Genomic DNA, 64,978 nt, shown 5'->3' with positions numbered 1-64,978 from the left:
CGCATCGATGCGCTGAGGACTCTTCGGGAGATGAAGCTTTTGGGGAAAATCAAGCACGAAAACGTCATTGAGATGAAGGATATCATGCTGCCTTCCACCAAGAGATCATTCGTCGACGTTTATCTTGTCTTTGAGCTCATGGATACTGATCTGGGGCAAATCATCAGATCACCTCAGCCACTTTCCGACGAGCAGTGTCAATGCTTCATTTTTCAGGTATGAATTATATAACAACGAAATTAAAGTAGAAGAATCACATTCAATATTAATTACATGCATGTTGCCTAAGGTACAATGAATTTAATTATTATTTGTGAATGCAGTTGCTTCGAGGACTGAAATATCTCCACTCGGCGAACGTAATTCACAGGGACTTGAAGCCAGGGAACCTTCTGGTCAACAGTGATTGTGAACTTAAGATTGGCGATTTCGGACTGGCTCGCACTAAAAGTCCGAGGGGTGAAGGAATGAACGGCTACGTCGTCACGCGTTGGTATCGTGCGCCGGAGTTGCTCGTTTGCTCTGATAGCTACGACGCTGCTATTGATATGTGGTCAGTTGGATGCATCTTCGCTGCGATACTCGGGCGCAAACCTCTCTTTCCGGGCACTGACAGTGCCCACCAGCTCGAGCTCATTCTCAACACTCTCGGCGTTAACCATGATGCTGCTGATTTCGACTTCGTCACTTACCAGCCAATTCGAGACTACATCGACTCGCTCCCGGATAGTCCAGGCGTTCCCTTCGCCAGTATGTTCCCCGATGCCAATCCACTGGCCGTCGACTTGCTGAAGAAGTTGCTCGTTTTTAATCCGGCAAAGAGAATCAATGCTACGGAGGCATTAGAACACCCTTATATGGCTCAGTTGTATGACCCTCTGCTCGACCCCGCTGCCAAGGGCCCCATTGATCTTGGCTTCGATGATGAACTCGGGGAAGACATGATCAGAGAGATGATATGGGAGGAGACGCTCTGCTATCGCCCAGGAAAAGCTGCTCTCTGACTCTGACCGTTTGCATATCTTGACAGAAGGGAAGACTTGAGGCTAGCTGTTTTATGTATGTATTTAGCACACAGCTGTGCCACAACGTAGTTTTTGTGGCTACCTTTTTTCTTTCCTTTTCTTTTGACATGAATTTGTCGAACAATTGTAAAAAGAGACAGTCGAATACAAGAACATTTTATTTACTGACATGAAGGGAAAGGAAATTGGGAATAATTGTAATCAAGCTATCAATACATTCTCTGAAAAAAAAAAATGAACAGAGAGCATTTTGAACAAGCTTTTAATCCTTACAAAAAAGCTTGAAATCTTGAATGCAAGTGCCGAACGGCAAGCAGTTGGGGGTTCTTAATTAGATGAGCCTCAGTTCATATTCTCCCGCCATTGTGATGTATCTCACCCAAGGTAGAGCTTGGTATCCACTCTTCTCGATAATTTTAAGGTAATTAACGAACCTAAACAATCGATGACAATGATGCATTAACCGTAGGTTAACATAATCCAATAAAGTTAATGTGAAGGAGAAAAGTACCTGTATACCAGACACGGTGAAATATGGGATCTCAAACTTCACACGTATAGGAGCTTTTTTCTCTGGAGTCGCCTCTTCCGCGGTGATACTGGGAAGACTAAGTACAGAGGAGAATGCCAGTGTGGTCATGAAAACATGCATGTACCCGAACTTCACAGTAATTAGAGGCATCATTAACTTTATCCAGAAAAAAAAAAGAAATTGCGTCAAACCTTGCCACCAGGAAAAGATTTTACTTTCCAGACCAATGCATCATTTTCTGGAGCATATGAAGCAGAACCCATGGATGTCCGAATGTTGGGATTGGTGGCATCTGAAGGCACAGGCAACTCAATTTCCACATTTGTGGCAGTGCTGTATGGCAAGGAAATAGTGATCGAAAATTCTCAAAAATGAACACGATGAACTCTCATATGTAAAATGCAGAATAGAAGGTGTGATCATCTATATGATAATTCACAAAGGTCAGTGAGCCAGCACCTTCTTCCTTGAACTGACTTCTTGCCAACTCACGATGTTATAGCTAGAAACATTGAGAGTTTGTTAGATAAAAAATGAAAATATGAAGCGGAATGTGTCTTGATAAACATATCAATAATCTGTAGTTTTGAAGGAACAAAAGACAATGTAATGGTGTCAATCTGAAGATGGTGACGAGTAATGTGACAATCAATTTCAATATGTTTCGTCCGTTCATGAAAAACTGAATTGTGTATAATTTGAATAACACTCTGATTATCACAATATAACAGAGTAGGTTGATGAGGAGAGACACCCATATCCGCAAGCAACAAATGCAACCAAACTATCTCACAAGTAAATGAGGTCATAGCATGATACTCAACTTCTGTAGAAGATCTAGAAATAACATCTTGCTTTTTACTCTTCCAAGAAATGAGGGAATCATCAAGAAAAATACAGAAGTCAGTGGTAGATTTGCGATCTTTAGGATCATCAGCCTAATCCGCATCAGAGTATACACGCATCTCAAGAGATGAAGTAGAAGAAAATAAAATGCTTTGAAATTGAGTGCCCCAAAGATACCCGAGAATACGAAGAACAATAGCCCAATGAACTATAGTTGGTGCAGCGACAAATTGACTACCACATGAACAACATACGTAATATTTGGACGAGTCATAGTAAGATAAACCAAGCTTCCAACAATAGTTCTATACAAACTAGGATCCGACAAAGGTGAGCCATTAGATAGAGAATATCGAACATTAGTCTCAATAGGAGTATTAACAACTCTATTATCAGTAAGACAAGTACGCTCAAACAGATCAGATATATACTTTGATTGAAATAAAAGATAAATTTTCGGGGAATAAGCAACCTCAATGTCCAGAAAGTAGCATAGTATACCCAAGTCTTTCATAGCAAAACAATGAGCCAACTCAGACTTCAAGGAAACAATTCCATCAGAATCGTCACCAGTAATAATCATGTCATCAGCATATAATGATAAAAGAATATGACCTGCACTCATACATCTGACAAACAATGCTGAATCGTGATTACTACGATGAAAATCAAACAAAGTAATAACTGTAGAGAACTTCTCAAACCAAGCACGAGGTGTTTGTTTGAGACCATAAAGCGCTTTACGAAGCCTACAAACTTCACCAGGTTGGTGTGAAATATCAGGAGGAGGTGTCATATAAACTTCTTCATGAAGATCACCATTAGAAATGCATTCTTGACATCCATCTGAGATATTCTCCATCGACAAACAGAAGCAACAGCAATCAGAGTACGAACAGTCGTTATTTTTGCAACATGAGTAAATGTTTCCTCATAATTCATGTCATACTCTTGAGAATAACAAGACGAGCTTTGTATCATTCGATAGATCCATCAGATTTAGTTTTGATCTTATATATCCAACAAGAACTAATAGTATATTTTCCTGGTGGCAATGGAACCAAATCTCATGTATAACTCTGATGCAAAGCAGTTAGTTTTTCAGCCATAGCACTCTATCAAAGTGGATTACAAACAACTCCTCTATAGGATACAGGCTCAAAAAGACAATGAATAGATGCAACAAATGAAGCAAAAGAATGAGAATAACAACAATAAGCAAAATCTGGTAGTTTAGTAGACTTACGAATACGAGTGGATTGACAACGATGGAGAGAAGGATCATCCGCAACCTCAGGAGATGATTGGGTAGTGGCAGAAGGAGGAGTATGTGGAGCAGATATCTCGGGAACCAAAGTACCTGATTCAGTTGAGCTACCAGTAGGAGTTGTGGGTGAAGCTTCCTCAGTGTCGGTATTAAAAGGATCAATGCAAAGTAGATTTGACTTTGTCATATTATGCGAACTAGCAGAAATAGAAAAGAATGGAATATGTTTAAGAAATACAACATGACGAGAGACATACAATTTTTTTACTAACAGGATCAAAGCAACGATATCCTTTTTGGCTAACACCATAACCCAGAAAGACACAAAGAGTAGACCGAGAGGCTAATTTATTATGCTCGACATGTGGATGAAGGACGAGGCAAGTACAACCAAAAATACGCAAAGAGAAGTAGAGAGGAGCATGCCCATACAATTTTTTAAAAGGTGACAAGCCTGCATTGTGTGAGCTTGGAATTTTATTAATCACATGAGCAACGGTAAGGATTGCTTCCCCCCAAAAGGTACTAGGAACATTGGCAGACAATAAAATAAACGAGTTATTTTAACAAGATGTCTATGTTTTCGTTCAGCCACACCATTCTGCTCAGGAGTATCTATACACGAGGTTTGATGAATAATACCATCAGAAGCAAGTAACTTTGGAAAATGATTCGAAGTGTATTCGCCCCCCCCTCCCCCGCCCCCAAATCACAACGAAAACACTATATGACACTAGAATATTGAGTTTACAAGAGCTCTCAAGTTGTTGAAAATGGTAAGATAATCAGACCTATATTTCATAAGATAAACCCAAGAGTAACGAGTGTAATTATCAATAAATGAAATATAATACCTTGAACCCCCTTTCGTAGGAATAGGAGAGGGTCCCCACACATCAGAATGGATAAGATCAAATGGAGCAGAAGAAAAAGAGAGACTTTTAGAAAATGGTAAGGTAGGAAATTTGGTCAGTTTACAACCACTACAATCAGAAATATCAAAACTTTTTAAATGTCCTAATACTCTTGTAGGAGCTAAAAACTGCAAACGAGACGCCAAAAATTACTTAAATGAGAGTGTCATAAATAAAAATCAAAAGATGAACAACTCAAATGAAAAGATGATAAACCCATACTTGAAGCTACAACTTCTGATACTTTAAGTTGATCTAAAACATAGAGTCCTTGCCTATGACCGATCCCAATCAACCTCTGAGATTACGGATCCTAAACATAATAATTGGATGGAGAAAAAAAGACTAGGTATCTAGACTCACATAATTGACTAACAAAAACAAGATTTAAAGTAAGACTCGGAATATAATAAGCATTAGTAAGAGATAATAAACATTGATATACCTAAGAATCAGTAAGTTTATACACCTAAGGAACAGGAGCATGAAACAGATTGGATCACACAAGATTATCTTCATTAAAGGGCAAAAGTATGGAGCTGGAATCTGGCATCCAGAAATCAGAATTGGAACTAAATTTCTCAAATTGTTTTACTGGATTCTGTTGTTGAATTTGTTTCTTAAGTTCAGATATGCAGGAATTTTTCAGGCTTGAGTCTAAATCTACATTTTGAACTGGATTCTCAAATCTGGAAATTCTGAATGGGGTCTTGAATTAACAATTTTGAAATTGAAGATCAGAAATCAAGCTTGAGTTCCAGAAATAAAACTACACTCTGAATCCTACATTTTGATTTCTGATCTTAACTAAAGTTCTATCTTAAACTCGACACTACATTATCCAAACTTAAATTCCTTCAAGTGTCATTTTCTGAAACTCGAAGCTAATTCTGTAATGAAAAGGAGGAAGAGAATATTTCTGATTGAGAAAAAAATCTAAGTAGTAGTCAAATCCTCATTGTCATTTTCTGAAACTGTAAAAGCTGAACTAAGGAATTCAAATTCTGCATTTTTCTGTTGCTGAATCTACTGATTCCATGAGACGATGTGAAAGAAATCAGAATTCAGAATTTAGAATTGAATTTCATATAATGTTTGGAATTCATTAATTGCATAGTTTAGTTCTTGCACACATTCCTCCAAATTGGCACAAAGGTAACTCAACAGCAGCAACATTTTGTAAACATGCTTCTCAATTCCTTAATTGCAATTTTTCAAAAACCACATTCAGAAATCAGAATTCAGGGTCCAATTCCTGCATTCATCTTCCTAAAATGTCACTATTCAAATAAAACCCAGTAGAATACTTTCACTTCTGTTTCAGAATTTTGATTTCCAGGTGATTATAGCTTAGTTCATGGAGAGAGGAGCTCAGTAAATAATCCCAGAAGGATTTTAAATATAAAATTTTAAATATATAAACAGAAGGATTTCAAAAGAAAAAAAATTATATATATGCTAATGATCTTATGAGAAATCTGTGATACTATTCAACTTAGAGAATAAAAATATGTAAATGAAGCTTAGCATCATAGACATGTTGTAAGCAAACTACAATAATAAACTTGAAAAATAATATGGTTAACTTGTAGAAAAAGACCAAATAAATTAAGGGATTCATTGAAAAATTTTACAAATTTACCGGCTAACACAAATTAAACCCTAATCGATTATAATTTTTATCACCATTAACATATAAAAATATTATCACCATACGAAAACTAAACCAAGAAATTACCTCGAGAAACAAAATCAAAGACGATTTATGATGTGGATGTCGAAGAATGATGCTAGGGTACAATTAATCTAATAGATAGCTAGAATAAAGAGGATTGCAGGAACATAGATGGTTGATAGAAAAGAGGTCGCTGGAACAAAGTGTTGGTGCAATATTCCCTAGGTCAAGGTTGACATGTTTGACTGAGCTTGAATTGAGTCAAGCTCGAGTCTTGATGTTTGAGTTTCGATGTTTGACAATACATGTAGACAATACATGGAGATTGCAGGTGTGATTGGTCAAGTGGGGAGATTGTGAAGGAGAGTCAAGTAGGTCAAGGTTGACTGGATACTTGACTGGAAGTCCTGGTAAGTGAAGCCAGACAGTTGGAAGTCCTGGTGAGTGAAGCTAGGCAGTTAAAAGTTCTGGTGAGTGAAGCCAGGCAGATGGAAGTCCTGGTGAGTGAAGCCAGGCAGTTGGGAAATCCTAGTGAGTGAAACTAGGTGAAAGTCCTGGTGTGTGAAGCCAGGCAGTTGGGAAATCCTAGTGAGTGAAACTAGGTGAAAGTCCTGGTGAGTGAAGCCATGCAGATGGAAAGTCCTGGTGAGTAAAGCCAGGCAGATGGGAAGTTATAGTGAGTGAAGCTAGGCAATGGAAAGACCTGGTGAGTGAAGCCAGACACGAGGAAACCCAGATGGGTCAAGGTTGACCAGACATCTGGTGTAAAGTCCAAGTAGGTCACAGGGATTGACCGGATACTTGGCGTGAGGAGAAAAGTCCAAGTAGATCAAAAGGATTGACCGAACACTTGGTGAGGGAGTTCTAGCTGGTCAAGGGTGACCGGATGCTAGGCATGATGGACCAACAGGTCATGACTGACCAGATGTTGGTTTATGAGGCTTTAGACTTGATTTTGGACGAAATCATGAGCTGGATCTATCAGCCGATCGATTGGCTCATGCCCAATCGATCAGCTGATCGATTGGGCGAGTCTTCGCGACAAGCCTCCTCCTAATCGATCAGTGGATCGATTGGGAGAAGTGCGCGATCGCACAGAACAGCTCTGGATCGATCCAGCGATCGATCCAGAGCCCCCCAATCAATCGGGTGATCGATTGGGAGCTGCGATTTTACGTGAAAAGCACTGGATCGATCAGCCAATCGATCCAAGCAATTCCCGAGAGCACAGAGGCGCTCTGGATCGATCGGTTGATCGATCCAAAACCTCCCCAATCGATTAGGAACAATTCAATCGATTGGGATCCGACCGTTGGCATCGTATTTAGCTGGTGGTGTGCGATTTCTTCCGAAGAACTCGACCAACGCTTTTACTGTTCAGCTCCGATCTTCACAGTGATTCTAGAGCTTCTCGACAGAGTTCTCACCGCCAGATCTTGAGGGTTCTTGGAGGCATTTCCAAGTCAAGAGGCGGATCTACGGCAGAAGAAGAAATCTAGGGTTAGAGTTTTTCTTGTGCAAAATTGTAAGCTTTTGCTTGTATTTTGTTCCCTTTCCCTTTCTCCTTGTAGTGTGAACTTGTAGGGCTTCTCCACCTTCGGTAGTTACCGTAAAGGAGTGTCTCTATAGTGGAGGGTGCGTGAGTGTGTGGATCCTTGGACTAGTCACCTCTTGTGAGGTGGATACCAAGTAAATCCTCTTGTTAGCGTTGTGTATTTTGTTTCTTTGTATTTTCCGTTGTATATCTTTGAAGAAATAAGTAACGTCAAGCATGAGATCGCGCCGAGCTATTCACCCCCCCCCCCGTCCCTCTAGCTACATAATTGGTCCCAACAAGTGGTATCAGAGCAAGGTTGCTCTTCACCGGAATCATCGCCAGAAGGGGCAAAAAGCTAGAGGGTGAAGAAGTTGGAGCAATTCTACAAGTCGAAGACTTCATCAAAAGGCTCAACTTCAAAATGGAATTCCAAGATGGGCTCGGATTCGACACAAGGGTGCATCCACCATATGTATCTACGAGTTTCAATTCTTGGAAATCAAGAATTGAAAATTTTCTTATGATGGAGATAGAGCAATGATTTGCTCTAATGGAAGGCTTCAAAGCTCCAACAAGTTCAAAGGGCAAGATCCTCAAGAAGAGCAAATGGAGTCAAGAGCAAATTCAAAGGAGCGAGACAAATGATAAAGTGACCAAGTTTTTGGTCAATTTGTTGCCAAGCAATATATTGGCTCAAATTGAAGAATTTGAGGATTCCAAAGAGCTATGGAGCAAGTTGGCCAAACTTCATGAAGATCCCTTCACTATACCAAATCAAGATAAATCCAAAGAGGGCAACTCATTGGAGCAAAACCAAGAGCAAGAGAACTCCGAAGTTGAGAGATGCTCAACTTTCGAAGAAGAAGAAGTCCAAGAAGCCTCATCGTCAAAGGAGTACAATGAAAAGGGCAAAAAGGGAGCATACTCTTTGTTCCATGTACAAGATGAAGATGATGAAGCCTCCACCTCTAGGATTGAGGGGGAGCGATCTTCTTTGACACCGGATCAAGAAGAAGGAGAAGCTTCCACATCCGGGGTCAAGAGAAGAAGAGGATGAAGAAGCTTCCACCTCCACAAGTCAAGTCAAATCTATTGGAGGAGCACCATTATCAGAACAAGAGGAAGCTTCTACCTCCGGATCAAAAGGAGAAGATGTCATCCCTACACAGGAAGGTATAAATGTTTCGATTAAAAATAAAAAAACATATTATATGTTTTGACTGTAGGGAACATGGGCACTACAAGAGCAAATGTCCTAAATTGGCCAAGAAAAAGGGCCAAGTGACACTAAAGGGCAAGGAGAAGCCAAAGGAGACCGCTCCCAGAATAAAGAAGAGCAAGGAGCACATTGTGTGCTTCTCTTGCAATCAAAAGGGACATTATCGGAGTCAATGTCCCAAGGGGAAGAAAGAGGTCAAGACTCAAGGAGGAAGCATGAGTAAAGGGGGAGCCTCCAAGGTAAAACGAAAGGTATCGTTTATTGAGCCTACCCCTTTAAAAAATGATAAAAAACAGGCTAGTTCTAATTTATATCATTTTAATACTATTTACCATGAAAATAGGAAACATGATAGCATTAAGGAAAAACATGTAGCTCTTCATGCTAAAAATACCACACCTAGGTCTAGGAACGTAGATAAAAATTTAGGCAAGAATTCTAAGGATTTTAGTTATAAGCCTAAAAATAAAAAGGCTCAAGGATTTAATGAAAAATCAAAATCTAGGGATTTATGGGAAGAAAATCAAGTCTTGAGGTCAAGGCTTGATAAAATGAAAAAGACCCTAAAAATGATGAAAAATATCCTAAAAGGACAAAAAGAGCATAGCCTAGGTCTAGGAGTACAAAAGTCATCTAATGGCCATAGAGATTTGGGATACAAACCTAAGGCTAAGAAGGATGTAATTTCTTATCATAGGGTTCCATATAGCTATAGAACCGAGTCTAGGTCTAAGGGTCAAGTCAAAAATATTAGGGAGGTTATCCCTAAGAGTATTTTTGCAACAAATGTGACTAAGACTTCTAAGAAGTCCAAGAAAGTCACAAAGAAGGTCACAAGGGAGGTTATTCCTAGGGTTGACCTAGAGAAAGTGACAAAGGCTCCTAAAAAGCCTAACAAGGTCACTAGGAGGATATCTAGGGAAGTTATCCCTAGTAAATACCTAGAGCATCCAAGGAGCACCAATAGATGTTGGGTTCCTAGGAGTATTTTCTCTATCCCTTAGATGGGTTAGAGAGTGTCAACTCAAATTGAAAGGGTAGTTAACCCAATCATGATGAAGTTGACACTCTAAGAGCATTTTTAAGGTTATTATTAACTCTTGAAAATGATAAGGATTAAAGGTCTACTCTTGGAAAGAGTAAGATGTGCCATAATGTGAGAAATTTAATTTTACAATCAATTTGGCACATTTGGTAAAATCATAAGAACTACCAAGTTGGGATTTTGGTATGTTCTTAAGAAATTAAAAGCAAATTCGGGCCTAAAATTGTAAATGGTTACTCTTGGAAGAGTAAATGATGTCAAAATTTGAGGAATATGTTTAATTTAAATTGGCACAAAATTAAGAAAAACAAAAGAAATGTCAAAATTAAGTTTTGACATTTTTTTGAAAAATAGTGGGCAATCTAGGATTTAAATTTTTAAGTTAGCTAAGGATAAGGATACTTGGAGAGGTAATCTCGGTATTTTATGTATGCTAATTTGTCATGTCTTGTTTGCCCATCATATGTCATGACATCATATTTATTTATTTGTTTCTGCATTCATGTGTTATTATGAAAAATACAAAAATATCATGTCATGTCATACATACATCATATAGTTATAGAAAATTTTCTTTCGAAAATTACTTCTTTTTGATGTATGTCATAACATCATCATGCATTATTTTTATTTCCCTGTAAATTAAGGACTAATGACATTTATCAACAAGTAACATCCTTGGTGGATGGTCACAACTTAAAATGCCTAGACAAATATGCATGATCCCTAGTTTAGGGCAAAACCAAACTCTACATCTCACAAAAGAACTATAAGGTGACTTGTCTGTGTCTTAGTGCACATTAGATACAAGTGAGATATTAAGATGATGAACAAAACTCAATATGTTGATTTAGTACATTCTTTTGAGTTTTAGGTTCATTAAAACATATAGTTATGTGTTTTCCAATCATTGGGAAAGCTAATGCACAAGTCATGTGCATTGAGCCCAAAGAATATGGTTGGATATTGGTTTTGAAAATGATTTTAAATGTATTTTGGAAAACTTTGATGAAGGCTATCTTTTGATAGTAATCATCATTGAATAGTTAAACACAAACTTGAAGAAAACACTAAAGTTTTTGTAAGTTTTCAAGGTTGTGTCAATCTTTGAAAATAGGAAGTATTTTTATAGAAAACTATTTTTTCATGATAATATATACCCTAAATAATGTCTACAATAATTTTCATGATTTTTAAAATTTTGTAGAATTTTTTAGGGGTTTCTGAAGTTGACTGAAATGAAATTTCAACAACTTCAGACCTTCAATAATCGATAAGGCGATCGATTGAGAGGAGTTTTTCCATGAGCAGAAGCTCCCTGGATCAATCAGCCGATCGATCCACATAGTCTGAATCGATCAAAAGATCGATTCAGCAGAGTTCAATCGATTGAAACCCAACTCCAATCGATTGGGAATGCTGATTTGGCTGAGAAAGCTTTATTTCAGCATTTTGAACCACCTTTAGTCTAGGTAACCACTCCTTACCCCTCAAAACACATTTGTATACATTTAGGGGGAGTTTTCATGATGAGAACAAGGATGGATTGGTTAAGAAAGACTAAGTAGAGGTTTAGGTTGAGGTTTGGTTTCAATATTGAATTTATGAAACTCAAAACTTCAAAATTTGGGTTTCCTATATGTTTAGCGATTCCAAGTCATTGTTGGTGCAATGACAGAAGTTACATGCATGTCTTTAGGGGGGGTTACTCTTTAAGGACATGGAAATCTATTTTTCATACATCTTGGAAGGTGGTTAACCTTCTTTAGTCAAAATGCTCAAGGTTGGCATTTGAATATAATGGAGGGTGGATATCTTAATTAATCAAGTGGTGTATGCTCAAAGATGAGCATTTGATGATAATGAAGGGTATGGAACCTTCGTTATTGTGTTGTGAACAACGAGTGAAGTTGTACACAACGTTGGGTAACTCTTCAGGGGGAGAGTTTGTTTGTGATGTGTGCCAATAGGGGGAGAATGTATGGTTTAAGTTAGACCTTCATTTCCTAAATAGGGGGAGAATGTGTATTGCCCTATGGGAAAAGGGAAAGATGAAGGAAATCCTCATTCATATATTGGCATGAAGGAAGTTGAGGCTATGTGATTAGCCTAACTTAAAGGAGGTATTGTCAAACATCAAAAAGGGAGAGATTGTTGGTGCAATATTCCCTAGGTCAAGGTTGACCTGTTTGACTGAGCTTGAATTGAGTCAAGTTCGAGTCTTGATGTTTGTGTTTCGATATTTGACAATACATGTAGACAACACATGGAGATTGCAGGTGCGATTGGTCATGTGGGGAGATTGTGAAGGAGAGTCAAGTAGGTCAAGGTTGACTGGATACTTGACTGGAAGTCCTAGTAAGTGAAGTCAGGCAATTGGAAGTCCTGGTGAGTGAAGCCAGTAGGGCTGTAAATGAACCAAGCGTTCTTGAACAAACTTGGTGTTCGGCTTAATAAGAGCTTGTTTGTGTTCGTTCAATATACATCAGATTAATTAAACAAACAAGCTTGAACAGCTCGTTAAGCTAAACAAACAAGCTTGAACACATATGTGTTCAGCTCGTTAACGTTCGTGAACAATGTTCATGAACAATGTTCACGAATAATATTTATTAATAAAATTCTTTTCAATATGCTAAATAAACAATAAAATAAAATAAAATAAATAAATAAATTTAAATTATCAACCTTAATAACCAATCAAACAATTAAAAGTTTCAAATAATCAAACAAGCTTGAATTGAGAGCTTGATAACATCTAAACGAACCAAGCTCAAACCAAGCTCAAGCCAAGCTCGAACCAAGCTCAAGCCAAGTTGAATTAAGCTAGGCAGAAGGAAAGTCCTGGTGAGTGAAGCTAAGCAGAAGGAAAGTCCTGGTGAGTGAAGTCAGGCAGATGAGAAGTCCTAGTGAGTGAAGCTAGGCAGAAGGAAAGTCCTGGTGAGTGAAACCAGGCAGATGTGAAGTCCCAGTGAGTGAAACTAGGCAAAAGGAAAGTCCTGGTGAGTGAAGCCAGGCAGATGAGAAGTCATAGTGAGTGAAGTTAGGCAGAAGGAAAGTCCTGGTGAGTGAAACCAGGCAGATGTAAAGTCCTAATGAGTGAAACTAGGCAGAAGAGAAGTCCTGGTAAGTGAAGCCAGGCAAGGGAAAATCCAGGTGGATCAAGGTTGATCAGGCACCTGGTGGAGATAAGTCCAAGTGGGTCAAGAATGACTAGACACTTGACACGAGGAGAAAAGTCCAAGTGGGTCAAAGAGATTGACCGGACACTTGGTGAGGGAATCCTAGCAGGTCGGGGGTGACCGGATGCTAGGCATGATGTACCAACAGGTCATGGTTGACCGGATGTTGGTTTAGGGGACTTTGGACTTGGTTTTGGGTAAAAACCATAAGCTGGATCAATCAGCCGATCGATTGGCTCATGCCCAATCGATCGGCTGATCGATTGGGTGAGTCCCCGCGACAAGCCTCCTCCCAATCGATCCACTGATCGATTGGGAGAAGCTCGCGATCGCCCATAATAGCTCTAGATCGATCGACCGATCGATTCAGAGCCTCCAATCAATCAGACGATCGATTGAGAGCTGCGATTTCGCGCGATAAACCCTGGATCAATCGACCGATCGATCCAGGCAATTCTCTAGAGCACCGATCGGCTGATCGATTCAAAGTCTCCCCAATCGATTGAGAGTAATCCAATCGATTGAGATTCGATCGTTGGCACTGGATAAAGACGTTGGCGTGCAATTTCGTTGGCAAAACTCTTGGCTTTCTTCTCCAGCGACACCAGCGATTTCACAGCTTCTCCACAGAGTTCTCACCGCCAGTTCTTGAAGATTCTTGAAGGCTTGTACTGGTGCACGTCTAAGTCAAGAGGCGAGGAAGAAGTTAGGGTTAGAGTTTCTTGTGCAAACTTGTAAGATCTTATTGTATTTTATTTCCCTTTCCTTTCTTCTTGTACTGAGAGCTTGTAAGACTTCTCTGCCTTCGGTAGTTATCGAAAATGAGTGTTTACATAGTGGAGGGTGCCTGAGTGTGTAGATTCTTGGACTAGTCACCTCTCCTTGAGGTGGATACCAAGTAAATCCCTAGAATTAGCATTGTTGTGTTGTTTCTTGTATTTTCCGCTGCTATCATCTTGAAAAAACAAGCAACGACAAGCACGAGATCGTGCCGAGCTATTCACCCCCCCTCTCTAGCTATATTTTCGGTCCCAACGGTATCAGAGCAAGACCGCTCTTCACCGAAATCATCACCGGAAAAGACAACAAGCTAGAGGGTGAAGAAGTTAGAACAATTCTTCAAGTTAAAGATTTCATCAAGTTCAACTTTAAATACCTGATCAAAGAAGCTGAATCACTCAATGTTAATTAGAAACATGGAGCAAAATTACAAGTCATATTATCAAAATGCATACGAGCGGTGCAACTTTAAGCTTATTCTCAATAGCAACCGAATCACTATCACAAGGAAATGAAGGGTACAACTTTGGCTTATTTCCAATAGCAACCAAATCACTATCACAAGGAAACCGGACAACACAAAATCATTTCCATTTTCAATGAACTTCCCTTTAAACCGCGATCTATATTCAAAGAATGTAACTTCTTCTGCCGAGATGAATAGAGCCATCAACGGCAGGTTCTACATGAGAATAGTAGAGTGAAGACATAATGGATCCAAAATTAGCAAACTTCACTAGCAAATTGTAGGCCAATGGAATTGCAGTAGGATACATACTAATGTATGCATTTGATGTGTTTGTATTCATTAGCGTTATCCAAAAATGAAGACTGCAATTAATCATTTACGTGAATATTAGAGACTAATGCAATTTTATATTTTTTGTGCCGGCATAAAAAAAATTAAATATGTCGTTAGATATAGTGCCTTGATATTGTCGTACCAAAACAGAGAGAATCCTGTTCCCTTTTTGCTGGTTGTTGGCAAATGAAGCAAAACCCAAAGTACCATTGGACAAACGAGAGCTTCAATATAAATATCAAACGTCCACATTGTTATTAGGGGTCAACATTCGATACATTCGATTAATTCGATTTATAAATTAATTAAATTAACCGAATTAATTATTTTAATTAACTAAATTTATTTAAAATAATAAAAAAAAATTTATATAAAATTAATATCAAATTAACCGAATATTTACCCCTAATTATTGTTCAAAAAAATTTTCTCGCAGTATCATCTACTTAGACAGCTTCTCAATGTATCTCCTCCTAATTGGTCAGAGACCAACTAAGGATGACAATTTCATCGAAACCCGATAGAGGATTCAACATCTGACCCGAATGGAAGAGAATATGGAGGGACTATCAATACCCGATATCCGACCCAAATATCCGATTAAATAATATATATACATATATTAAAAAAAAAAATCTTTCCCAAAATCAATTTATTATTTTTGTTGATATTAGGAGGAGACTATATATATGTTTAATTTATTTTTTAATTATATATATATATATTTTAATAAGTGGTTAATTTTAATACATTTTTATTGAATGATAATAGTTGGAGAGAAAAAAGAAAAATTATAACTATAAAAAATATCCGATCATTTCATGGATATGAATATACTCATCGAAGATCCTATATCCAATGAATATGAAGACGAAAGATATAGAATCCGACCCATTACCATCCCTAAGACCAACAATTTACTTTACTGCCATAATAACTGATTTGCAAGTTGAATCACAATAAAATCATGAAAAATAATCCCCTACTTAATACTTAATTCAACTTTTTATCGAACTCAGTAAATAAATTTTTAAAATATCCAAATTATATATTAATTCAATAAGAAAAAAAATAAATTGACTAGTTTTTTTTTATTGAATTATTTTCTTTCTATATGTTTAAAAAATCCATCATTCAATTTCAATCAAAACTAATTAATGGACTTAAAAATTTTAAAATAATATAAAATTAAATCTTATATATTTGTCTAATTCTTTTAATTATAAAAATACTATCAAATGTCAAATATAAATTTAACTTAATATATTAGGAACAAAATTTTTTTAAACATAAATAACTTGATAAATTTAAAAATGATATAAAATTAATTTCTATATATTCATCTAAAAAAAAACAATCCGATGCACGAAATTCTTCCTATACGAAGTCTCGAAAAAAAATTCATTATACACAACCTTATCTTGCTCTTTACAAAAGACTATTTTCAAAATTTAAATCCATAACTTTTTGTTCATATACCAACAACTTTACCATTATATCAAAACTTACCTTCTATGTGTTCATCTAATTCTATTAAAAATAATATCAACTATAAATTTAATACGAAACATTAAGAATAATAATTTTTTAAATATAATTATATCTAAAAAATTAAACATATAAAAATTAATTTCATATTATTCCAAAATATCTAAATACATTAATTGATTATGGCCAAAACCAACTAACAAATTTTTTAAACAAAAAAATAAGAGTAAGAGTAAAATAATAATTTAATAATTTTAAATTTTCAATTAAGTGATTTGAATATTTAAAAACTTGTCTACTAGATCCATCAAAAAACTGTACTTAATTTGATATCACCTTTTACAACAATATAAGATAATAATGTAGCAAAAAATAATTAACTCACCCAACAACTCCATCAACTCATCCATTAATATAACAGCAAAGCATAGAAAAAACATACACATTGAATTTAGACCTTATAATCTAATAAATCTTAACCACCGCACCACCTCAAAAGAACCAACTAATCATATCAGATAATATGTTTCATTGTAGTAAAAAATGAATACATTCGCCCCCAACACCCCCACTAATTCGTCCCAAGGTCAACATAAAGAAGTTAAATCACGAGCAACTATTAACTTTTGAAATAATGACTAACACATAAAAAAAACATTTACCTCAATTTTACCAAAATTTAAACCTCAGACCTCAATATGACAACACCTCATACGTTAACCACTAGATCTCATTATATCTCTTCAAAGACATCCGATATAATATGCTTCATATGTAATGAACCACTAAATCAATAATCAGTGAAGAAACTGATATTCATTAAGTGAATAAACTTTGCTATAAACTATTCAGGTAAGCCACGCAATGATATAAGCATACATAATTAAAATTTTGAATTTGAAAAATTATATTGTTAATGGAGCCGAAACGACTGACAAATCTTTTCCGACTTCCATGTCGTCCACTCGAAAAGGAACACAAATCATATCATGAGCATCAACTGCTTGGGATCAAATCCTAAAGAGTAATAGAGAAATTTTCTCTCAAATTTTGATTTGTTTTTCAGTGATTTGATATAAAGTAATGGTTCTTGTCTGCCTGAATTCACAGTCCAAATTGGCAAACAAGAGTAAGAGTATGTGCCAAAAAAAGCAGTCTGCATTTGTGCAGAATCAGTATTGAAGTTGAAATGTGAATCTTGCAGGAGATCACAAATGCTTGATTAGAGGTTTAAATTTCATAAATAGAGAACTACTTTAAAACAAGAATCAGGAATGAAAAATTAACCATTGATGTTCTACTCTTCTATCATTAAACCATCAATTGGTTTGCATCTCATGAAAATATTTTGCTGACTCTTATGAGAATTCTTGCTGAAATCCAGTAATATTTTGTCGCAGGAAAACATTTTGCGTCAGGAAAGCTATTCTATTCTCAAAAATTACAAAGGACTTTCACTACTAATATTGTTGAATAAAACGAAGCATCCCAAAAAAAATCATGGAAGAAGGAAATCACGATGAAAGATAAAAATAGAAGATCTGAAACGTATATATTTTCATGTTCTAGCTTGTAGCTTTCAGATAAAAGCCACTGGCGATCCATAACCTAGTCAGTATGAGTTAAAGACCAAGCGATAATTAAGCTAGAGATTGATCTGTGCAAAACGTGGCCGGACTGCCCACTGCATGACGCAGTCCGAATGGAAGATTTTGCACCAAAAGGAGATATATAAAACCACGTAGAGATATATAAACAGGAGGAGGAGGTAGCGGCGGCGGAGGGCGGCGCCGGCTAATGGCGGCCGCTGGCGGAGGAGAACACAAGGTGATGAGTTAGCAATCTGTCGTATATATAGAGATGGATATTAGGGTTTTGACAGCCCTTAATTTCCTTATTAAAAAAATGACAACTAGTCTGTTCAGGGAACGTTAATTCATTTGTCGCCAGGCCCAGAAGCCCAGATAGGTCCAAAAGAAAGCCCTGGCCCAGGCTTTTAATTGCAGAGTAGCAGGAAGAGGAAGAGAGCAGAGAGCTGATAATGTTGGACATCATCAACACTGAAACTGTCAGGATTGCTTTTGTGAACCTTGCCAAAAACAGACAAAAACTAGGATTTTTGAGATCCTACTCTACAAATCATGAATTCACATCTCTATCTATATGCACAGGATGAAGCTACAAAAAAAACTCAGCCATTTTGGCAGGAAAACTAAAAGCAAAAACCAAGGAAGATTTGTTTGGGCTCATCGACACTAGTCATGCCAGCACAGTAGCATGACAGCACATCTCCTGATGATGTAGAGCCTTGCCTTCTGCTGTCTCAGCATCCTGCTAAGCCCTCCTCCAGATCTTCTTCTCTCGGACACAACTCTCCCTTGGCTTCCCATCTTCGCGCTGTCGCCGGCCATGGTCGGAATATTTATGCAGCTCTGAAACTGAACTAGATGCGCAGGGTGAAGAATCAAGGTTGCAGTCGCTGATGCCATTGCTGCTGCATTTTATAGAGGAGGTGCTTAGAGAGCACTGAAGCATGTGAAGTCCTCCTCTTCACGCTGCATGATGAGTTGCCAGGGGACAAAGATATGGGTCCTCGAGTAGTTTAATCTCTCTTTGACTCTGAATGAGTTGCATGCCCAAAAATGTGGGGTGAGACCAAGACATGAATCAGCAACTCCAGCTGGAGAACACTGGAACAGTATTTAATCAAAGAGGCACTTGACCAAGAACCCTAGTTTAGTATCTTTGCTGCTCAGATAAAGTGGATGGTGGAGCATGTGAGCACTGGAAGTGTCTTCGCAAGAAGTCAGTAACTTGGTTTGGAGTGCTAACTTTTACACTGATTCCTCATTATTTTCCCGAGATTGTCTGTGCGCCCATCAAAGTGTCAAACAGTGGTGTGGGACTTAGATGGAATAATTCACTTTATCCTGATCACTAGGCTAAAGCAAACTCCAATCTAGTTATTTTATCTGTATTGTATAACAAGTGGAGTGATGATCATTATTTAGTAAATGGATATGTTTTGATTAGCTGACAGAAGAGGCAAGATAACATTAGATCTAGTTATTTTACATTGAAGCAAGGATGCTTGATGTTATAATTGAGCAATGCGAAATTTGATCACATTCGATTTGGCTTAGAATGTTGTTGTTCTTGTCTCAAAGCAGGGCCGGCTCAAGGCATAGGCCATTAAGGCCTATGCCTAGGGCCCCAATATTACTGGAGTCCATTGATTGAATAATTAAGTAGACATTAAAAAAATTGAATTGGATCATTAATATTAATTAATGATAGCATCCACATTAATAAATATCATGCTAACTCATTAATTACATCTTATTAATTAATTTATTATTCCTATTTATCCTTATTTCCTCATCATTACAATTAGCTAAGTTTTTATTTTATTTAATCTTATTTCCTCATAATTGCACTTGCCAAGATTTTATTATATTTAATTATATATCTTATAAAACTAATAAACTCTTTCCTTCTTAATATCTCTGCAAAATACTAATTATTCTCTCACCAGTGCTTCGTGCCTATTTTTTTTCTGATCATTAATTTTGTACGTTTATGCTCTCGTCGATATCTTTTTTCGTTTCTCGCCGGCGATATTATGAGAGAACGCTCTTCTTCTCCCTCGCCGATAATATTTCTTTCTCACTCTTCTTTTTCTTCCTTGATAATAATATGAATCAGATATTTTTTTTTATCTAGACAACGTAAAGTAAAATGCTTCATCAGGAAAAAAAATTCAAAATTAAAATTAATAATGTTTTATTTACATTTAACAATGTCTCGAAAAGATTAAATAATTTAACAATGTTAAAAATTATCTAAATATTAGCGAGAAAACTAAATTTTATATAAAAATAATATTTTATTTTTCAAAAAATAAATCAATTTTTTTTTAAATTGGTCATTCTTAATCCCAAATTCAAATGAAAAAAACTTGAGCAAAAAATTTAAAAATATATTAAAGGATTATTATTATTATTATTGCCTAGGGCCTCGGGGAATCTTGAGACGGCCCTGTCTCAAAGAAAAGGAATACACCATCTCAATTTAATAGTTGAATTTAGTTTGTGTGATAACTTGTGACAAAAGGTGACTTCCTCATCTCAGATGTCCTTCCACGTCCGCTCCAAGACATTTGAAAGGGAGGTAAATCATTATAATCGAACGACGTTTCTATAAGTGGGAGGAATTTTATTCCTCAGGATTGTTAACTTGTGTGATAAATGTTTGTATAAAAAGTTATTTCAAATTTGTGTTGCATGTGCGGCCAAGACCTTGAACTTAGAAGATGGCCTGGAGATAGAGCTATAATGCATGTGTATAGTGAGATTCAAAAACAAGGTCTAAAGGGAGTTCATCATAATTTGGACTCACATACTTGGAAGGTTGTAAAAGAAAAACTATGTATCATTTGGACATCTCTAAGACATTTAATGTTGGGATAATGGCTTCTTCATTATGGTAAGGTTTGATCTTATTTTGACATTTAAATAATATAATTTAAGTTAGGCCTATAATTAATAATATGCATAAGCGTATAAGATATTAGATGATTTTGAGATCAAAGTAACTAAGTATGGATGATGAATATCATAGATCAAAATGCAGAACAACAAAAGCATCAAACATGTGAATGATCATCATCAAGGTTCGAATCTTGGTAAAACCGAGGTAAATGTCTCCCTTATGTGCTAGTCACTATTCCAAAGGCTAATAGTCACCCGTAATTTACCTCATCCGTGTTGGCCCTAGGACGGATTGATGGGGGCGTTGAGAGCGAACGTATTCACCTTTTGCCCAGTTCGGATCCTCTGTCCCGAAGATGCCTCTGTCCCCGTGTCCCATTCAGAAAACGACAAAAAAACGTGCCAAACACGTGCTTTTGCTCCTTCGCTCTCTGTGCCGTGTAAACACTCGTCGAAGCCCTTTTCTCCCGAAAGCAACTCCAAAGCTATGCCCTAACCCAAACTCCAGTCGACTCCGCTGCTTCCGCCGTCGCCGTCGGGCTCGACGACAGCCATCTCCGTCCCCTCCCCAACTCCAGCGGCCCGCGACGCCCTAAAACCTTTCCTCCCCAGCAACTCCAGCAGCCATCTCGGCGACTCCAGCAGCTCCGGCTACTCCAAAGCTATGCCCTAACCCAAACTCCAGCCGACCCCGCTGCTTCCGCCGTCACCGTCGGACTCGACGACAGCCCTCTCCGTCCCCTCCCCAACTCCAGCAGCCCGCGACGCCCTAAAACCTTTCCTCCCCAGCAACTCCAGCAGCCATCTCGGCGACTCCAGCAGCTCCGGCTTCCCCTCCCTTCGTCGACTCCAGCAGGTCTGTATCTCCCTTTGTGGTCCTAAAAAATTTTAAACTTTTTACAACCTTTTATTAGCTATCTCTACCACTTCACAGAGCATAATTCTACATGATTCAAATCCAATAATAGTTAGTCTAATAAAATCCTTGCCTTTTGTTAATTTCTTTAGCATCAAAATGATCATGGCTCTTGCACAAATATGTGGTGATCTTTCAAGTTTTAGAAATGGTTATCCAATGAATGATTAATTTCAAAAAAAATATTCTTATATAATATCGAGGTGACAAACAACAAAAGGAGTGCAAAACAATTTCTTATGCTTCTGCAACAATATTAATCTAGTAGAAGATACCGCCTAAACCACTTAATGGAAATCCATGGAAATCCCTGGTGGCACTTAATGGTGATTATATTTATACATTATGACAACCAATTTTCTACCTACATTATCCACAATCATACTTTATATAAGCAGCATAATATAGAAGTTGATTGTCATTCCATTTCATATGCTAACACATCCTACAAGATTAGCACCTAGCAAATCTCCATGGTGTTCATTGACACATTTATACGTGAATCGCAATAAGGACTAAAATCACATAGGCTACCTTGACAAAATTCTCTATATACTCTTGTAATGTATGGTTGGTACAAATAGATCTTATTGTAATCACAAGAAATCTTGCAGTAACATGTTTGATGACAAAACATTTAAAAAAAAATACCATAATAGTTTTTTCCTCTTTACCAAAAATTTACCTTGACAAAACCACATGTTGGGAGACAGTTTGGTGTCAATTATCATTCTGTTTTCCTCTTTACCAAAAACTACAGATCTCTTGTGCCCTAAGTTCTTTCTTCAACAAGGATTGTGTTATTTATATATATGCACCTTTTATGCCACTGATGTAGCATAGGCTTCTAAAGAGTTTGCATTGCATCTAAATCTGATAACTTAATGATTAAACCAATCCCCACTTTGTTAAGTCATGCCCAATATAATATAGATATGATTTAACCAAAACAAGGAGCATGCTCTTTGTATATATAGGTCAGCTCATGTTGTAGATTTTTTTTAACGTTTGTTGTTGATTTTCTAATGATTGTCACTGATTTTATGAAATGCAGTTTTTATTTTATGTATTGCTTAGATTCATAAGTATAATTTATATGTTATGAATGCTTGATTTAATCATTTAGTGATAGTGAAAATTATGTTGATATCACTTTCAGGGGAGTAAATGCATAAAAATGTATGATTGTTGCTACTTTCAATGAAGTTTATCAATTTTTTCATAAAAGTGTGTGATATTTTATTACTCATCTAAATTGTTATTATTTAGTTTAATTTTATCGAATCTAACTTTTTTAAGTATTAGGTTGCTATTGAATGACATCATCAAGCAACATCAGCATCAACCATACCAAATTTGAAAATGTACGATACAGGGACTGTGGACTAAATGCATTGGTGCTAGTCTCTAGATCAATCAAGAACCCAGGAAGATTATATTATGGATGTAAGCAACATGGATGGTTAAAGTGGGTGAGATCTGATGCTGGACTAAATGAAGACACCAGTGATATACATTTTAGGATGTTGTCAAGAGTGGAGTCAAGGATAGGAAGGGAACACATTATTTATCTTGGACATAATATGGGAAATTGTAATGTACCGCATATGGTCTGGATATTAGTAATAGTAAACTTAATTCTTTTGGTTGTATACTTGTTTTGTTTGTTAGTTGGTCTGGTTAAGTAGTGCTAGTGATGTAATGTATAATTATGAATGATGTTGACATTTTGATTTTTTTATTTATGAATGGATATTAATTATGTATCATTACTTCAGTTAGTTTTGTATATCAGCAAATGATGTCAACATTTGTAAGTGATGAGATTTGTTCCGTATATGCATTTGTAACAATCTTGAGATTTGTTTCTTTAATATTCAAGAATGAACTAAAAATATTGTTGTTTTTTTTGCCCATCTTCTTTTCTGCGTTGTTACAATTAAATCTCTCATCTCTGCTGAGATGATGCAAGTGCCAATTTTTATATGCAACAATTGTGTGTTGTTACAAATTTCTTCTCATTTTATTCTACCTAAATTTCTTCACATCCTTATTTACTTAAAATACTTGCCATGGAGATTGTACTCATGATAGGAAAACAACTTGCAACTCTGTAGTCCTTCAATTTGATGCTCTATTTTGTGCAATTTTCAGTTTGTCTACTTTTTGTTTGTTCGCTTCCCTCTTTGGAAGTTGTATTTATCTCTTCAACTTTAAACCATGAAATTTTCAGGTTTAAAATTTATGTCTTCATATGAGTGAACTTGAGTAAAGGTGATACCTTGTCTTGATTATCATATTGAGATCAACCTCACTGATTGTGCATATCACTGATGGCTTATGCACACAAATTATGCGTAGGTGATACTTTGGCTTTTGTGGCTTATGCACAAAAGTTATTTGTTCACAATCAGAATACCATTACATGATCAAAAATATGAGCACAGAAACTATTTGTTCACTATCTGAATACCATTACATGATCAAAAACATGAGCACATAAGCTATTTGCTCACAATCCAATTGATTACCAATACATGATCAGAAATGATCAGAAATACATGACAACACAGAAGCTATTTGTTCACAATCTGATTGATTACCATTACATGATCAGAATACATCACAGAAGCTATTTGTTCACAATCAAGTTTGTACAAGTTTCATAGAACACTCACTAAATAAATGTTGAAACTAGAAAGTTCACATAAAAATAATTAGACAAAACAAATCTGCATAAAAATATGCAACACAAAATATGATAACTACAAAAGTTCCACAAAATATGCAGCACGAGTTTTGAGGAGCTTGCTTCATTACATATTTGTTTGCATTCCATTGTAACTTGATGTCGACGATGCCTATATTGACATCAATCACTCTTTGTGGTGTTCTTTAGTTGATGTGCATTCCATTGTAGCAACATACACACCATTGAAGCACCTGGAGAGAAAAAAAATAAGAAAAGCCATGTAAGTCTACTAAAAATGGCAGATGCTACTAAAAATCTTATCAAATATCATATATATAACATGAAAAGATACTAGAACTAGTGAAGTTTGATAAGCAGCGCATACTATACTATCACAATATTAGTGATGGCATATTATTATCCTCATGTGCAATGTGCAAGTCTACTAAAAATGGCAGATAGAAATTTAACTCGCCCTCTCATGTGCATGTATACTAGAAATAAAGTTACGATAGGCAAATTGCTATCAATTTGCCAGATTTCAACTGTGCTAACAAGGTGTTAACAATAAATGTTTAAAACATGGTTAAAAATGGTACAACAAAGGTGTAAACATGGTTAAAAAGCATACTGATACAACAAATTTAATCTTATGACAAATGGTTAAAAAACAACAAAGGTGTAAACATGGTTAATTTCTTACCATCCTTCCCGATTATTTGTCTGAAAATAATCATTATCAGAGTGAACCTGAAATAGTTGTGTTGACAAAAGTGGTGGAAATTGAGTTTCGGCCATACTCAAACCTTCAACACAGCTATAATTTGTAGGCTAAAACAATAAAATATAGTTTTAGATAGCGATAACATAATTATTTTAGTTAACATACTAAAGTAATCCTTAACTTGATTGATCATCCGTTGACATTCTACACTTGGCATGCTCGATATACTTTTATAATGCTCTTCTACATCCTGTTATAAAAAAAAAATAGAATGATTTAATTCTATATACTTTCTCAAATGTAACGACAAAAAATAAACAACACTTTAGTAAGAATGGGGATGAAACCTTAACAATTGTTGAAGATTGGTTGGTTCTTCTTGCTGCTTTCCTTTTCTTTGAAATTTTATCTAAGCCACCTTTCAGCCTCTTACCTGAAATTGTTTTCTTCTTTGTTTTAATTCCTTTGACTCCAAGAGAATTTCCTTCACCTATTTCGAACTCTCTTTCAATTGAGAGTTGGGCAGTTGGTTCATTAACTTGTAACCTCTCATCCACCATCTTAAACATACTCAACAAACCATCTTTAACAACCTTGAAAGTGTCTTCCCTCTCCGCTGCCTTGGTAACCACTTAATTCTTTATATCGCAAATTGGTGCAAGCTTTTGGATCCAAACTACCTTTGTTTGCAATTAAATCAATAACTCCAATGTATCCATCTTTTGCTTTTCGTGTCCACCTCTTCAATATATACTCACTTGGGATCTTCATGATATTTTTCATTGTAAATATTTTCAAAATATGAGAATAAAAAATCTCAGCAAAATCATATTTTCTACAGCTACACTCAATTTTTTGACCCGATGAATCAAGTGTCACTATATGATGGTAACTCTTTTTGTAAGAAGTAACTTTATATTTTGTATGTGATCCAACATCTTCACAAATTTCTACACTAGAATCATGAGATTTGTACCACTCTTGTTCAAAAAACTTGTATACCTCAGGAGTATAAATACAACTTGCATGCTTTAAAATTTGAATTGGATACAATAAACATGGAACACTTGTATTTGATTTAAAATCAACTTTTAACTCCTCATATCGACAATCATCAAGCAGTTTTTGGAAGTGATTGAAAAAGTCTAAAAACTTGTGTTGATAAGTGACGTATCTTTTCACAATAGTATTCATGCTCTCACTTCTTTGGGTTGTAGTCATATCCGCACAAAACATTTGTCGCCCATAAACTAAAGCTCATTTTTCCTTTATGCGAAATAGACGTCTTAGCCAATCATTGTCTTCAAGTGCATACTTGGTCAACATTATGTTCCAAGCTGAAATAAAATCTTCCTCTTCATCAAAATCATATATACATGAGGCAAAATCTTTAGTAAACTCTTTGAACTGAGAAAAAACTCTACTCAAATGTATTGCAGCATTTTGATAAATGTGCCAAATACACAAACGATGATGTGTTTTAGGCCATCTGAAAGCTAAAGCCTTTGTCATTGTTGCATCTTGATCTGTAAGAATATTTATTGGTTTTTTCTCACACATAGCCTTGGTAAATGTATCAAACAACCATTTAAATGTCAAAGATGTTTCATCATATAATAAAGCTGCGCACACCAAAAATTATGGATTGCTTGTGATGATTAACACCTACAAACAACGCAATTGGGCGACTTTCATTATTCTTCCTGTAGGTTGTGTCAAAGCAAACAACATCTCCAAAATTTCCATAATCAGCTCTCATCTTAGCGTCACACAAAAAAATATTAGTTATCAAATCATCTTCATCAACTTGAATAGCATAAAAAAAATTGGGATCATCGAACTGCATTTTCTGCAAAAACTCCAATACACCTCCTGTATCACCAACTCTCATATTTCTTATTCTTTTGGATCGCAAGTAGTTTTTGTAATCTTCAGGAATAAAACATAAATTCTCTCTCTCACCTACTTGTCTCACAATAAGATCATGAGATGCTTGTGGGGGGATTCCCACATCACTTGTCATCTCAATCTGTATCGCCGCAGAAGAAGATATATTCCTATGACATCTGTAGAAGTGAGTTTTGTTTGGACTTAAAAGATAATGATTATGCTCTTTAATAAATTGCTCCACAGTCAAGTTGCCATTATTTTGACAACTAATCTTCATTTTAGTCTCACAACCAAATCTTGTTTCAGGACGACTTGATTTCACATAAACATCTTGTCTGTCTTTTCCCCTTTTACCTTGTGCACTACAACAAAAAATTTTGTCAACTAATTTACCCGATTTATCATTGTGGCTTTTGCTCCTTCTTACACCAAATCCAACTTGTTTAGTATATTTCAAATAAAATTCATAGGCTTCCTCTTCTGTCTTAAATTCTATACCGATTTTTGGTATCAATTCTTCTGTGATAGATTGGTCAGAACTCATCAATAACATGATAGAGTCCATATCCTCATTAATAACATCAAACTCATCATCCTGACAGTCTTGGTTTACATCAAAACTCAACCTACGACAACTTGTAGATTCAACCAACGACAACTCCATGATAATTACAATTAGGCCTGAAAAAAAACAACCAACCAAGAAATGTATATTCATAATATTAGGTGCAAAAAGAACTCATGTAGTACCAAGAAAATGAACTGGAGCAACCACCAAAGGTTATTAGGTGTTGTGTTTGGCTGAAATGATATAATTTCAGTCCATTAAGCCATGTTTAATCAATTTAACAATCCCTAAACCTCTAAAGCGCTTGGGTAGTATTTAAGGATAAAGGAATGCAGTAGCAATGCAAGAGCAGCATATTAAAATTTCCCACAACAAACTATTTAAACAGCAGCAATTAAAATTGGAACTGCAGTCACCTCGATATTATATAAGAATATTTTTTGAAATTAATCATTCATAGGATAACCATTTCTAAAACTTGAAAGATCACCACATATTTTGGAATGCAGTAGCAATGCAAGAGCAGCATATTAAAATTTCCCACAACAAACTATTTAAACAGCAGCAATTAAAATTGGAACTGCAGTCACCTCGATATTATATAAGAATATTTTTTGAAATTAATCATTCATTGGATAACCATTTCTAAAACTTGAAAGATCACCACATATTTGTGCAAGAGCTATGATCATTTTGATGCTAAAGAAATTAACAAAAGACAAGGATTTGATTAGATTAACTATTATTGGATTTGAATCATGTAGAATTATGCTCTGTGAAGTGGTAGAGATAGCTAATAAAAGGTTGTAAAAAGTTTAAAATTTTTTAGGACCACGAAGGGAGATACAGATCTGCTGGAGTCGACGAAGGGAGGGGAAGCCGGAGCTGCTAGAGTCGTCGAGATGGCTGCTGGAGTTGCTGGGGAGGAAAGGTTTTAGGGCGTCGCGGGCTGCTGGAGTTGCTGGGGAGGAAAGGTTTTAGGGCGTCGCGGGCTGCTGGAGTTGGGGAGGGGACAGAGAGGGCTGTCGTCGAGTCCGACGGCGACGGCGGAAGCAGCGGGGTCGGCTGGAGTTTGGGGTTAGGGCATAGCTTTGGAGTAGCCGGAGCTGCTGGAGTCGCCGAGATGACTGCTAGAGTTGCTGGGGAGGAAAGGTTTTAGGGCGTCGCGGGCCGCTGGAGTTGGGGAGGGGACGGAGATGGCTGTCGTCGAGCCCGACGGCGACGGCGGAAGAGCGGGGGTCAGCTGGAGTTTGGGTTAGGGCACAGCTTTGGAGTTGCTTTCGGGAGAAAAGGGCTTCGGCGAGTGTTTACACGGCACAGAGAGCGAAGGAGCAAAAGCACGCGTTTGGCACGTTTTTTTGTCGTTTTCTGAATGGGACATGGGGACATAGGCATCTTCGGGACAGAGGATCCGAATTGCCTTTTGCCACCATGTGCATGATCATCAAACTTGAAAAAGAGAAAAAAAAAACAAAACAAAAAGTGAACCTTTGTATCATTTATGAAATTGTAATATTGAATTTGTTTGTAGAAGCGTAAATTATATTTCTAAGTCATTGTTCAATTTTGAAGTTGCTAATTTGGTAAGAAAAAAAAAAAGAAGCGTTTTGACTAGGGGAAATAGGAGGAAGGAGCGTGTTTATGGAATTTAGAATATAACTGGCCTTTTTTGGGATTTAGTTTTGGCTTCTCCTAGCTTTTGGGTTATAATCGCCGCGTCCCCCATCTCTCTCTGCCTACATCGACGCAGATGACGGTGCGATCGCCGGTGTCCTTCCACATCCTGCCATGTCGCCATCTCTTCCTCCGACACGGTTCTCCCCGGTCGCGCATCCTTCATCTCCTCAAGCCCTCGAAGCACTATCTCCGATCGAGGCTTCTCATCGCCCGTGCTGCCTTTCCGGGAAGCTCTAGTTCGGGTTCCAACGGAGATCTCTTGCAGTCAGCCTCCCCTGCTGCGGCCTCCTCCATTGTTGATTTCCTTACGCTCTGTCATCGACTTAAGGTCGGTATTGTCGATTTGCCCGTGTGATCATCTGTTGATTTGTCTCTTGATTCTTGGATCGCAATTTAGTGAGATCCTTCAGAATGCCTTATGGGTTGGATCCTTGAGATATGGTTTTTAAAACGCTTGTTTTTTTTTTTTTTTGTCGTTATTGGTAGTTTTCAAAGTTACGGTCGGATAGTGGAAATTCTCAGGGGAAACAAAAATGAATCTGAGGTATATCCTTCTTATTGGAGAACTTGTGTTCAAAAGGTTCGAACTTTGTGACATTGAATTACACTTTGTCAGAAAGGAATCGGCTTTATTTTGAAGGTTAAGTTTTGGGTATTTGTGCAACTTCAGTTGAATGGTTGCCAACGGCAACTTTGCTTTATTTTTCTACTTTTTCCACCCTTCTTGTGGGCGTATTCTGCTTCTCTTCTCCTCAACTTGGTGCTGTATCATAATTCTATGTTTGATAGATCTTCTAAGCAAGACTGATGTAGATAACCCAAATAAGTAGGATATAGAGCTTACGGTTGTACTAATTTCATGGACTTCCACCATAGTTTTAGATTTGCAATTTGCTTGTTAATTATAGTGGATGAGAGTGAAAATGTGTCACTGAAATCTCAGGCTTGTTCTAGAAGTTAATTAGCAACAATGTATGTTATCCTTGATAATCGAATGTATTTATAAAGGTCAACGAATTATCCATTCAGTAACCTAAATAGTGTAACACATCCACGAATGAAATCTTTTAATTATAGAGTTCATTCTTTCATAAGTGTTTTAAGTGCATAAGATTTACTAATTTTTTCCTAATTCATTTTGATGGTTAATTCACTAGGAATATCTCAGTTGATTTGCTTATTTTACTCCATTTTTTTACAGACTACAAAAAGAAAAGGATGGATCAACCATGGTATTAATCATCCAGAGTCCATTGCTGATCACATGTATCACATGGCATTAATGTCATTAATCGCTGGTGACATACCTGGTGTTGATCGGGAGAGGTTGAAAATGCTATTCCATGAACTGCTGCTTGATGATATGCCTAATTTATTATTTTAGAAAAAAGTTAATATGTTACAATTTTTTGCCTTCCCTGGTAATAAAAGATAAATCACCATTAAAACTCTTGTGTGTTTGCTAGTTTTTTTTCTCAATTTCCTCCGTAATGTTTCTTTTCTCCTTCTTTATGGTGATGACATTATGGAAATACTAAACTGAAAAAACCTTGTTGATTACTGTTAATGTAGTGATAAATTACTGATTTTTTTAATCTTTCGCTCTTTGTTTCTGCTCAAAAGATAGAGTAATTAGCTAAATAGCAATAGATATCTGGAGTGGTTTACTATGTATCCTATTGTCTAGAAGATAAACAAACTTGCTTTAGGGCCATGGCCGAGCATAGCCCCTTACTAGAGTCTGAATGTCCTTGCTAACAACAAGAAATTCAAGAACTAGGGAACAAAGAATATTTAGTTAAGAGAGCAAGGGGAAACAGATTTCAAGAAGTTGTTACTTGGAGAGCAAGTAGGGAGGAAAGAAAATTGGGGAGATTCTAACACTCGCCTCTCCTAATTTGACTCATTTAACATTTCATCAAGTCAGCATGCCATTTATTCTTTTATTGGCAAGATGCTGCTGGAAGCATTTTAAAATTAGGTGTTAGTTGACAAGATCTTAGGAGAGTAAACTAGTTAGTTTAAACAATAATTTGTGACACATTTAATGGATTTTGGCAACCTTTTATATGTTCAGAGAATAAGGAGTCTTTAAAAAGTGATAGCAGGGAGTTAACCAGTAAATTAGTTATTTATTATCTCGGTTTCTATTTGTACTTACTCTCTGAAGATTTTTTTTTGTTATCATTCTCTATTTATCTCTATCTTAATTTGTTTTATTTTTAAATAGGTGCATTAAGATTGCCATAATTCATGATATTGCGGAAGGTAACTGGCATTATCTCTCTTTTTATAAGAAATTAATTTTATTCTGGGTTTGCTTAATATCTCCCTAAGGTTTTATCTATCTGATTTTGATCCAATTGCTTGTTTATTGCTTATTATCTATTGTCTTTTATTCATTTTTCTTCTATGCAGCTATTGTTGGTGATATCACACCTTCAGATGGTGTTCCTAAGGCGGAAAAGAGTAGACGTGAACAAGAAGCTTTGAATGAAATGTGCAAAATCCTTGGCGGGGGATTAATGGGTAAGACTAATTTACAACACCATATTTTTCTTATGTTGAATCACACTCTTTAATTAAGTCTTTTGATATTCATTTCAGCTGATGAAATTCAGGAACTTTGGCAGGAGTACGAGAATAATTCTTCTACTGAAGCTAGTCTTGTGAAGGATTTTGACAAGGTATGTTTACCCCATGTCTTGAGCTTTTGGATCTTACTTTACATTTCATTGTGAAGTACAATATTACTCCTAAACTATGTTTCCATTTCATTTGGCACTTCAAGTTTATTTTGCTTTCAGTGTCATCCTTAAACATCATACTTGCTTAGTTTTAGTCATTTCATTTATTTGATGGGCAAACTATGAGGGTCAAAATGCTATTATGTTGTGATACTCAATTTCAACATCTTACCCCGCCAAACTCATGCTGACATGATATGGCACAGGTGTGGATATGAAAAACGAGTTCAGAGCAGCCAAACTTGCATGTGAGATTGTCGAAACAGAGAGAGATAGAAAGAAAGAATAAAGAGAAAAGTAAAGAGAAGACAATTACTTCATTATATTTCTTGTTGTAGGCTAAGAAGCCTATTTATACATATCGTCAAAGTAATATATGGAAAATACTATAATAAATATGGTAATAACAAATATAGAAATAAAAATAAACATGATTGAATTTGTAGTCTAAATATGGTAAGTATAATTTGAAATCAATTTTTGATTTTTATTTGGACTACCATCTTTAAGCATCTTCTCCAACTAGATAGCCAATCAAATCTTCTAGAGCAATGACAACTGGTATCACCAATGATATGATATATGGTTTTGAACTTTGCCTTTGATGGAAGAGAACAACAACTAGAAGAAAGAGATGAGTAGCTGCTATTTGAAGGCTGGAACCTGATCTGTTGTTGAAAGAAAGAGGAGCAGAGAAAGAAGATTGCAGTTTTTTGTGGCTGAAATTTAGTGGAGCAGATGAGGAAAGGAAGAAAATCTATTGTTGTATGCTGAGCAAAACTTGGAAAAAAGTTCATTGTGTCCTGTTTTCTGGTGACGGGAGGTGAGATTTGAGAAGATGCAAACGAAAGGAAGCGAGCCAGAAATGACCCAAAGCTGCAATCTTGACATCCCAAGGCATTTCTTCAATTATCTTGATTTCACTCTAATGAAGGCGGAGGGAGAGGCCAACGAGGAGACAAGATGGCGCACAACACGAAAGCCATTAAAGAGATGTGCATGCGGATAGACTCAAACACTAGAAGACCATGAAGAAGGCGCGCGCAGATAGACGCGGACACCAGAATGCCATGAAGAATGTGCATAGAACATGGTATTGATGCCAGTGAACTGCTAGAAGATTTGGAAAAGGATCTCCATGACTAGTGGTGGGTGTCTTGACCTCCACATATGTTCTCAGTAGGAGAGCTGGTGAGCAGCATGCACCTTGACCTCCGTATTATAAAAAAAGTGAGAAATCTGGATGAGGATCTCGTTGACAAGCGGCGGTATTTGGGAAGTAGAAAAAAAAATGATAAACTAGTAATCCCCCATCAAGCAGCAGTCCCGTAAGGCCAACAGGAAGAGAGGACCCCATCCTGAACAAAGTGGGAGGCGACGCTGGGGCACACCATAGGAAGAACCCCCTCCGGCACCCTCAAGGCTGGCAGCGGGAGAAGTAGAGGATGATGATAGGCTGGACTGCGATCATAACGAGGGTCAGTCGCCATGAAAAGACTTCTCGTCCTGCACGAACTAGCCTACCTCGAAAAATGATGACCGCGGACTGCATCTGCTAATGGACATGCTCCCGTGGCGCCAAAGTTGTAGTGCTTCCTGATGCTGATGAAGGAGAGCAAGGAGAGGACAAGAAAGAGACTTGCTCCTGGTCCTTGTGGCTGGAAGAAGAAGAAGGGAAATAAGGAATTGTTGCTTGGGAAATAAGGAATTGTTGCTTTTGAGGTAGTTGCTGGAAAAGAGGAATAAGAAGGTTGCTGACGTTGCCTAGAAGCTGGAATTGAGGAAGAGAAGTTGCTTGTACTTGTTAGAATTTAGCAAGAAGAAAGTTGCTGGAAGAAAAAACGAGAAGCAGAGAAATAGAGGATTGGTACAGTCATTGAGATCAAAGACAACCCTTGTCGCTACTTTGTCGAAGAGGAGAAGAAAGACTTGGCAGAGTGAAGGGAGAAAGAGTCGGGGGACAGATAAAAACAGACATAAAATAGGAAATAGAGGGCAAAATAGAGGATGTGAAAAGAAAAAGGAAAAAAAAAGATTTTAAAAGAGAAGAAAGGAGTACAACTCCGGGCGGTAGATGAAAAGGAGAGAGGAATAAGAATAAAGGATGAAGGAAGAGATTATTGTTGATTGGCAGTCACAGTTGCCTCACTTTCTCGATGGCTTACCAACAATAAGCAAGCGCCTCCCTGTCATTGTTGCAAGCATGCGGTCGCTCAAGATTACTACTGAGCTCGACAAGTTGGCGAGGGCGTTCTCATTCATGATCTTGAGGTAGGGATTGATGGGCTCTAACACTCTATCAACGGTCTGCTGCTTGTAGCCACGTCATGACCACCAAAATCGTCACCACTGTCATGACCACCGAAATCGTCACCAACACAAAGAACAACTCCTCATGGACTAGATGCTTGAGGTGGCCGATGTTGAGGATGACTAACTCGATGAGGCCTCTGGAGTTCAACAAGAAGTCGAGCGGTCGTTGTATAACGTCATTGTGTACATGCTAGAGACGATGAACATGTCAATGATCTTATCAACGACGCCGATAACAGAGACTAGAATGATAATGGTAGCCACTTGTCTGTTGTTTCCGTATAAATGTGTCTCAAATCCGTCTTCAACCATGATGCAATAAAGCAGTATCATGATGTCGTAGATGACGTTGTGCATCTTCTCTCTCAGCGCCACCTTGATGGGGTAGCTGGGAATCATGAAGCTGACGAAGAACGCACCGGTGACGGAGTAGATGCCTATAGATTCCATCAACACCCTAACGAGCATCATGAAGCTGAGGAGGCAGACGTGGAAGTCGCTGATCAATTGGCCTTTGGGGATCCTCTACCGCTGCCGGCACATCACGACACAAACGAAGCAAAAGCACACGAAGGCAAACTCAGAGATGGTGATCTAGAGCGACAACAACGGGTTGGACTTAGAGAGGTCAAGCGTGAGGGTGAAGAGTGTTAGGATCTTGAGCACAAAGCAATACAAGCACAGCGGAATAAACAAGATCTTTTCCAGAAGATCCATGCGAAGGAAACCATATACTAGTTGAATTGAGAGTTCTACCTTTGTTGCGTAAACACGAACTCCTTATAACAACTTTTTTTTGGATGCATATCTCAGTGCAATCAAGTGTTCGCACCTATGATATCCACACGAACACGTTCTCCTGTTCGTCTCACGAACTCACGACTTGGAGAAGAAACACTTAAGGTTGTGCTAGCAACCAAGTAAGGGGGTCTTGGCTAAGGAGGAAGAAGGAGACTAATCCACGAAAATGAATGAGACAAACCTTTTGTACTCGTCCAAGGGATCTTCCTTTGGTTTATGATCCATTAATTTCTATTAATGGGCATTAACCCTCTTGTGTCTCTTGGTTTTCTTTTGATTAATGATGAATTAATCTCTATTAATATTCATTAATCTTAATGGGGGGATTCAATTGAGTCTAGCTCAATGAGTCTAACTTGGATTAGACTTCATCCAACCCAATGAGTTTAACTCGGATTGGACTTATTAACCCAATAAACCTAATCATCTTATAATTAGCTCTTAGGGCTAATACTAACGCTCACACCCGCGTATCACGACACAAACGAAGCAAAAGCTCACGACGAACTCGGAGATGGTGATCTAGAGCGACGACGACGGGTTGAACTCTAAGAGATCAAGCGTGAGGGTGAAGAGGGCCCACATAGGGTTGTAAATGAACTAAGCATTCTGAACAAGCTTGGTGTTCTACTTGGTAAGAGGTTGTTTATGTTCATTCAATATATACAAGATTAATTAAACAAACAAGCTTAAACAACTCGTTAAACTAAACAAACAAAAAAGGTAGATCCGCTACCTTAGCGGCCCCCCTAGTGCCGGCCCCACGGATATGGAGGGAGGTTCATGCAGGTACACAGGCCATAGACGCATGGCGGGGTAAACCCCAGGTCGTCAGTTCCTGAGAATCGACCCTTGGCCATTACGCCAGAGATACCATGCGCCCACCGTCTGCGCTACGCCCTGGGGGCTTAAACTAAACAAACAAGCTTGAACACATATGTGTTCAACTCGTTAACATTCGTGAACAACGTCCGTGAACAATGTTCACGAATCATATTCATTAATAAAGCTCTTTTCAATATGCTAAATAAATAATAAAATAAATAAATTAGTTTAAATTATCAAGCTCAATAACCAATTAAACAACTAAAAGTTTCAAATAATCAAACAAACTTGAATCGAGAGCTCGATAACATCTAAACGAACCAAGCTCGAACCAAGCTTACATCAAGCTCAAGCCAAGCTTGAATTGAGAGTTTAATAATATCTAAACGAACCAAACTCAAGCCAAGTTTCAAATAAACTCAAGCTTATAAAAAATAAACCAAGTCAAGCTTGAACAATCATTTCAAAAGTTTGATTTATTTTAAGCTTGGCTCGGTTATCTTATCAAACAAGCTTGAACACCCCAAAGATCAGTTTGGCTCGGCTCGTTTACAACCCTAGGCCCACATGATAGCGTTGTTGGCCATGGCGGCGGAGATGGAGATGTGGTCAAACTCTGAGTTGAGCAGTTTGGTGTTGGCGAAGATTTGGGCAAGGAGGAGGTAGGTGGTGATGGAGTTGAGGAAGAGGATGCATGATATTTGTTTCATGCCTTGCGAGAAGAAGCTCTGTCGGGCAAGGGCCGCGGCGGAGCCGATGCGAAAGGCGAGGACGACGCCGACCGCTCCGATCACGATTGGAGCCACCATCTCCGGTGTTAAGATGCTGCTCGATGGGAAGAAGATGGTCGCATAGAAATCCACCCGCCTAGCAATGCAGGACCCAAAAGTATGATGCAGTTGATGCCGATGGCGAGACCCTTTGAGAGGCCCTGGAGGCCAAGCATGACAAAGTCATCAAACGTGGTACAGATGAATCTCTCGGAGCCCAACTTGCTCAAATTGATAGCCATTCTTTGCAACAATTCGTGGGTTAATGGTGGTTGGAAGAAAAGAAAAAGCGAAGGATCATTGTTCTGATACCATATTGAAATAGAGAGAAACAGAAAGAAGTATTTCTTATCGTAGGCTAACAAACCTATTTATACATATTGTTAAAGTAATATATGGAAAATATTATAATAAATATGGTAATAACAAATATAGAAATAAAAATAAATATGGTTGAGATTATAGTCCAAATATGGTAAATGTAATTTGAAATCAATTTCTAATTCTTATCTGGACTACCATCTTTACCATCTTTATCCTCATTAGAGAAAGAGGAAGAAGAAAAGGGGTGTCTCACATCGGGAGGGAAGGGGGCAACTTGTGTTTGAGATGTGGGTTAGGGTTTAAGTGGCGCTGCTTCGGTGCATGTGTCACAATGAGGTGGATGTCTCACATAACATTAGAGGAAAGGGGGGATCTGTTCAAGAGAGAAGGGAGCGCAACTCAGAGGTGGGTTAGCAGTATGAGGTATAGGGTAAAGTATACAATAAATAATTTATAGGTTCTAGGGCTTATATAACTGTTCATATAAAGATCTTGTAACTATAAATTATGAGGTATGGGTTAAAATTGTAAGCCCTAGAACTTATATAGCTGATATATAACTTATAAATGCCACTGTTTAATTATGTTATAATGTGCTTTAACTACCACTAGTTATTTCGTTAGGTATAATATCGTGTTCCTATACTAGTATCCTAAATTTAGGTTGTTTTCTGATGAACCTGGTGACCTCGTTTTGAAAAAATACCATGTCTGACACTCATATATGGAATGAGTAAATACTTTTTCCCGAGTTCAAGTAACACAGTCGCTGTTGTGCATGTCTTGCTATTGATAGGACTAGGTGGATTTCTTACCATTTGGAATTTTTTTTCCGTATAAGTATATAAACATTGGTTTTTATTCATATATATACCCAAATTTTTGGTTTATGTTTTATTGGAATGCACAACCTTTAATTATGCTTCATAAGGTGTATTTTTTATTATGACCCACATAATTACTAAAACAAGACTGAACGGAAAGTTTATGGAAGACACTGATGAAAAAAGTAAATTCTATGTACAAAATATGTCATGGGGTAGGGACTTTATAATTTACTCTGTTTAATGCTATAAATTTACCTTTGTGAATCATTCACCTATTCAAAAAGAATCTGATTCTATGTACCTTTGTGAACCACCACAAGGGAGCTTTAAGAAACCTCATGTTTTTTACTAAATGCAATTGAATGATAATTGGTTGCAACTTCTCCAAGAATCTATCCTCACTGTACTTCTACAAGTTTCTCTTGGATATTCAAGTGATATAGGTCACAATACTTCCTTTAGTTCTTGAAATTGGAGTAATGGGAAAAAAAAAAGAGGAAATGCAACATGAACTGTCAATTTTTGGTGTTTTCTTCCTCTCGTTGGATGCCTCACCCATAATATGGTCAATATGGGCCTTCCGTATTGTTCTGCTGCATATAGCCATCCTTAGATAGTTGGAATAAATATAGCTTGACAATAATGATGAGATATGATCGCATAGAGTTTAAGAATATTCTTCCTATCATATCACGGATTTTTTTACTCCGTTAGTATTTGTTTCATTTAAATTTTTGTTTGAGTGCAGGTAGAAATGATTCTTCAGGCTTTGGAATATGAAACAGGTAATTTTTCTCTTTTTTTTGTATGTTTGAGAATGAGGTGTTAGTCCCAAGACTCCGAACTATTTGGAGTTGGTTGCATTAATCTCATGGCTATACTGATATACCATTAGCTAAGGCCAAACGCTCATCTTCTTGATATGCACATATATTGATGTGTAAATGTGTATACTAAAAAATGTAAAATGTAAACCCATTATATTATATACTTCATATTTGTTTATCCTTATCAACACTATGCTCGGATATACATTTTATTTGTACCGAACTAAGAACCTGCTACTAATTTCATATAAAATTGTCCTTTGTTGATTTCTTTCTCACAAGGCCTTCATGGAAGGATGAGTGATGGCAAGTCTTTGGGAATTGAAGCACTTCTTAACCCACTCACAATCCTTGAAGTTCGACATTTCCATGCATTTTGGTTGAATTTGTACCAATCCACCATATACTAAACACAACGGAAGTGCACCAAGAGCTGAGCATTTTCTAATATTCCTCTTTCTTGCTGTAGATTTTACAACTCAGCAAGATTTTAAGTGCGTTTAGTTGCGAACAAATTAAAATTTGCTAACCTAACCAACCAAATAAGAAGGAAACTCTGGTTAAAATGCTCTGGCATGCCATCTTTTGTACGCATGCAGCAACTTGCTGGGTTTAGAATCTATTTACATTAACTGGTATTTCCGCTAGACTTAACCCCTTGCAATATCAAAGTTCGTCGGCAATCAAATTCTTTTAATTCAGCAGATAAGACATTGTAATACTAGATTTCTAGGTTGAGTGGAGTTACAGTTGAAATACATAAGCCTATTCACAACTGAACTATATTCTTAGCGATCTAGCATTCTTGCAGAACACGGGAAGATCTTGGACGAGTTCTTTATTTCAACTGCAGGTAATAGAGAAATAGATTGTATTTATAGCTAGAATCCTGTTTCATGCAATCAACTTAATATTCGAGTTTTTTTTGCGAATTGGCAGGAAAATTTCAGACTGATGTTGGGAAGAGTTGGGCTGCCGAAGTGGTATCAAGAAGAAACAAGAGATTACGTAATAAGCCTAACTAAAACATGGAGATCGATGTGGGTTTAAAATCATTGTCAAATAATAAGAGTTCAAGCAGTTGCTGAACTGAACGAAATGAATCAGTTCCTATACCAAGTCAAGGGAAGCAACTTCGATGTAACTTCCTTGGGGCTTTCACTTGAATCAGTAAGCTTATATAACCAATTTATTGTTTTAGTTCTGCATGTGTTTTGAGTGGATTCCCAAATCATTTGTAGTTCCATTCAAGACTTTACAAATGGAATATTTACCCGTGTTTAAATAATTTTCAATTTTCCTGACAATTTATACACTTTTCCTGGTACCTTCGGAATTTTCAGTTCTCAGCATGATCCACCAAGGCATGCATCGCATGTTCCTCATGCGACAGCACAAATTCGTGCTTGGGTTTGAGGCCTTTTATGCATGAGTTAAACAAGCGTATGCGGAAACTTCAAAGAAGAGTTCGGTTCGGATTGGATAATTTTTTTCTCTGTTTTATTAACTGATTCAGTTTAATTGGTTGAATTGGCTGAAGTGATCAATTTTTTTATTCCGATTAAACTCCATTAGTTAATCCTTCCGCAGGTTGAACGTGGACTGAAGCCTTATTAAATGTAAGGCCAAGAGAACGACGTTTGCAAATGATTTTCAAAGCAAATCGAGGATAATTTGAAGTGTTTAGTTTGTCCTTTCGTTAGCTGAACAAAGTTGAATGATAAGTTGCTTGCAAGCGATTATCAGAAGTTACGTTTTTGGATGAAATATGATATATTTATGCTTTGTTTATCTGAAGAAGAACAAAATATGAAAAAAGAAAGAAATATAATAGTTGGAGTGAAAGAGAAGAAAGGAGTTGTCTTGTCTTAAAAAGAAAGAAATAAAATTTTTCCTTCCAAATCAAACTATGGAAAGTAATAATATTTGTTTTTTTTATCCTTGTTATCCTCATATCTTATGAGTTAGACAAGGAAAAAAGAATCATTTGGCGATCTTCAATAAATGTGGAACTCAATTCGAGAAATACTTTTGTTATCTAACAACAAATTCAAATGAATCTGAAGTCGAGGCATGAAATTTTCTTTATTCAGCATTGAATATCAATTATTATTTTTTACAAAAGAAAAAGAAAAAGACTTTTAGATACAGATTGCTTCTCAATTGGTAGAGAAATTAAGTGAATAGAATCCAATCGGGCATCGTCTTCGACCGACGCCTCCAATCCATCGAAAGAATGGCTGATTTACCTCTGCAACCAGGCGTTCATCAGCTGCACATCCACCGGATCTCCGAAGCATTGGGCTCTCACCAGGCAGAAGTGGGTGCAGAATCCCACCGCCGACATCACCCGGGTGGTGTTGAGGATGTAGCAGGCGGCGCAGTCCATGCCGCGGCCCTGCACCACTAGCGCCCACGTCTCGTGACTGTCACATCCGCCGGCGCCGATCGCGCTGTCTTCCTCGTCCTCCCCGTCCCCTTGTAGCCGCTCCACGAGGATGACGGCGTCGGGCGCGCTTCTCGTCCTCTCCCACCGCTTCTTGATCCGCGGCCAGCGCTCCGGGAACGCCTCTTCCTTAACCAACCTCAATCCCGAAGCGCCGCCGCAGTCGGAGAAGATGTGCATCAAAAAGGGCTCATTTTCGATGTTCCGCACGATCTGCAATGTCGATCGCTCGATAGGTCAGGAAAACTTCAGGAAAGATAAACGAAAAAAAAATTACCCGATTCAATCGAGATGCCTACCTCTCCGATCGAATCCATAATCCACTGCTCCAGCTTCTCGGGGGTGGCACGAGCCCTCTCCCCCTCCACCGCCTTGTTGAAGTAAAGCGGCGGTGGCCGCGTCGAGACAGAAAGATCCCGCCTTTCCGACGAGAGGCGGTCCGCCGTCGCGACGGTGCTCCTCGAGATCGTCAGACTCGCCTCTGCGCACATCCTCCTCCTCCTACGAGACGTCAATCGGGCATCGAGACGACAGCAGAGCGAGGGACCTCCTCGTTTCTCCATCAACAGAGGTAGTTCCCTCGCCGTGGCCACGGAACGGAGATCGAAGCCACAGGAGGAGGACGCCATCGGTGGAGCTCGATCAATTGAACGCAGAATTATAGATTCGAAGCCGCCGTCGCCCTCTCGGCGTTCAATAAATAAAGAGGCGGAAACCAATGGGAGGAATCGGTCGGGAGGAGGCGGGCGTTGGGACAGTCAAAGAAACGAACTGCACCACCGCGTCCGCCTTCCGATCCCGACCCAGACCAAACGCCTTTTTTTTCTCGTGCTTTATCCGACGTGGCACCGCCTGGCCTGATCGCCTGCGGCCTCTGAACTGAATGATCCGTGTTGACGCTGTGTAATCTGGTTATGTTTTCCACGTGGCGATCTATGAATGGGTTCTTATGCCGTTTGGAATTTGGAAGATGATATTGGATCCGAGATGTGTGGGAGGACCTGCGCATGCACGTTCCCGCACGCGGACGGCTCGCACTCGGCCTCGAGTCGCGCCAAACCGGAACGTTGCGGAGGCCAACGCGGCGCCCACGTGTCAAGTTATCATTAGGGCAATTAAGCGAGGGTTACCGACATTAGTTTGGATCGAACTGCCGACCATGGGCAGGCTGGGAAGCCAATCGCTCAGCCCAGCCGCGGAGCAGCGAGCGTCGCCGGGGAACTGGGTGATGTTCGCCAGTCGTTCGTCCTCGTTCTCTCCTTCGGGATGGAGCGCTTCCCTTTTCTGAGATTTCTCCCTCCTCTTTTCCCTCAGCCAGTTATTGGGTCGGTGACCCTATATTGTCGATTCCCTTTCTTGAATAGCAGAAACGCTTGCGCCGGTAACTGTTCTTAGCAAGTGTATGGACTAGCTGATCAAAATCAATTTTTTTAAAAATAATTCTAGGGTTTCTGCCTTGATAAATTTGAGATTTTTTTCTTCTTATGATTCTTTGTTTACCCAGCAGGGATGCGACACTGGAGGTGCTAGGAGAAATTTTGGCAAAACCGTATGTTTCTACCTCCCTGCAATTAGTGTGCATTTTGTTTGTGTTACTGAGTAGTTAATTTGATGATTTCTGAAAGAAATCCAGCAGGGTTACAGATGCATCCATGTAAATAATTAGATTGTTGATACTTGTGTGTTTTCCAGTTTCAGGGGTATTTTCCTTTGTAGGGAGGACAGTAGGAGAAAATTATTGATGTCTTTTCTTAAACTGAGATATGATTGTATGATGGATTCCTTGCTTATGGTTTACAAATTGGAGTAAATCATTGAACAACTACACGCGATGGATACAAACAAGTAGTGGATATTTTAAAATTTGGAATGACATGACACAACAAGTTATATCCATTGAAAGTGTTACGTCTTGCAAAAAAAAAATGATAGAATAACAATATAATCAGAAAAACAAAATGGATTATTCTGGTGAAAATACATGAGATAGGTTAATACTGTTTGATATTTATTGTGTAAGACTTATAACAGCTGATTAAGCTTGTATGTTGGCTAAAGAAGGTAAGGAATTCATGTTAACAGTAGTTAGTCTATTCTTTGATTTCCAAGTCTTCAAGATTCTTTGGCTTTGGTATCTGAAGAACTTTTGCTAGAAGCCAAGAACTGACCAGGTACGTGGCTGTTTAAATGGGTCGGAAAATGTTGACTTTGCCAATAAATGGAAATTTATTTTCATTAAGACAGATTGTTAGGCTAGAAAATTAAAACAAGGTTAATTTTGCATTCAATTTTTGTATTTGGTCCTTCATTTGTTGGATTAGATGGTGATAGCTAAGTGGGCTGTCTTAAGGTAACAAGATGGTACATGGCTAGGGTGGGCTAGGTTTTTTTTTTTTTTGTATTTTAAGAAAAATTCCAAATTATATTGAAATTCATAAACTTAAAATTTTCAAACACAAACTCAAATTAATAAGCTTCAAATCACCGCAAATAAAAAATAAAAATCTTTTTCCTTTTTGAATTCTATAAAAATCAATCAAATAGTTCATTCAGATTATTTTCTTCACAAATATACGTATTTAAATGTATATAGTTTTATGAATATCCATAACATTGAATTTTGGTTTGATTGGGTTTTCAGGTTTCAAACCTGAAACTCAATAGAAACTGAAAATTTTCTTTTATTACCAAATTAAGACATGGTACCATAATTTCCCATAAAAATAGGATTACATTATGAATTAGTTATAAATCCTTATCTTTTTAACTGAGAGTTTTAAGTATTTATGATCATTTTCCCAAAAGGATAGAGGGATTGAGAGAGATATCTTACATATAATACAAGTAAGATGGTTGAAATGAAGGAAAGCGTCCGACGTTTTATGTGATCGTAAAGTATTTCTAAAATTTAAAGGGAAGTTCTAAAAAATAACGGTTAGACTTGCTGTGTCATATGAAGTTGAATATTGGGCAATGACTCGAGCACATGAGCAGAAGATGAGATGAGGATGTTAAAGTGGATGTGTGGACATACAAGGATAGATAGGATAAGAAATGAAAATATTAAAGAGAAAGTTGGGTTGCATCTATTGAGGGAAAACTCTGGGAGATACGTTTAAGATGGTACATACTGTTGGTGCGGGAAGCATCCGACGATCGAACCTAGGTTTTGATAATGACAAAGGGATTCAAAGTTAAGATTCCTTATTATCTAACGTGCTTAAATGAGGTTTCAGGAAAGTTCTAACTGCGGTTAGGCAGGTGGAAAATCCTAAGGGGCGATAACCTTAGGTCCTAGGGAGTGATAACCCTAGGCGAAGGAAAATCCTAGGGGTGGTAACCCTAGGTCCTACGGGGTGGTAACCTTCGGTGAAGGAAAACCCTAGGGGGTGATAACCCTAGGTCCTAGGGGGTGGTAACCCTAGGTGGAGGAAAATCCTAAGGGGCGGCAACCTTAGGTCCTAGGGGGTGGTAACCCTAGGTGGAGGAAAATCTTAAGAGGCGGCAACCTTAGGTCCTAGGGGGTGGTAACCCTAGGTGGAGGAAAATCTTAAGGGGGGGGGGGGGGTAACCTTAGGTCCTAGGGACTGGTAACCCTAAGTGGAGAAAAACCCTAGGGGGCGGTAACCTTAGGTCCTAGGAGGTGGTAACCCTAGGCAGAAAGTCCAGTTGGTCTGGAGGACCGAACTGGCATCAAGTAATCTCTCCTGAGGGGAGTAGGTGAGGACGCGTTCTCTGGAAGAGGGAACAGTAGGCGTCAGTTCGACCTAGGATTTTCGGTCGGAAATCCAAAGTCAGAATCGGGCAGTCCGAAGACTATCCATTTACTTACCTATATATTCTCTGCTATATTCTAACTCTGTTTTGCAGGAGAACATTTCTAACAGTTTCTGTGCAGGGTCAGAATTGACCGGGATCGACACTCCAACAGACGACGACTAGCTTCTTCATCTTCCATATTGTCGGTATAAAGTCATTATTTAGTACTTGTATTTCAACATTGTAAAAGACTTACGAATTGATAGTGATTGCCCACCGAAAGCTATCTACGATCGCGGGCCTTAGAGTAGGAGTCGCCTTAGACTCTGAACCAAGTAAATCTTAGTCTTCTTGTGTGTGTTTTTATTTTCTGCTGCGTTACTTGAATTTTCGAATACGAAACACGTGAAAGCCACGAGCGCTATTCACCCCCCCCCCCCTCTAGCGCTTCTCGATCCAGCACATACATGTACTTTGACGATTTATAAATATTTTTGGAACTATGATATATAGGTGATATGGAACTATGATAAATATGCACATTAAACAAGGAAGAGAAAGATAAAAAAAGATTTGATTAGCAATAATAAAATAAGATAAAATTTATTTAAATATAGATGATGATATAATAGGGGATAGAGCCTAATGACGTATAGTGGGATAAGATTTTGTTATTATTGTTGTCGTAGTAATATTATCAAATCAAGACCAAATTGACATATTGAATTCTTGATTAGTAGACCAAATTGACATATTGAATTCTTCATTAGTATGCTTTGATTGTTTATTTTGATTTCAAGTTCTGATTTCGGATGCCAATCTATTCAGATGGTGAAGCGTGATGACTGCTGAATGAAGATGGCACTCAGCGTAAACAAAGGCACATAACAAGCAAGCACCTAGAATTGCGACCTGGTGTCTGCCTCATGTGGTAGTCTTTGACAATCCTCTAAGTAACTTGTTTGCTTTTAAATTTTACAACATCATCAGATGAATTTCAAATTTTACAGCATTCTTCTCCTTAGTATCGAGGAAGAGTGAAGAGATAGCTGGTTGGTAGATACATCATGAATCAAAACTGGAGTACGCATTGTTTATTGTCATTAGTCCTCCTACCAAAATCAAACCCTGCAAGCATTCGACAAACTTGATGTAGGGAAGTTGCTTGGTTATACATTTTTCTTTACATCCGTACATGGAATAGTTAATTAGCCTACTTGTGTACACTCATCTCTAGTCTCAAAACATAAGAGCTGAGCAGAACAAAAATTATACTCATCCCGATTTCATATTCATTGCTCAGGCTCACTTCAGTTGCTAGAGCAACCCCATTTGTTTGACATCTGACGACTCAAGCCGCGCTTTTAGCATTGCCAACTGACCTTTCACACTTAGATCAATAGCATGAGATCCATCACTGCAGTAGCTGATGACGAACCCTGCAATCAATGATGGATCAATGGAGTTTTCGAGTCTCAATTCCTGGAATCCAGTAAGCCTCTGCATCTTCTTAGATATCAGCTCAATTTGTCTCTCGTCCAATTTCACAGCTGAAGAGACAGAAACAACAAGAACATGATCACTGGGCTTGAAGCGGCCACTGTCACCCTCTTTGCTCACTTCTTCCAACAAACCCTGAACGGAACTTGTACTCAAGGGATGGAATTCCGATACGCCATTCGTCTGAGCAGTTTGATAGAGGGACTGGGCTAGTGGAATTGTGTTCCTGGCAGAGGGCTTCTTTGTTGTCGCTTTGAGAGAACTAGTTCTGCAAAATGGCAGAGTCATTTGCAGCTTCTGACAGTCATCCAGTGAAGACGAACGTTTCAGGGGTAATGCTGGTTGCCTAGTTGCACTGATGGATTGGTTTAAGATGCTCATCTGCACAGCCAGAATCAGTAGCCAGAAACCCTGCAAACTACTGAATCACATGGGCATCCACTGTGATTAAATTGCGAATTGTGTGAAAAGCATGGAGCAGGGAAAAGTAACAAGAATTAAGCAGAGAAAGATGAACCTGTAGGAGGAACGGATTTGAGTTAACTGGATCAACAGCAACAGAAGAAGAAAGAGTACGGAGTTTTAAGGCAATGGTTTTGGAGACGACAGGTTAGCGAGAGTGACGGAGTTCGTAGCCACAGAAGCGCCATCTTCTTCTGCTGCTGCTTGTGGCCACCCGCTGAAGCGCCCTCTCTATCTTATCTCTTCAGTACACATATTTGCAAATAGCTCCATCACAAAATTGGCCGACAGCAGGGTTTTTATTTATTGAGGCGAGGGATTAATTTGAGCACCTTTCATGGAAGCCTCAATTTATTATAACAAAAAAAAAATAGTAATAAAGAGGATTCATCTCTTGTCACTGTGGATAAGATCTCTCCATCTCCAAATTGCACACTATCATGCACAAGCCATTGAACACTTCAAACAGTCTGATACCTATAGAAACTAAATTATCCCCCGAACTAAGCTGCATCAACTGCCACTGTAAACTCGACAAAAAAACACTGCAAAATTTAGCAACATAAATTATCTCTGATGGCTTATAATTTTAATTTGTAGCAGCTTGTTACTGCACAATGCAGATTTTGATGACGGAAGCAATGCCGGTGCGATGGAGGGCAACGACGGCGTCACCGTGATTGCATAGTCCCTTCGCCACTGCCGACTTGAGCGCTGCCTCCAATATCTCGTCGGTCGACTCCGAGTCGGTGGCCTTGGCCGAGCCCTCCGCCAGCAGCGGCACAAGCCCCCTGTGGATGAGGCTGTGCCTTGCGGGGCTCTCGTCGCTCACGCTCCAGTCGAACGAGTCTGTTGTCAGCGTTGGCACCACCACCGATAGCACCGGCACCCGCGGCCGATACTTGGCCACCAGCTTGGCGGTGGTCCCGCCGCGGGTCAAGACCACGATCAGCGCCGCCTTGGCCTTGTTGGCCATGCGCACGGCGGAGGACGCGAGGCTCTCCAGTGGGCTCATCGGCAGCGGCGCCGACCGTATCATTTGCTTGAAAATGGCCGCGTAGTCGAGGGACGACTCAGCCTCCACGCATATCCGGGCCATGATCCGGACAGCGAGCTCCGGGTACGCGCCGGCGGCGCTCTCGCCGCTGAGCATTACGCAGTCACTTCCGTCGAGGACGGCGTTGGCGACGTCGGTGGCCTCGGCGCGGGTAGGGCGAGGGGACTTGATCATGGACTCGAGCATTTGGGTGGCTGTGACGACGGGCTTCCCGGCGAGGTTACACTTGTAGATCATCATTTTCTGGGCGAGGAATATCTTCTCCACGGGAATTTCCATGCCAAGATCACCGCGAGCAACCATGAAAGCATCGGTCTCCTTCAATATTTCGTCGAAATTTATGACGCCTTCCTGATTCTCCACCTACAATGAGCAGATAATCGTCAACAACTAGTTGTAGTTTTGGATTCAAACAGCCACTGCATGGTAAAGTTCTGACCTTTGACATGAGCTTGATGGCTTTCGCATGAGGCCCAAGAACATCCCGCACGGTGACAAGATCCGATCCTTTGCGCACAAACGACAGAGCGATCATGTCGATCTTGTTGGGAACACCCCAACCCAGAATATCTTCCTTGTCCTTCTCCGTCAGCGTGGGGAGATCCACCACGACACCGGGCAGGTTGACGTTCTTCCTCTCGCCGAGCTTTGCGGTGTTCTCGCACCGGCATCTCACGGTTCCGGCAGCAGGGTCACACGATAGCACGGTCAGGGTTATCGTGCCATCCGCACACAGGATGGTGTTTCCTGGTTTCAGGTCTACCGGAAGCTTTTTGTAACTCATGGAGATGCTGTTCTCGTCGCCCTTGATGCTGTAATCTGTGCTGATGGTGATTTCTTGACCCTCCGTGAGTTGTATGGGTTTGCCATCCTTCAGAAAGCCAGTGCGAATCTCAGGACCCTGTCGAAAATAAAAGGCAAGCTGGTGAGAAAAGCCGTGTGTAGAACAAAATAAACCTTCCAAACTCACTTCCAAATAAACCAAAGAAAGTACATACAGGGGAAAATCTTTTAATAGCATTAATACATATCTGCTATATTAACCACTAATTAGCAATAAAGTACAGATTAAAACAATCAAACAAATCATTCAACAAGACAAGAACTCCAATTAGTGAATAGATTGCAAAAGAGAAGAACAATCACAGAATAAGTATGCTAAGTGCCAGGAAATAAGAAAAGAAGAGATTATTGCAGTATATAGATGAGCCCTTGTTACTTTCATGTGGTGTTGCTCTGTTTCTAAACTGATTGCAGAGTAGAATATATCATCCAAATGTTCATTCAGTCTTTTACCATTAGTTTGCATCATAGATGATGGAAATGTACAGAATTAGATTGCATGGCAGCAAGTGGAAATGAGATGCGGTAGATTGTAGTCCAGTTTGCCTGGCCGAAATTTATGAAAGAAATCTCTATCAATGATTTCTTTCATTTTTCTGCACCATTATCAGAAAGGAGAATGGCACATTTTAAATTAACTTAAGGAACAACAAATAAAAGATAACATGACAAGTTCTTGTCGGTTCGCCATAATTCTGCTTCTTTACTAAACCTGATCAGAATAATGACGCTGTAATTAGTTTAGTTAGGTGAAACGAAAGCTATTTAACTCCTGGCAAAGAGCTCTAGAAAGAGCAGGACTGCAGCAGAATGCAATCCAAGCAGACCTCCACAAGTGATGAGCATTGCTCAATAGAGAAGTAAGTGTAGTTAGATTACAGGTATACGACGACAATGATTTCTAATGTTACGTAAAAGGATGCCCAAGAAACATTCGAATTTCTTGCCAGGATACTTGGGGTGGAAAGGGAGAAGGACAAAAGATAATAGAAATTGTCATCATCGTAATTCCAAATCTTGTTATCCAACTGATTGTGATGTCAACATCGATTAAGGTCAATGTAGTATGCCCTTTATGAGTTCCATGAAGTTCATAAATTTCAAAAATGCAAACTCAAAATATATGACCAGAAATGAGAGGACGGTTACTCATCAAAATAACAAGTTAAGAAATTAGGGTCGAGAGCAGAAAAATGAGACCTTGGTATCGAGCATGACGGCGCACAAGATCCCAGTGTTTTGCATGGCGATTCTGAGGTTGTCGAGGGTTTCCCTGTGATACTCGTGCGTCCCGTGAGAGAAGTTGAATCTAGCGACGTTCATGCCGGCGCGGAGCAATTTCTCCAGCATCGCCACAGACCTCGACGCCGGTCCAAGCGTGCACACGATCTTCGTCTTCGGCAAGCGCCCGTCGTCGGGCAGTTGCTTCAGGATCCCTTCGATGTCGTTGTTCGCCATCCCCCTGCAAAAATGCCTAAGCGAAAATTCACATCAACGGAAGAAGCAATCATCCCCAGCCCAAATAATAATAACAATAATAAGCCAAAAATATTGATTTCAAACAAAAAAGATCGATTTTGCCATCATTGCCTCCATTAGAGATCCACAAAGGAACAGCAAGGATCGAAACGTTACCTTCCACTTGCAGAGATCAGCGAGCGAGCGAGAGACCGCCTTCAGCGTAGCTTGTTCTGAGAGGAGGAGAGGACACCCTTTTTAAGGGGGCCGGTAAGGGTATGAAGAAAAAATGCACGGGCACGATTCCCCTCAGACAACGTGATCGAGCAATACAAACCGTCGGATAAGCACACTCGTGAAGGTCAGATTAAGTTGAAATTCAACACTCCCTTTCCACCCGCAATGTACCTACTCCATAAGCGGAAAAAAACTGATCCAACCAGTCCCACATAGACGGGCGAATCGGGGCGGCGGGTACTTTTAGAATTAGGAGGTGGCCGCTGGTTTAGGGATACTGCGGCGACGGGTGGCCGGCGATGGAGATGCGTGATTCGCACGCCAAATAATATTTTAGTAATTAAAGAATATTCCGGAGACTATCTCGGACACTGAAAAAGCCTCTGGAAAAGGAAACGCAGTGGTTTTTTCCGGATCGGACCGACTGGTTCGGCGGCTACCTCAATTTGGTTGCTCTGAATTTCGTCGCCGGTTATAGATGGAGGTGGGAATGGTGTGGGCCCGCCGTCATGGAGCGGAGACCGGAACGTGAAGGTGTGCCCGGCCGCCGTTTGACTCCGTATCTGAATAGTAATATACTCGGCTCAAAGTTGGCGGAGGAATGCCCGTGCCGTTTCCAAATTTGGTCGTTGACTATAATTAACTAAAATCGTCGGTTTTGCTACTCAACTTTACGATGATATTTATGATAAATTAAAATTAGAAAAAGTCAACCAATGTACATGCATATTTGAGTTCGTTTATCATGTGAGGGTTATAATATCTAAATGGTATTACAAATATAATACCTATGCTCAAAGAATTCCGATAAAATTTTATAGAAAAAAATTAAAAATTAAAAATTAAAATTTTAAAAAATAAATTTTGGATATAAAAATAAATAGATAGCGGAATCATAAATAATCAATATAATTATGAAACGGAACGATTTCTCAATATCTAAACTATGGGTGGAAAGAATTTTTTAAATTTTTGCATATATGAATATCTATCAACTGATTTCGATCTCAAAACTTTTATATTATTTAAAAAAATGAATAATTAAGCTTTTTCTGATATCAAAGGAATAATTTTTAATAGGATGAGAATCGATGTAGCTCTCGACATGTGCGTACTAAAGAAAACATCAAAAGGAGCTAAAGTTGTTCCACAATGTCTCTTCTATTTTCATGTCATTAGGTTGCGATGAAACAAAAAACGGAGTAAAAAAATAAAACATAAGAAAAATAGCAGCTTGGACTAATTTTACTAGTTTTGAAATTGCCCTGATCTACTCGTGATAGTTCAATTGTGTTTAACGTAATAAATACAATAGTTCTTAATTTCACTTATTTAACAATTGACACGAGTTTTAAAATGAAAGGGAAAAAAAAAACAATAACAACGTGCAAAATCGTTGTGATGAACAGTTAAAAATAGAAGATGACTGGAACAACTGCACGAGGACTCTGTATAGAAACCTTCGTAAAACTCCACTCTTTTCAAGTGAGTTGAAAGATATAAGAGAAAAATGCCAAAAATAAGAGAAAACCTCCACTCTTCTATTACTTGTTGACCATGTTGAATACAAGAGGCCAAAAATAATTACTAACAATATTTTTGTATTTAGGAAAATAACTAACTTTGTTTTTGTGTTTTACAAACAAAAAGGATCAACATACAGAACCCTCTTTTTTAGTGACACACAAAGAGAATATAAAAGAAAGTGAACTTTTTAAAAGCATGAAAAAAATTCTTAAAAAATCCTGTTTGGCTTCAAGATCAGTGAAAACATGTTTGATATCTTCTTCTTGATTGAGCGTCGATCAGTTTCGATTGCTGTACATATCTCATTCTCGGGCGATGTGTTCCGACCCCTTATCTCACTGTCATCCCTCTTCAGTATTCGGTGTCAGAACATTGACAGACCTAGCAAATTAATCTTGTTCTATCCGAAATTGATGGACGTAATATTTCACGCTATCTCCCCAGTTCATTTTTGGAGATAAAAAGGCCTTATGTGATCAAGAGCAGCCGTATTTGTCTGAGCATTAAAGATAAAAGGCGAGGACGCTGGACGTAGGACGTATTCATCTTTTTAACATAGCAGCCGTATTTGTCAATCCAATCAGAGCATTAAAGATAGGCAGATTTTTCAAAGGCTGCTTCTGGGTTTTTCCAATAAATTTCTCTATATTCTGTTCCATAAATTTGTGTTCTTAGAATCGATTTAAAAAAAACAATATTTTTTAAATCTGGATCCGTATAATTTATTTTTCTTGCATCGAGCAACCACACGATCGACCAACTGTTCGTCGACGAGCAGTTGTTTTCAAAGCAAAATCTTGCAACACAATCCTAGTTAGAATTCTGGATTTTCAAATCGAAACAATGTGATGTATAATCCGCGATACGTTTCTCCAATCAGTGACATAAAGACTGCAAAAAAAAAAAAAGGAAAACAGAATCGATCGAATCGATCAATCGGTAAGAATATGTGCCTTCTTCCTTGCGGCGAACACTTGCAAGGTTCCATCCGTCCCGCCGGCGGCGAGCGCGCCGCTGTCGCCGTCAGCTGCCAGCTGCCTCCAGCTCACCGCCCCGACGAACCCGTTCTGGTCGCTCCTAGCCTCCGTCCGCCGCCCGAATCCTTGCACCCAAATCGGGTCCGCCCAGCGGAGGTCGTACACGAAAACCTCGTCGCTCTCCGACCCGCATCCGATGAGCCCCGCGCCGCGCCACACTGACATGCCGACGAAGCTCCGGGCGTTCGCGTGGCCGCGGAATTCCCGCACCTGCCTCCCCTGCTCCCACTCCCACAGCCGGTGGGTCCCGTCGGTCCCCGACGTGACCAGGCGGCTCCCCCCCTGCGCGAAGCGCGCGTACGTCACCGCCCGCTCGTGCCCGCCCAACGCGGCCACCGGGCCCGCCGCCGCCGCACGGATGTCGAACACGTACGCGCGGCTGTCGGCGCTGCCCGCCGCGACCCACGGCCCGCCTTCGGGGTCGAACTCCACGCAGCAGACCGGACCGTCGGCGCGCATGACGGCGGCCGCGCATCCGCTGCCGCCGCACCGCGGGTCCCACAGCTGCACGGTTCCGTCGTCGGACCCGGAGGCGCCGAGCTCTCCGCGCGCCGAGTAGTCCACGCTCCACACGCGGCGGCCGCCGTGCTCGTCGCGCTCCAGCACCGCCGCGCTCCGCTCCACATCGTACTCGGTGACCACGCCGTCATAGTCTCCCGACCCGATGATGCGGCCGTCGGATCCGGGCCGCCACCGCAGGCTGCTGAGCTTCGCCGGCGCGCAGATGCAGACCTGGCAGGCGGTGGCGTGGCCATATACGCGCGGCTCGGATTCAGACGAAACCAAACCGGCGAGGCTGTACAACCTTATCTTCCTAGCGATGCCGGCGGTGGCCAACAGCCTGTCGGTGGGGTCGAACTCGACTGCCCCGATGGCATCGGAGGCCTCCGCCGCGGCCGCCGGGTAGACGACAGACGACAAGCGGAAGCACCAGTGGCGCTGAGCTCTCTCTTCAGAGGAGTCGGCAGGGGATTCGTTCATTGTCTTATTTCTAGCCTTTCATAGATTTGTATAATATATATACCGAATTATTATTCATACCATGGTGTCAAAAGATCATTGGCGACTATCCGTCCCAAGGGACAATTACTATTCATACCATGGGAGAAGATAGAACGGACAAATAGATTTTGGTTTGGCCTAATCCTGGCTCGATTCTATTTTTCATCTGCAATGTTAATTTGTTTCTATTTTGATGTAGTTGTGAGCCGTGGTACAAGTTCACAAGAAGGACTTCGAACACATGTACAGTGTTTAAGCCACAAATTGGGCTTGTGATATGGAGCTTTCAATGGATTTGCTACCGCGTGGACATCGGGCTTCCACTTCCACCATTATTTCCCACTGGAAATTAAGTCGAACATTCAATTAAAATGCCATTATTCTTATGTATTTAAAATTAAGAACCCCTCCTCCCCTAACGACCCTAATCAATTAAGAATGCAATCTTCTTAATTATGTTCTGCTCGTGAGATCAAGGAGGTGGATTTAATGAGAAGTTGCTTGTCTTTTGTTTGTTTGTTTTTTTTTTCCTTCTTATTTTCTGGCGTTTCAGCGTCTTTGCACAGTATTCTCCATTCGTTCTGTGGTGGTGAGGCTTCAGGAACGTGGGACAACGCGGGCCTGTCACAGCTGCCTCTCGATAAGGATGGAGAGAGCATGCCCCTTTAGAAAGTCCTCTGGTTGTCTTCTGCCTATACATTACGTTGCTTTTCATCTCTTTTATTCGTTAACATTTTTCAGAGACTTTCCATTAGGATTAGGTGATATGCATCAATGATTTCGAGTGGTAGCTAGTCTAGTTGATTTTTTTTTTTTTGGCTTCAATATACTGATTATGTAACAGCAATAAAAACCAGACCTGATCCTAAATTCTCTGTATTAGTATTAGTAAATTCGGCACCAGTCGAAATCAGGGAATTGCTTCCTTTCTTTTCTTGTTGTGGTTCATAAAATGACAAGTGCTACTGTTGGCAAGATTCTAAAGGCCATTGGGGCCTTCATGTGGTGTACCTTGGGCTTCAAACAATAAATGACAGGTTTCAAATGCTAATATCCAGCCACTATCTCTGAAATTTGTCGATCAAATGAACATGTTGTGCCCCAAGGAAAGATCACTAAACGGGTGGGATAAAAACTCTTGGGGAACTGCCGCCTATCAGATTTCAATAGTATCCATTTCATATATTTTACTTTCTTGATTCTATAAACCTATGACGCTCCTGTTATATCTCGTCTGTTTTCCATGAATTAATCACATACGTTTTGCATTCGTAAGTCTTCAACTTAACCTACTGTTCTCAATTTAATATGTTGAGGTCAAAATTGATTGTTGGATTTAGATAGGAGTGGAGTTAAAATCTTGATCCCGTGTAGGTAGTAATATAATATAATTAATAAAATAATTCTCAAATATAAGTAAAAAAAATCTTTTTAAATCAACCGGTTCAGCTCAAAATACAACACGGATCCTCTGGACCCGTCTTCTCTAGTCCCCTAGGACCACAAAACTCATATAAAAGCAAAGTCACATGCAAAACGCATGCACGCAGAAATGCAACACACACAGAAACGGAGAGAAGGAGCAAAATCCTAATATCTCGTGATTAGGCACCTCTTGCGGCCTCCTTGAGTAAAATCCATCGTGATCCAGAAAGGCGATGAAAAACCACCTCCTGCGTGTTGGTGCAATATCCCTGGGTCAAGATTGACCAAGTTGACTAAGCTTGAGTTGGCTCAAGGTTGAGTCTTGATGTTTGAGTTTCGATGTTTGACAATATATGGAGATTGCAGGAGCAATCGTCCGATTGGGGAGATTGTTGGTGCAATTCTCCTCTAGTCAAGGTTTGACCAGTTTGATGTGAAGAAGAGAAAAGTAAGTCAAAGTTGAACAAATACTTGAATGGGAAAGTCCTAATTGAAGGTTAGGCAAGTGGAAGTCCTGGTGAGTGAAGCCGGACAGTTAGAAATCCTAGTGAGTGAAACCAAGTGAAAGACCTAGTGAGTGAAGCTAGATAGTTGGGAAATCCTGATAAGTGAAAGACCTAGTGAGTGAAGTTAGGCAGGTGAAAGTCCCGGTAAGTGAAGTTGGGCAGTGAGAAAATCCTAGTGAGTGAAGGTAGGTGAAAGACCTGATGAGTGAAGTCGGGTAGAGTGAAAGAACTGATGAGTGAAGCCAAGTAGATTAAAAGTCCTGATGAGTGAAGCCAGACAGATGGAAAGTCCTGGTGAGTGAAGCCAAACACGTGGAAATCTAGGTGGGTCAAGGTTGACTGGACACCTGGTGTTAGGAAATCCAAGTACGTTAAAGGAGTCACCAGATACTTGGTACAAAGAAATCCAGATGGGTCAAGGGTGATCGAACATATGGTGGAAGGAAGTCCAAGTGGGTCATGGAGGATCGGACACTTGGCATGAGACGATAAGTCCAAGTGAAAGGTTGACCGGACACTTGACATGAGGAGAAAAGTCTAAGTGGGTTAAAGGATTGATCAGACACTTGATGAAGAAGTCCTAGCAGGTCAAAGTTGACTGGATGCTAGGCACGAGGAGTCCCAACAAATCACGGTTGACCGGATATTGGATCTGAGAGCCCTAGACTTGACTCGGGGCAAGCTAGGGTTGGTCAATTTAATCAAATTGGACCAAGCCCAATCGATCAGCTGATCGATTGGGCACAGTGCTACGACAAACAACAACCTAACCGATCAGCTAATCAATTGGGAAATGATGTCGTGAGCACAGAACGATCCCCAATCGATTAATCGATCGATTGGACACTGCCAACTGATCGATCGATCGTTTGGAGGCTGGTTTTCTCTCGCGGATGAGAGGAAGCCTGAATCGATCGATTAATCGATTCAGGTCATTTCCAACATAGCACAGAGGCATTCTGAATCGATCAGCTGATTGATTCAAGCCTCCCCAATTGATTGAGATATGACTGTTGTGTAGCTAGCAAGCAACGGACGGCTGGGATGGCGCGGATCTCACATGACAATTGATTGGGAGCCTTAGAAGCATCGAGTATAAAGTCATGGCAAGTTTTCCTCTCCGATGCGCTTACATGATCCTTCACTACTACTCACCGCCGGACTAAGAGCTTGGAAGAGAAGTGTTGTTGCACTTTCCAAAGGGTCTAGAGGCATCTCCATCAACAAGGTCAAGCAAGAAGAGGGTTTTGATTTTCATTCTTGTATTTTCTTCTTGCGTGTCTTGTATCTTATTGTGTGAGTCTTGTACAAGGTTTCTCCACCTCCGGTAGTACCGAGAAGGAGTTTTTTTCTTAATGGAGAGTGTTCGTGTGTGGATTCTTGGATTAGTCATCTCTTCTTGAGGTGAATACCAAGTAAATTCTTTGTATTAGCGTTGTAAGTCTGTTTTGTGTTTCATTCCATTGCATATCATCATCACGAAGCAAGACAACGAGTGCGACGAGCTATTCACCCGGCCCCCCCCTCTAGCTACAAATCGACCCTAACACTGCAGACTCCCTAATCTCTCGTGATCAGACACCTCCTGCGGCCTCCTTGAGCAAAACCCATCGTGATCCAAAAAGACAATGAAAAACCACCTCCTGCGAACTCCCTAACCTCTCGTGATCCTCTTACGACCTCCTTAAGCAAAACCCACCATGATCCCCCGTCAACGACCTAGTTCTCCAACTCCTACGACGACAGCCAGCTCCGAGGCCCTGCTCTCGACCCTAGATGACCCAAGCTCCGAGCTTTGTTGGCTAATTTTCAAGTACTATTTCACCCTAATATCATCCTTTGTCCTAATTTTAACCTTGTCAGATTTCTATATTTTATCTTCTAAAATACTACACACCTGAAAATAAATAGAGGCTATAAATGTAAAATTCCTAAGGTGTTGAACATTCTTATGAACAAAACCTACTGCATTTCATGCACAAAATTACTTTGATTTTTAAAATTCAATAACCCAACAAACATGCAAACCCAGGTTCAATGTATGAATTTGGTACGTTGAATAGATAAATCTAGGGGAAAAAAGGATGAGACACTCTTTTTAATTAAAATTGTTGTTTTTAGATGTTTCTTTTGTCGCTATTTTTTATCTCTAAATTTGTTATTTTTTTCATCAAGAATGGTTAATTATCTTGCATGCTAACTATGCATAATTAACTAAATTGGAGTAATTGAGAGTTAGTACTTTCGAATTCTACACATTTTCTTAAAGAGAGATCTATCAAAAGGTTTGGGTGACTATGAGTTATTGAATTTAACACTTGAAATTGAAGGGTATTGACAAATCACACACTGTAATCCACCAATTCTTTATCTTCTCTTAACCCATAAGGACGAGAAAGCACTATATAGAGTATATTCTCTTTTACCTTTTTCATTTTTAGTTTTTGATGGAAATGGGTAACCTTTGATAACCTCATGTTTGCCAAAGCTAAATGTAAGTTACATATAAAGCAAATGGTAGCAAGTGTAAGTTACTTAAAAGTTTTACACGATAGACAAATACTGTTGAGTGTGACATTCTTTAATGAAATTGAGGCATTTTATGCATGTTAGGGATTGTTGTTATATTTTTTCATCAAAATTTACATGTTTTAATCAAATTTATGTCTTTTTTTGCAAATTGATGTTGTCTAGGTAAAAGGAAAGAAAAATCATGGTAGTCGTCTCTTCATCAGCATCATCTTTCACTCAATGATGCATGAACGATGAGCAATGTGAAGCTCCTGACATATTATGTTATTGTAGATTATGAGCTATTCTCCAGACATCATAAACGAAATCCAATCCAAGAAGACGATTTTTTTTCATGTCCAAATTTTAGAATAAGTTTTCATTATACCAACATGGTGTTGTGAGTTTCTTGATTATTGAGTTTTGGTTAAGTTGATTTGAAATTCAGGAAAGGGGATGTGGCTTCTTCTTATGACATGACCCAGAACTGTCAGAGAAAAGTAAGACAATTATTAATAAGTTGAAGAGGAATAACAAAAAATTAAAGTGACAGATTAGAGAATTGAAGAAGTGTACTGGATATAGAGTTGTCAGACAGGTCAACCTGTGGTGGGGCGGATTGGCCCATGACGGGCCAAGTATTTGGCGGAGCGGGGCGGGCCGACCCATCAACTTAGCGGGTTGGAAAATTTCCATTCCAATCCAATCCAAGGCGAGCTGCGGTTTTGGTGGGCTAACTCACGGGCCTATTAATTTTTTTTAAAAAAAATATTTCATATCTTCAACGTTTTACTTTGAAAAAGTTTCATCAATCAAATGTATTCATAAACATGTATTTTAAATATAAATGAACACAAATGGGTACTTATATTGGATGAAAAATATTATTTTTATTTTAAAATTATAACAAAGAAAGATAATAAATTGACATAAAACTTGACTTACATATATTTTTCAACCCACGGGTCAACCCAAGCCCGCCGCGGGTCAACCCAAGCCCGCCGCGGGTCAACCAGTGTGGGTCGCGGGCATAGCCTAGTCGGCCCACAACGGGTTTGGGTTGATAATATTCCAATCCAACCCGCTTAAATTATTTGGCGGGGCGGGCTGACCTGACGGGCCCAACCTAAATTGACGGCTCTAACTAGCTACGAGGGTGCAATTGAATACAATGATGTTTTGGATGATGGGAACAATAATCATGTAACTATGTAGTTTAGTGATGAAATATGCTCATTGAATAGAAAATTTAGAGTTGCTATCGTTGTCGTTGTATGTACCTAGATTGTGATGATGAAGATGTGGTTGATGTAACTTGTTTTGTGATATAACTTGACATTTTGATGTAACTCTAAGTGATATAACTTGTTTTGCTATGTAAAATGAACTAGTTCTATTTTTCCGAAACCTTTTCATTCATTGAGAGGTTTGGAATTTTGGTAAAATTGTTATCTGGGAATCTGGTGAAAACTTCATGAATTAATGTTCGCTATTAATGCAGTTGTTTGTGTTTGCAATTTGAAACTATGAGCTTCTAAGTTATGCTCGCTTGTGAAATCTTTCAAATTTGAGTTGATAATCTTTATTATAATTTGATTATCAATCAAGGATAAATTTATGAATTTAATATTCATTCTATTAGAAACATAAAAAAATAAGCTAGCATTGAAGTTCAATTGTCCTCTGAATTAAGAAGAGATGTAGCAATATTGTGGTCGGAGTGAGTTCAGAGACTAACAACAATTTCAAACAAAAAGGAAACACATCTCGATTGCCAAAAGAGGGATGCAACATTTTAGAAAGTTATTAGAAAAATTATGGAAGCTTAAAATGTTAAACAGATAGCTCGATCTCAGCATTGTCTTCCTTTTTCGGTGTGGATCTATAGTAACAAGCATAGATAACCAGTTGGGCAAAGGCCAAAACGGCTCCCAAACCATTTGGAACCTATCAAAAAAGGAAAACATATCAGTAGATAAGGGGAGGAGACCTAGGTGATCCAGCAAACTGCATTAATAAAGCTGACAAGAGAGAGTGTGAAGGGCGCATGTATTCCACGCTTTTTGTCTTAATCACAAGTTTCTACAACACCTCTGATCCGGCCGTAAGGACGGGGGACCCCCTTTGAGGGGAGCCGGTGACACGTAGAGGTCAAAAGTCAAAAGGGTCAGCATGAGGTCCGGCCGATCGGAGAAGGATTGGGTCGACCGGTCGAACGGGTTCGAGCGGAATCAAAGACAACCCGACGGGGAGTCGGGTCTCCGACGCTCATGGTGAACAGGGTCGCCGGGCCGAGCGGGTAGCCGCTCAGCCGAGGCGTAAAGCATCAACACTGTGAAGGAACAGTCTCAGCCGAGCACGCGATGGAGTGAAATCTTCTCGGTAGGACCGATACCTACGCCCGGTCGGACCGATGCCTGCCGAGCGGATGGGCGCTCGGCTCGGGGAAAAAAGAGACAAGGACAAGGGGACATTGGGGAACATCTTCTGACAACAAGCATGTTCGACGACCAGGCCATACGCAAAATCCTACGACGGAAGGTTCTGCTGTCCCATCAGAGAGGTGCTCGGACTGTAGCAGTATGGTGTCAGGCATGCTCCTCTGGTAAGCCCATACTGAGGTATGACAAAGGACACGTGTACGCCTCGACAGGTGTGCACAAGCCTCCCTAGAGCTCTATATAAGAGCCCACAAACTTCACCGGAGGTATGCGATCTCCCATCTTTGGAGCCACTTTATCATTTTCCTCTTGCCTGACTTGAGCGTAGGAGGGTCGTCGCCTGGAATCCCTTCCCGGCTCGACTTCCTTGCAGGTTCGCCGGAGATTCGTTCAGCCAGTCGAAGACAGCGGAGAGCGCCACATCCCCAGCGTCCATCGACTCAGTGTTCGGACATGATCAACCTCAATATCAAATCCAAAAGATTAGATATATGTATAAACATGATAGAAAGTCACAAAGAATATGTATAATGAGGGATTCGTATATCGTCAGGATGCTCTTACCATCACTACAAGAGGAGAAGCATATATACAAGTTCCAAAGATGATACAAAGAATGCCCATAATGAACAACGTCTTGGTTGTCGTGTGGGTTAATAAGAGCATCCACAATACTACCACTACCATGAAGACAATCTCCATTGACAATATCTTGAACAACTTCAACTAAATCCTATAATTTAGTTGAATCATGAATTCATGAAGGTTTCACAAGATTCCCAGATAAAAAAAAAGTCGAAATCAATGAAAGCAAATTCAAGTTTTATTTATCATTTCTGCAAGCTATACATGGAACTGACAAAAGAACAAAATACATTGTTTATAAGATAATTAAGATGCCATGAGAAGGTTGTCCATCTACTTTCTAAAACTAGTTTGTATCATATGTAAATAGCAGATGAGATCGTCTGTTTGGAGTGGAGTTTGACTAGCTATAAAAAGAAAATATTGCAACTCTAGGTGATGCCCAATATTCATCTAGTACACAAATTCCCCAACAAAGAAAAGAACAAATACTTGAAAATATAGGATAATTGAAACTTTTAACAACAATCCGAAGCATAGTCTCCTCAACAACCTCACAAATTTTCACTTTTGGGTCCTTTGTAGCATTATTCTAGGTTAATATGTCCAAAAATAACCAAGATGAGATGGTTGATGCACCTATAACATAACAGTAAAATATTATCAAATATATACTCAACTGTAAACGGTTAAAGAAATAAACTAAATGACTAAATGAGAATTGCACAATGTTTTAATCAGAAAATTTACAAGTACTACCTATATTGTTCTCTTTAATCAATCATCTTTTTAACTAATTCTAACTAAGTTTAATCAGGCACTGCCTGATAGGTACTTCCATATTGTTGTTAGATTCCCACCTAATTCTGACTAAGTGCTAATGAGATTCATTTGCATATGTTTGAATGATTAGGTTTTGGAAGAGCTCCCATTTGAAGCTGAAACCGCTAAGGGTTATACTGCATATCGTAATCCAACTAACCTTCCAAAGGCACATGGAATTCCTTCACCTTTCTATGCAACTAATATGAATCTAGGTTCATAGCATGCAACTCCCACAAATTCAAGATTTTGAAAACTCAACTTCTCCAGTGTTAAGTATTGCTAGCCCATTCATCTATGAAGTTAATGGTTTTGTTCATACCCTATAGTTAGCACATGAAGCTTCCATACGCTAATTCAATTATTGTTAGGCAGATTAAAGTATTTTTATAGTTGTTTCTGTTGGATCGAAAAGAATTTAGATATCTCCACAATAGCATGATATTATCCACTTTGGGCCTAGACCCTCATGGCTTTACTCTTGGGCTATCCTCAAAAGGCTTTATGCCAATGGAGATATCTTTTCTCTTATAAACCCATGATCTTTCCCATGTGTTTTTAATATGGGACTATGTTTGTAACCTTGCAACTCCAACAATCCCCCCCTCAAACAAAGGACCATAGGCTTCCCACGTTCGATCCTCGACCCACCAGGTCTTCCTGCCCCTCGATCCACCCGACCTACTAGGACTTCATTGCCTAGTCGCAACTAGGACTTCCTGGCTGGTGTCTGGTTCTCTTGATCCGAACATAGGAGCCCCCACTTTCTTTATTCGAGGTCAATATTGTACTCACATGGCTCAATCAGACCATAACTCTTGTGCACAGTCGGCGGTTAAACCTTCTGGCAGTCCAGGCTCTAATACCAATTGTTGGATCGAAAAGAATTTAGATATCTCCACAATAGCATAATATTGTCCACTTTGGGCCTAGAACCTCATGACTTTGCTCTTGGGCTCTCCCCAAAAGGCCTCATGCCAATGGAGATATATTTTCTCTTATAAACTCATGATCTTTCCCATGTATTTTCAATATGTAACTATGTTTGCAACCTTGCAACTCCAACAGTTTCTTCTACCAGATAATTCAATTCTTCAGTGAGCTCAATATTTTTGAGTTGGCACCATAGTTTGTAGAATCGCGATCCTACGCAGGATCGATTTAGGGTCAGGATCGGATCAATCAGGATCGGATCGTAGAATCGTACGATCCTACCAAAAACCCTTAAAATTTTATCATACATGATTAATAATTAGAAAAAATACCTAAAAAAGTCATTTACATATAAATAAATAACTAATTTTGTATATATATGCAATTATTTACACTCAACACATCAAATTACATTACTACATGTACAAATTTAAATTAACTTGTAATTCAACTATCATTCTCGCATAGTAATAATATTTATATTTTCATATCATAAAATGAAAGAATATAAAATATCTATTAACACAATAATAATAACACATACAATGTCAAAAATATTTCCTTGATTTATAAGATAATTCAATTTAAATGCCAACAAAGCATCTAACGTATATAACAGAAGCTATTGAATCCTTTGATTCAAATATGAATGTCGAAAATAATCTTCTAAACACTGGTTGATGCCACACAATACTAGACAATAGACATCCAAAAACTTATTATTTTGAGAAAAATAAATGACAGAATATTATTGATAAAAAACTAACTCAAAAATAATTAAACATATATTTAAATAATTTAAAACTCTAATAAGATGATAAAAAGATAATGGTTAAGGATAAACTTTGAAATTTATTAAAGATCTCTGAACGAGCTTTAATTTGATATATTATAGGCCCCGTGGTTCAATCCGAGTCAAAAGTTATGACCTCTCAAAGCTTCCACCGATCCTACTCCGATTATGCTCCGATCCTGCTCCGATTCTACCGATTCTGCTCCGATCCTACCGATCCTGCTACGATCCTACTGCAAAAACGATTCTGCACGATCCTGGATCGATTTTGGGTTTCCGGATCGTAGGATCGTACGATCCTACGATCCGGATCACGATTTTGCAAACTATGGTTGACACTAGTTCTATTATTTTGCTTCATGTATAGTAATTCTTTTCAATTACAAAATATTGCAAAAAAAATCTCAGTGTTGCATAATATGACTGCTGGTAAAGCATTATCAAATATATACTCAATCGTAAACTATTAAAAAAAATAAGCTAAATGACTAAATGGTGTAACTTGTATAAAAAATAAATATATGTAGTACTAAGTCATCTAATCAAAGATTATATACTTGTATGAAAAATAAATATCTGAGAAAGTTGTGATGCCAATAATGATGAAAATTGAGTCTCAGTTATACTAAAACTACCAACAGAGCTACTAATTGTTGGCACAAAATATATATGCTAAAACAAGAAAATAAAATACAGTTTTAGATAGTTATAACATAAATTATCATAGATTAACATAAGTAAAACAAATACCAATTTGATGATTGATCCAATCACATTATATGATGGCCACGCTATGCTGGAAATCGTTTGATCTACACCCTGTGTTATATAAAAAAAAGAATGGTTTAAGTTGTTCAAATTTAACAACAAATAATACTAAATAAACAAAAATTTGAAAGTTATGGAGTAGAAACCATTACAATCATTCAAG

The 64,978-nt window shown here is 38.9% G+C and overlaps 5 protein-coding genes and 1 long non-coding RNA gene across 12 annotated transcripts in view; 3 read left to right on the top strand and 3 right to left on the bottom strand.

Annotated features, from left to right (window-relative positions):
* LOC122026489 (mitogen-activated protein kinase 4-like) overlaps positions 1-1,004 on the top strand; it is a 1,403-nt gene extending 399 nt beyond the window's left edge. Inside the window, exons 2-3 of the mRNA XM_042585231.1 lie at positions 1-216; positions 324-1,004. The exon at positions 1-216 is cut by the window's left edge and continues 28 nt beyond it. Of these exons, the coding sequence (XP_042441165.1) occupies positions 1-216; positions 324-1,004 (897 nt within the window). The remainder of the gene's footprint in view (positions 217-323) is intronic.
* Positions 1,005-29,282: 28,278 nt separating this feature from the next.
* Positions 29,283-40,543, top strand: LOC122027049 (5'-deoxynucleotidase HDDC2-like). Of its 3 annotated transcripts, none has more exons than XR_006124267.1 (9): positions 29,283-29,597; positions 30,471-30,595; positions 31,500-31,537; positions 31,688-31,798; positions 31,877-31,956; positions 38,625-38,661; positions 39,515-39,556; positions 39,643-39,873; positions 40,294-40,543. XR_006124267.1 is itself a non-coding variant. In XM_042585850.1 (8 exons), exons 1-8 carry the CDS (start codon positions 29,343-29,345, stop codon positions 39,726-39,728), a joined length of 774 nt encoding a protein of 257 aa, XP_042441784.1. In that variant the 5' UTR covers positions 29,283-29,342; the 3' UTR covers positions 39,729-40,018. The 3 variants fall into 3 exon arrangements, 1 of the variants encoding a protein (XP_042441784.1); XR_006124268.1 differs by lacking the exon at positions 40,294-40,543 and adding an exon at positions 40,047-40,267; XM_042585850.1 differs by lacking the exon at positions 40,294-40,543 and having other exon boundaries at positions 39,643-40,018.
* A 230-nt stretch (positions 40,544-40,773) lies between these two features.
* Positions 40,774-41,944, bottom strand: LOC122026154. Its single transcript, XM_042584795.1, has 2 exons — positions 41,449-41,944; positions 40,774-41,362 (listed from the first exon to the last, which is right to left on the bottom strand). Exons 1-2 carry the CDS (start codon positions 41,776-41,778, stop codon positions 40,949-40,951), a joined length of 744 nt encoding a protein of 247 aa, XP_042440729.1. The 5' UTR covers positions 41,779-41,944; the 3' UTR covers positions 40,774-40,948.
* A 339-nt stretch (positions 41,945-42,283) lies between these two features.
* LOC122026155 lies at positions 42,284-47,270 on the top strand. 4 transcript variants are annotated; one of them, XR_006124038.1, is made up of 5 exons: positions 42,284-42,530; positions 42,654-42,698; positions 45,737-45,839; positions 45,919-46,060; positions 46,212-47,270. It is a non-coding gene; the product is annotated as an uncharacterized LOC122026155 (long non-coding RNA). The 4 variants fall into 4 exon arrangements; XR_006124039.1 differs by having other exon boundaries at positions 42,657-42,698; positions 45,919-47,270; XR_006124037.1 differs by having other exon boundaries at positions 45,919-47,270.
* Positions 47,271-47,422: 152 nt separating this feature from the next.
* LOC122026153 (pyruvate kinase, cytosolic isozyme-like) lies at positions 47,423-50,519 on the bottom strand. Of its 2 annotated transcripts, none has more exons than XM_042584794.1 (4): positions 50,406-50,519; positions 49,971-50,232; positions 48,367-48,828; positions 47,423-48,290 (listed from the first exon to the last, which is right to left on the bottom strand). In XM_042584794.1, exons 2-4 carry the CDS (start codon positions 50,226-50,228, stop codon positions 47,478-47,480), a joined length of 1,533 nt encoding a protein of 510 aa, XP_042440728.1. In that variant the 5' UTR covers positions 50,229-50,232; positions 50,406-50,519; the 3' UTR covers positions 47,423-47,477. The 2 variants fall into 2 exon arrangements, with proteins under 2 accessions (XP_042440728.1, XP_042440727.1); XM_042584793.1 differs by having other exon boundaries at positions 49,971-50,244; positions 50,406-50,468.
* Positions 50,520-52,672: 2,153 nt separating this feature from the next.
* LOC122027566 (WD repeat-containing protein RUP2-like) lies at positions 52,673-54,062 on the bottom strand. Its single transcript, XM_042586551.1, has one exon. It carries the CDS (start codon positions 54,008-54,010, stop codon positions 52,925-52,927), a length of 1,086 nt encoding a protein of 361 aa, XP_042442485.1. The 5' UTR covers positions 54,011-54,062; the 3' UTR covers positions 52,673-52,924.
* Between the last annotated feature and the right edge of the window lie 10,916 nt (positions 54,063-64,978).

The sequence above is a fragment of the Zingiber officinale genome, chromosome 10A (genome assembly GCF_018446385.1).
Source record: "Zingiber officinale cultivar Zhangliang chromosome 10A, Zo_v1.1, whole genome shotgun sequence".
Classification (NCBI taxonomy): domain Eukaryota; kingdom Viridiplantae; phylum Streptophyta; class Magnoliopsida; order Zingiberales; family Zingiberaceae; genus Zingiber; species Zingiber officinale.
The sequence above is the reverse complement of the archived record's forward strand: the minus strand, read 5'-3'. Positions and strand labels throughout refer to the sequence as shown.

What these genes read in the sequence shown, in the direction of transcription:
- LOC122026153 (XM_042584794.1), bottom strand. Translation starts at nt 50,228, where the DNA reads ATGGCGAACAACGACATCGAAGGGATCCTGAAGCAACTGCCCGACGAC. An exon ending in CCGTCATGCTCGATACCAAG is followed by an intron (nt 48,829 to 49,970) that starts GTCTCATTTTTC and finishes TATTTTCGACAG; the next exon opens with GGTCCTGAGATTCGCACTGG. An exon ending in CCATCAAGCTCATGTCAAAG is followed by an intron (nt 48,291 to 48,366) that starts GTCAGAACTTTA and finishes TGCTCATTGTAG; the next exon opens with GTGGAGAATCAGGAAGGCGT.
- LOC122026154 (XM_042584795.1), bottom strand. Translation starts at nt 41,778, where the DNA reads ATGGCGTCCTCCTCCTGTGGCTTCGATCTCCGTTCCGTGGCCACGGCG. An exon ending in TTATGGATTCGATCGGAGAG is followed by an intron (nt 41,363 to 41,448) that starts GTAGGCATCTCG and finishes TCGACATTGCAG; the next exon opens with ATCGTGCGGAACATCGAAAA.
- LOC122027566 (XM_042586551.1), bottom strand. Translation starts at nt 54,010, where the DNA reads ATGAACGAATCCCCTGCCGACTCCTCTGAAGAGAGAGCTCAGCGCCAC.
- LOC122027049 (XM_042585850.1), top strand. Translation starts at nt 29,343, where the DNA reads ATGACGGTGCGATCGCCGGTGTCCTTCCACATCCTGCCATGTCGCCAT. An exon ending in CCTTGGCGGGGGATTAATGG is followed by an intron (nt 31,799 to 31,876) that starts GTAAGACTAATT and finishes TATTCATTTCAG; the next exon opens with CTGATGAAATTCAGGAACTT. An exon ending in GTTCTTTATTTCAACTGCAG is followed by an intron (nt 39,557 to 39,642) that starts GTAATAGAGAAA and finishes GCGAATTGGCAG; the next exon opens with GAAAATTTCAGACTGATGTT.